The sequence below is a fragment of the Platalea leucorodia genome (assembly GCF_965183815.1).
Source record: "Platalea leucorodia genome assembly, chromosome: 3".
In the NCBI taxonomy this organism is placed as follows: Eukaryota; Metazoa; Chordata; class Aves; order Pelecaniformes; family Threskiornithidae; genus Platalea; species Platalea leucorodia.
The window spans coordinates 45200726-45253395 of record NC_138825.1 but is presented as its reverse complement, the minus strand read 5'-3'; the positions used below and the strand labels follow the sequence as shown (position 1 = coordinate 45253395).

Here is a 52670-nt window from a genome sequence, read left to right as displayed (position 1 = left end):
GTACACGCCAGCGAAACCAAGGGGCTCTGGGGCTTTACATTGGCCTTTCGCAAGGCCACGCTCTCCCTTCCCCGCCTGGGAGGCCGCAGCGGGGAGAGGCGCCCCGGCCGGGCCTGCGGAGGGCACGGCCGGGGACGGGAGGGCCGGGGGCCGCGGCGGGCCGGCAGCGGCAGCTCCGTCCCCATGGCGACGGCGGCCCCGCGCGCGGGGGCGGGACAAGCGGCCCGCCCGCCAATCGCACCCAGGGTCGGCGGGGCTGCGCCTGCGCACTAGGGAACGCGCCGCGCCGCTTCCGGGGCCGTGACCTTCGCCGCGCGAGGCCGTGCCGGGCGGGTGAGTGCGGTGCGGTGCGGGCCCGGGGCCTCCCCCCCCCTCCCTCCCCCCCCCGCTGCCTTGGGACCGCGGGCGGGGCGGCGCCGGGCCCCGCTGTGGAAGCGGGGAGGCGCGGCGGCACAACGGCCGTTTGTGCGCAGGTCGGTGGCGAAGATGTCGGCGCCGACGATGGAGGAGAGGAAGGCCTGCTGGGGCGCCCGGGACGAGTTCTGGCAGTGCATGGACAGGCACGGGGACGACGCCTCCAAGTGCGAGAAGCTGCGGCTGTCCTTCGAGTCGCGGTGTCCGCAGCAGTGGGTGAGCCGCCGCCGCCGCCCCTCCGCGGGGGCCCTCCCGCCGGCGCTCGGCCTCCCGGAGCTGCTGCTCCGCGGACAGGGCGTTGCTTTGCCCGTCCGTTACGGCATCCCCGAGCCGCTGCGCTTACCTTGCTGGCGGTGGCAGCTCCGGCCTCTCGGGTTGCAGAACGTGTGCGGGCCGAGGCTTTCTCCCCGATAACCCCGCGCCCTTGCCGAACGTAACTGGGTTTGCCCGCCGTCGGCCTGGCTGGGAAATGACAGCTCCTGGGCGGGCCGCTGGCTGGCCCGGGCCCTAGGGACAGCAGCATAAAGTATATAGCATAAAGGGAACAGAAAATACGATCTCAAACTTTCAGATAAATACGCAACTATACAAGTATACAGGCTTATTGTTTAAGATAATTTAAAAAAAAGTTCTGAAAGATACTTGGAAGCTTTTAGAAGGGCACAGAAACGACTGGTATTAAAGCAGAAAGGCCAGTACGGAAGGGAGGTGACACACAGGGCTTGCAGTTGCATGGCGTCTTAAGACTGGCACCTCATACCTTCGTGGGCACAAAAGTACCCTTTTTCACGCAGTATAATTCCACAGTAAACCGTCTGCTTACATGTAACTCATCCATGTTGTGCTTTTTAGTTTCCTGAGATAAAGCTACAATTCTTAACTTTTTTAATAGGCGTTGCCTTTTAGTAATGGTAGCGTCTGGGGGGCTGAGCGGTTCCTGTTGGAGCTAGTAGACTGAAGTCAGTTAAAAAACCAGGTACATTCACAGCTGCTGTACTGACTTATGCTTTGAACACTGCAGTTCTGCCATATGTCATCTCTAATGACGGTAGTTTCATCTGCCAGTGCTTTGCACCATGCACATCAGTGGCTGTAGGCAATGAATTCAGAGGTCGCGTAGTCTGTGACACCATAGAAAAGCTGCTGGATTTATCTTTGTGTTACCAATAATCTCTGTTCATAGCAGTGAAAATAACAAAGTGATAGACTACTTCTATTAGATGTCCGCAGAAGTAATGGGAGTGATTGTGACAGGAAACTGGAGTTCACTTCCAAAATGATAAACACATCCACAAAACAGAAAAAACAAACACACCCCAACCCACCTCTAGTCTTCTACTTCAACAGAGTGAGAAACTCCTAACTAGCGTATTCAGTTAAAATCCTCCTTAAGTTCAGTGATCAAAGACTGTTTATTCCTTAGTCCTGTGATGCACAAAGCCCCTTCCTCTGCTAGTTTCTTCCAATCAAGATCTTTTCTCTTTTTAAACAGGTTAAACACTTTGATAAAAGAAGAGACTTCTTAAAATATAAAAGAAAACTTGAAACAGAAGGGTATCATCCTCCAGAAGCTGCTGGAAAGTCTTAGGTACCCTGCTTTCAAAAGAAATCTAGTGAGCGTAACTATGGAAGGAAGAAGCATGAGGAAGCAACAGAAGCTGCTTGAGCTCAAGAACCGGTAACCTGCCTTGCTGCCTGAAGTGCAGGCTGCCTTTCTTCTTGCAAGGTGTCCTGTGTCTGCTGAAAAAAAGATGGTTATGGACAGCTTTGTCATGAGTACAAGGCAAAGAAATATGGTGCAGGGCTATTCACAAATGTAAGGTTTTGAATGTGTAATTAGTCAAATTGTTTCACAGGAATAAATGATTATTTAAGTGTAATGTACATATTCTAAAGAAAACAATAAAATTGTTTTTCAATAAGTGAAACAGTTTTTCCTTAAAAAAAAAGCCATTCCAACTTCCCCTCCTTGTCGTAAGGAGGTGGTGGTATAATGTAATTTGTATTTGTCATTTACCAAGTATTTCTAAGTATTTTAAAATACAGTTTAAGTCAGACATCAGTTTATAAAACAGCAGGCATTAGAAGATTTAATGCCTCCTGTGCATATGATACGTATATTTTGAATATACTCATTTTTTATAAGCAGTAGGAATTTTTACATTAGCAGTAACAGTTTTCAGTCAGTACCTCTGTTAGAAGTACAGCAGTTAGTTACTTATCACGATTCTCACATTATGGCCTTTTGTGTAATTTAGTGGTTTTGATTACCTTACTGATGCAACTCCATTAAAGATACAGACTGTTTACAGCAGGATTAGTAACCTTGACCAGGGAAGGCATTTAAACAAGGGGCAGCACAGGCCATTTTTAATAATGTAAGTGAATTTACCTTGCAAAAATTATATAACCTAGTACATGTAGGTGCTGGAGGCATTAAATAGTTTACTTTGGCTACAGTAAGTTTCGATTGTCGTTATAGGAAGGCACCACTTCAAATTCAAGCATGGTCATCACAAAGTAACTGCAGTAAAAATCCTGTCTTTTAGTTAGGATTGTTCATGGTACTGTGCTGATGTTCTAATAGTAGAAAAATCACACACACCCCGTACAATATAAATAATATTTATTTCCAATGCAACAGTTTTATTTAAGGAAGTATTAAGGCATTTAAAAATCAGTCTGAACTACAGAGAACAAAACATGCAAAACTTAAGAATGCTCATTCACCCTGAGTTTGTATCTCATCTATTCAGAATTTCATGTTGTAGCACCGTAGTAAGTCACCCAGCTGTACTATAAGGCACAAAACTCCTGGCAGTTATTTTTGTTGTTTTTGCTTGATTACTTGTTGCCTTGTGTACTCCCAGATCAGCAGAGCTCCACTTACGTGAACATTGAGTGATCGAATAATACCCTGCTGAGGAATTTCCACACAGACATCCAGGTGGTGAATCAGGTTTGCTGGGATTCCTTCATGTTCATTTCTAGTAGAGAAGAAACGGCAACTTACAGCTGGGAAAAGATAGGTGTTCCAGAAAGCAGAAGATGCAAAAGTCACAACAGCATCAAAACGCCATTTGACAAATGGTGCATCTGCCCTCGATATTAACTGGTGAGGACAAGAAATGATTTTTTTTTTTTTTTTTTTTAAAAAAAAGCAGTAATACATTACAGATACAAAGAAAACATGGGAGATGTTTGATGTAGGAAAACTGGTAGAGCACGTCATCTTTAATTCACTGGTCCAGCAATAGCTGAACACCCAACAGAAGGACTCCCTCTCTGCCTTTATTTTGAAGCTCTCCTTATATAGCGAAATAAACAGCTACAGCGGAAATGACCAGGGCATGAGGCTGCGGGCACGGCAGGGAAGCTCAGCTGCCCGCTTCACATTCAGTGAGGTCTTGGGATGAGGGAATGTCAAGACTGATGGAAGCCTTGAACTGGCAATGTTTCGCCTCTTCAGAATGAGCACACCAGAAGATACCAAAGGTTATCAGTAATTAAAACTATGTTTTTAATTAGAAGATAACAAAGTGATGATGAGGACTACATTCTGAAGGCAAGCTACATATAAAAAGGTTTGAAAAACAGGTATTTCTGCCCACTTGCCCTAAAAGGACAGAGACAGGCCCTTCCTCCTGGTCTCACTCAGTGGCCCTGCAATTACAGTAGCTTTCCAATTTCTAGGCGCTTTCCTCTAGATTTCTTGAAGTAGCCTCCTCTTTGTCACATCTGAGGCGTGCCTGATGATAGGAACTGCTTAGTACTTTTCTCTGAAGCCGTCCCAGCCGCTGCTTGTACTGCAAAAGCTCGCTACATCGTCCTGTCCCTCATCCTTTATTTTTCAAGCATCTCCCAGCTATGCATGCTGCCACTCCGCTCCAGCCCTCCTCACCGAGCTAAGCAGGGCAAACAGGCAGCCCTCCTCCTTGCTGAGCTCACCGCAGCCTACACGTACAGGGTCCCATACTACTGAAGTGAACAGAGGAGATCTCTATCACACCCGGAAAACTGCAATCCATGCTGTTGCTACCTCCCACCCATAAAAAAAGGGAGTTGTAGCGTATGGATAGGTTATTAGGTATGAGCAGAAGGATCGTTCAGGAGTAGGTATCAATGCCTCCCACTCCTTATCACACAAAGCCAAGCTCTGCTGTTTCCATAATCACTTCCCATTCTAAATCCACCTTCACCAGTGTCACTTGGTTTTCATGTGACCAAACTCTGACTAGTAGAAGGGATGGACTGCAAGAGGTAGATATACAAAAAAGCGTGTGTCCTTACCCCAGCAATAACAGTGACTTCTCTGGGAAGCAATATTCTGTAAGATCAAAACTTTTAGCTGTCTGCTCCACACCAATGATAGTGTAGCCTTCCGTTTTTTTCTGCTGTAAATAATCAACAAGCTGAGCTGGTTTCACCTGTCCATCAAAAGTAGAGAGAAATAGACAAATATTTAAATACCGCCATTTGCAAATTTCGGAAGTTACTGTAAAAATCAATTTAGTTGGACAGTTTTAAAGATTAATTTTATCCCCAAAGACTCTGTCCATATACAGAGCTTACCATTTTAAAAGCTCTTCAGCAATGGCGCAAAAGGTTAAGTAACGCCAAAAAACGTACTCCACGAATACAATGAACAAAGGCTTTCCTGTGCTTCTGACAGCTACAAACCTTAGATGTGAATGTAAAAGAATTGCTCTTGAATAGGGACAAGGTGCATAGTTGTTATTTGACCTGGAATCCCTTCCCAAAACAATACAACAGGCCAGTACTGAAGTAGAGTTGCCTTACATGCCTGCATTACAATTTGTGATAGCTTGCAGTGAAGAATTTCTTAGTTGTCTTCATCCCGCTCTTCTAAACTGCTTATTTGTATTAAATGCCAATTTCTTCATGCAACAGAAACTCTATGATCAGTACAATTCTGTACAGAGATTAGGCACGGCACATGTCCACCCGCATTCTGTTCTAGGCAAAACATACTACAGCTATCTTGTTCTGCAGAAAAAAACCTTAATAGGCTGAAAATAAACACTGTGGAAAAAAATGAAGAATTTGCACTGAATTTTTCAGATTACTTAAAGCTGATCTTGAAAAACAGATTCTTGTAAAATACCACAAACATATTTTCTACCAAATACTAAACATATAGGTTGAAACCCTCATTTTTATAAGCTAGGTAATAGGTTCTAAAAGCTTGGCACAAGTTAGCTTCAAGCAAGCTCAAACATTGTCCCCATGAAGTTACCAAAAGCAATGGACGAAGCAAGAGAAATGCAGTGTTGTTCAGCTCTTATAAATAAACATTAAATTCCAACACACCACTATAAAACACAGAGTAAGATGTAGCAATGACAGCTCACATAATCAGTTTATCACAGCAATAAAAGTATTTTGTAAATTCTTTTTTATGAGGTTGACCCAAAGTTTATTCCAAAATACTCAAGATGAAGTCTCAGAGATAACAGCAGAAGCTTCTGTTAAATAAAAAGTCCATTTTGCAAGAGAAAAGAAGTAAGACTCTGAACTATGCATCTGATAAACTGAAGATGTACAGTACACCTTCTAGCCATTAAAATGTTTCCATTCACCTCAACGAGGGGGAGCCACTGCTCTGCAGAAACACTAAGATGCTGAAACTGCTTATCCTGTATATAGTGCAGACTGCCGACAACTAGTGCAGATGCCCCAAATATTTCACTTGTACGACATAAACCTGCAAACAGAAGAATTAAAGTCATTTTTGTGTAGAAAATAAACACCAAACCAGAATATTTTAGCAAGTGAAAAAGGACAAAGAATCTAAAAGAGAAATGGTTACTTTAGTCTTCTATTTTTAATCAGTTTCAGGGGCTTCTTACATCTGTTCCAAGTCACACCTTGTTCCATGTCATTTACCAGAAAAAAAATAATGTTTTGTAACTTAGCAGAAAGATAAAAATTAGAAAAGCACTATGTCTGACAATGTGCTTCTACAATACTAATTACACAAAGTAATGGGCCAGTGTAAAAGCCTGGGCAGGGATGGATGGACACACACACGTGCTTAAGCTCTAAATCCAGTCCCTGTTAAATGAAAGGCTTGAGAAAATGACACATTACAGCATTACAATGCAGACAGCACCAGCTTGTGGGCTTATTTTTTGTTAACAGTCTCACTGCAGATATTTAAACTGCTGACAGCAGCAAGCACAATGCAATAAAGTATTTGCAGAATTTATTATATCACAGCTTGCACAATATTGTATCAGGAACTGACACTTTCCTGTCCAACAGTCATAAACTAGTCATAAACTAGTAGGTCTACAAGATCTGGCTTAGTTGTTACAGAAAAAAAAAAAAATGTAAAAGTGAATTATTTCCTTTAATTGTATACACAGTTGAAAAACTCAACTGTAACAAAGAATATAAAAAACAGGAAGGAACTGAGCATGACTTACAGCAAAGTTCTATTTAATTAATGCATGCTATGTGTAAGTTGTGTTTTTTTTTTTTTCCCCTTAAAATGTAACTATAGAATACCGCTTCTTCTGAAGCAGGTAGTATTTCCTTTGGTTACCATTTTTTTGCAGGATAATGATCTATTTCTCCGAACAGTACTTAAATAATTTTCTAATTATCAACATATGATGAAATTCATTCTTATTATCCAGGCAAACTCTAAGGTCTAAAATAAAAGTTTAAAAATGTGCAATCAACCTTACCTCCTAAATTGGTAGGTTTATCAATAAGCGAAGCCACCACAATCAGTCTGCTGTTTGATTTACCGAGTTTAGCAGCACGATCCTGAAATACCATTTCCAGGTCTAAACTAGGAGTACTGTTCTTCCAGGGTATAATCTTTTTCTGAACATCAGTCCATTCTGTCTGGCTATCTGTTTCAACTGAATTTGAACCTGTAAAAACAAGTATTAGTCATACAGCGATGCAAACCATAGTGAAACTACTGCTTCAGTAAAGAAGATTATCTAAATGGCAATACTGTATACACCATTAGTCATCTACTATTATTTTATGGCACATAGCCTGCTCGCATAGATACAAGGCTACTTCAGCAGGATAACGTAAAGATCAGATTGAATACAGGTGTATACAGCTACTACATACAAATAATTGTATTTAACATAGATTAGCTATACTTTACCCATGTCTTGCTGAGACCAGTCACTTGGTTTCAGATCAAGAAGTTCCGCTCGAGAATGATACCACTGATATGTTGGTGGCAAAGGAACGTCAGTGAATCTGTCAAATTTAGCGAGTGAGATCCACTCGTCTTCAGCAAGTTCCGAAAGGCGGGGAAGAGTGTAAAATATTGTCTGCAATGTAACAAATGCAGTGTTATTAGAAGAGCACCACTAAAGCAAATGAAACAGATAATAAATTAACCTCTGGTAATTTTATCGCACACATCTTTTATCTAGTATTCTATGATTTTAACACTTGTTTTTCTTGGCACTTGATGCTTATCTCTCAATATTCATCACCTACATACAGTGCTATCCCAAACTTCCATAAATCTAGTCTCTTTCTCTCTCTTGATTAGACCTTTTTTCAGGATCTGCATTGACTATTGTTCTGAAATTCTAGAATACCAAAGAATTACTGCTACGCTTCTCAGCACAGAGGTCTTGTGAAAATGTTTCACGTGTAACACTAAAGAGTTTTCAGATGCCCTTATGATCTTCTGGTAAAGAATACAAATTGATTTGATGTCAAAAGGAATATAGTCCAAAGCATTAAAATCTAGTGGTAAAATCCAACTCGGCACTACCAATACAGCTAACTGCAATCTATCAAGGAGGAACAAACCCACACCCCAAGGGAAAGGCTGCACAAGATGAAGAGTTTAAAACCCAGACATTTTGTTTATCCCAACACACCCTCAAGATGAAGGTGCAGATGCACCCTGAATACATTTAAATACTTAACAAGTATTAGCCTTGCTTTTTATTTTTTTCTTTCTTGTTCAGGATTTTCACTTCCACATTTTGCTACGTCATATCTAGCATATTTAAGTGTTCACAAAAATATTTCACAGAACATCAGTTAAAAAAAGAAAAAAAATCCTTCTCTGAAAGATGGCACTGTTTGTGCCAGAACACATGTACCCCTTTTCACATTCATGTTTATCTTTTATTTTCAGCTTAGTTCCTCTAATCTCTTATTTTTATCTGCACCCTTACCTTTGCCTGCCTTCCCTCAGCATTTATTCAGCTCTCAGTTATTTAAGCTATGGCAAAAAGGAGAGCTGAAAAAGATGCTCTAGGAGTTATGTATCTGTATCCCATTCACATTAAACAACAATTTAGTTAAGCAACCTCAAGTCACTTCTAAGAACAGGAGATGTCTCAAAAATCCTAACAAACGACATGTGATTAAGTAGATGCTCTTCAGTTATTAGAAGTCACTTTTCCAGCCACAAATATAAAACCTGATTAACTCCCACACAGATGGGTACATTCATCACATATACCTCTTCTTAATTGACCTAGGTTTTTAACACAGTATTAATTAGAGAATTAAGCTGCAGTCTTAGTCTAAAATCCATCACAATTTAGGTGAAGTAATTTCTCAGAGTTTTAAATTAATAATAGTTGATCATTATTCATCCTACATTAGAACATACAAAGAAAGTTAAAAATATAGTTGTAAAACTATGCAAATACAATGCATCAGCAATAGCCTCAGACTTGCCTCTAGACTGTAATCCTCAAGTGGATGAAATGTTGCAAAGAAGAAATGATCTTGGATTCGCTGCCAGTTCCTTCTAGCATTCCTGCAATTGCAGAAAGTAAAGCAAGATGCACAAAAAAAGGCAACGTACTGGATTTTTTTTTTTTTCAAATTGTCAAATTGGAATAAGGCAACCTGATTGTATCTACTATATACTGCATGGGAAAGAAAATACTTTCATAATTAAGTCAGAATCCATTTAAAAAACCCCCCAAAAAACCAAAACAGCGTGCAGGAAATAACTTTTATTTATGTTTCAAGAAAGGCCCGTAACACGTCTCCAAATTCTCTTATCGAAAGAAGCAAGTTTCACAAGAAAGGGTATCCCACCTAGGCCTCTGAAGGAAACTGAATACTGGCCTATGGTTCAGTGACAACTTTTAGCTGTCAAAGAAAAAAAAAAAAAAAAAAAAAAAGGCAAACTCCTCCTATGCTGCTTTTTTCCACCCCATGTCTTGACATAGGTGATTTAACAGTGACTCTGATCAGAGAAATGAATACTAATGTTCTCAAAAAAAAAAAAAAAAAGCCTGTCAGCAGCAGTCCCAAGTTTATGTTGGCTGACAACACTGTCAGAAATTCTAAATAATTTTAAATAACTCGTAAAAACAGGGCTAATAAAAGGATACAAACACACAGATAGTACAAAATTTAACTGAATTGTTGTATTTCCAAATCAGTAAGCAGAAAAGCATTCCTGTAAAGCTCATTTAATCATCACCCAAAATTAATTTCCCTATCCATTTTTCTCCCACAGAAGTTTTTTCAAATATTAACACTAAAAACATTTCAGATTTTATATTTGAGAATTTACTGGTACCAGGAAGTTTGGAAGAATGATTTGTATTGCTTCAAAACCCATCAGGCAAGAAAATTAAGCACTCCTGACTGTCTTTTTTTATCCCACCCCTAAACTATGAGCACTGTTCAAACACGCCTTGAGTTTTTTCTGTTGTCCTGTCAGACTGTAATGCTACACTCAATTATCACTTCATTTTCTTTGCTGATAATTACATTTCAATTTCCAAGTCTTGGTTTCTTTTTAAACAGAATACCCCCCCTGCCCACAAAAACCCAGAGACATTATCAAGGGTTATTTTAGAACATTAGACTTGCTGCAAATGGCTCAGAAGAACGATATTAAGCTCTAAGTCAGAAAAATGTTACTAACCCTGTGCCATGCATGTTTTCCACTTGCTGAAGGCTAGATTCAATAACCGGTGTCAGAGCTTCAAATTCTTCCACATGCAACATCCTGCACATAGCCCAGACTTTTTTAAGGGCAACTAACGCGTAAAGTCGAACGCTGAAATTATGGTTGAAACACCACTGTAGAATAACTATGAGGGCTTTCTTCAAAGCTGGCTTCTAAAAAAAACAAAGATAAAGAAGTTTCTTTCATTTATGTTAAGTCTTAACATACCATTTAGAAGTAGAAAAGCAAGAGTGGCCCAAGAAACAGTGGCTTCCGCAAAAAACAACCTTTAAGAAAGTCCAAAGTTCTAACAGTACATAATGTGCAAATACAGGCTTCAGAACATGGTCCTGATTTCCTTTCCTCCTTCTCACTAGGGCACAGACCTACGGCCCCACTTGTTTTTTGCAAATGTATTAATTTGCTTTAAAAATTATATTTCTGCATACGAGGTAACCTCTATTAACTTCTGATTTTCTAGCACTTAGAAAGCTGATCCTGCAAATGTATGCAAACAGTAAGAAAATAACCGAAATGCCGGGATTGCTACAGATGTGAAGTAGTTGACCTAATGTAACATCTGACTGTTTTTAATCCTCTATTTTAAAGTTCAATAAAAAATGGAGAATTCCAAATAAAGAATTCTAAATGTAATATGGACTAGCTATTGCCGAAGAACTCCATATTTGAGTGCTGTTATTCTATAGAAAGATCACCTTCTTCCAGGTTATCTCTGCCCAATTTCAGATTAAACAGAGCAGATTAAACAAGAGCAGCAAGAAAAACAAACCCAGGTGCATCAACATGCTTAGTCAAAACTGGAGTAGCTATTCTAGAAAAACTCACAGGTAATAAGGCCCTACGTATCCAGAACATCTGCCATTTACCTAATTTTCCTAAGTCCAATATGCTACAGAGGTGACAGGAAGAGTTAGTGTTTTTCATATCAAAGGATACCTTAGTAGGAAGTAGGTATTAAAAAGGTTTTGAAAGTAGACTGCAAAAGTGCTTTTTATTCCAGAAATCCATACACAGTGCAACGGAACAAAGAATGAACTCTTTTAGTCTAACCTTCTCTGAGGTATTTTGAAGAACGATGTCAAAGTGCGAGAACACTGATAAAAATGTGCAGATGCTTGTTTTAAGCTTTTCTTCATCCTAAAGCAAAAGAGAATGTAACACAAAATATGCATCTATAGAACGTTTTTATACCCTGTAAGTTTTCACAGCATGTTCTGCAGATGCAGTATCAACTCTATTAAAAAAAAAATGTTTCCACAGCAAAGTTCACTAAAATATAAAGAGCGTATCATTAAGATTTCATTTTTCTAACACATTATTTGCTTTTTACTAATACATCAATCAGAATGAAGTATACAGCAGTGTAAATGAGCTAAAATTCAACCCAAATTCACTGTTTCCACCCCCTCCAAAAAAACTTAAACCCAATAAAAACCTTGGGGATTCTTTTCAGGGCTTGCACTTTTCCATGTCATCATGAATGTGGGTATCAGATGCAGAACGAATAGCCTAGCATCAGCCCCACCCATGTTCCGTACTGGAAGAAATGAGTTTCCACACTTCTATTCACCACTTCTCTTTACAGGTATAGTTCCTGTTCATCCATTTTGCCACAGCATTGCACTGGGTGCTCAAGTTCAGCTTATTTTTCAGTATGATCCTGACAATCCTTTTCAGATTCACTGTTTTCCAAGATAGCCTCTGAAAATAAAATCTGTATTCCTTTTTCATAAATCTACATGTTTTCTGCTTGCTCTGTTTGTTTGAATGGGCCCACTGTGATTCAGTACATTTGTTACCAGCATGAGATTGCTTTGACCCAATAGATCATCTACGAAGATGATAGCAATTCCAACTGCCTGAGCTCTTGGAAGGAACCCTGAAATGGGAAAAAGTTACATCCCTTACAGCACTTTTCATCAGTTCAGACAGGCATGACAAGCCATCTTTATGCACTTAAAAAAAAAAAAAAAAGTACAAATTGTAAACTGAAAGAGAAATTTTTTTTCCCCATGCAAAAAAAAACAAACACAAAAACCAAAACCAAAACCAGCACACATTACTAGCAAGCAAAGCTGTCTCACAGCATTATTAAAAACCTGCCTGGTTTTAGGCAAAAAGTGTATATATACAGTTTTCCAATTTTTCTATTTAATTTTAATTCTTGTCCTACTGTTTGGCTTTTAAAAAAACTACAGTAGCAACTAGGCTATTTGATAAGCAAGAAAACATCTACATTTAACTATTACAAGTGGTGAGCTTCAGCAGAGGCACCACTGCAAGTCATGTCTTCTTATACACTGGAGGAGATGCAAGTACATACATTTTCTACTCATCCCAAACGTACAATGCTAACAAATTCAAGGATATCCATACAGACAATTGCCCCAGGTCAGCTCTTAAGGGTAATTACTTAAAGAGGAACTCAAGACATAAAAACGAAATGCTAGTAAGTCAGTTCTCCTCAGTCAACCTTTTCAGGACTTTTGGGTACCATAATTCAAACGCTGCCTCCCGTTTTGGAACCGCACTGCAGAACTCCACTGCGAGAGAAGTCCATATTAAAAGCTGCAAAGTGAATACGTGTTACGCAAGTCACGTTCCCACTGACAAGGTGTAGAAGACAAAAGCTGGGTGTGGAAACCACAAGCGACTTTGCAGCATCTTCCCAAACTCAGAATCTAGGACATCCCCTTGTTCCTGATGGCTCTTATACTGGTGACCGCAGAGAGTACACCGACTCACGATGCCAGCTCTACTCTGACCCGAGTAGTACATCATAAAAGAAAATCTCCAACTGGAAGAATCCACTTGTCTTCAGCCACTTCTATATCACGAATTTCTAAATGTCTCGGAGTGGAGTCCAGACTCACTTCCAAGTTAATTTAATCTGCTTAACAACCCACTGCTTCTAAAGGAAAATTGGAATACATAGAAAATAACACATGGGAAGACAAACTATACCCTCTTTGTTCAAATTACTCTTCACGTGAATGCCAAAGTTCTTACTTACATAGCAAAAGCAATCCCAGAATTTATTAAGGAATTGGGGGTATTTATGTAGACTCAAGATAACAATCCATTCTATGAAGTATTTCACAGACGCCTGATTGTTACCAAATCCAGCCTGGAAAACTTTGTCAAGGGTTCCACATAAAAAATTCTGAGAAAACAAAATCAGATAATCATTTAGTATATTGTTAGAGTTATTTCCATGAATAAAAAAAATTCTAAATAAAAGAACATTCTCAGCTTTATCATAATATTATAAATATTTTAATACTCAAATGAAAACATTTTAGAACCATCTAATTTCTGTATTATACTTTTCAAATATTTTATTATGAAGAAGCATTAGATGAAACTAAAATTTATCAATTTTCTGAGTGTTCATAAAGTAGCAACATTTTTACTGAATGAAAAGCTTTACATCAGATAGTCAGTACAGAGTTTTAGCTAGCTTTAACAGGAACAATCTAGCCTCCTATAATTCACAAATCCGAGAACCAGTTTTCAGTGACCTCTACAAATACATCGTAAATCTGTGATTTCAGACTGAAAGAATGAAACTACACAAAACTGCTATGTCAGCCAGAGATTACATGCCTTTTATACCCTGCTGTGATTTAACATATGCAGTTTGCATGACACAAGTTATTTTTCAAAGTATTTATTTATTTTAGAATTCATAGTGAAGAGCAATACCTGGTCAAGCTTCGGAAGAAGAACTAAGAGTGTCTGCCATACCCGGTTTTTAATTCTATGCTGTAAAGAGTTTGCATAATAGCGTGTTCTAGATCTGGATACCAGTTCATCCTAAAAGCAAATTAAAAGGTTTATTACCTGTTCTTTCTTTAAAATTGAATACATGGAAATATACTTTACTGTACTGAGAAAGCAGCATCTACTGCACAGCTAGTATCAGTATTAAATAGAAACTTAGGAAAAATATATTAATTTCATTTATTTAGAATTACATTTTGAAGCTCGTCTATGGGAAGTTCGGAAAGTTGAAAAATATACAATTCCACTCAGTATTTTTACTTAAGAGCACAAAAATGTTAGATATTACAACTCCTCAAAGAGCTGGAAGTTGAAGAATTTACAGCACTGATTGTATATGGACAATTAAAATAGTACTATATAAAATGGAGATGAAGACTCAAACTGTCATTTAGTTATATAAGAACTACAGATCCTAAGTGAAGAGATGAGTATATAAATGAAAACATTTCTACTTTAGTGTCTATATTTAAAAAATTGATTTAGTCATGCTACCAATTAGATCAGCTTGTAACTACAGCTCTAGTTTTGAGACAGAAATTGATATTCTGCAATAAGATGTTTTACATGAAAGAAAATAGATGAGATAAATGGAACATTAAAAAGATTTGAAATTCATGTTCTCGTATAGCTTAGAATCTTTCCCTACATACTCTGTTTTGGCCTTCAAAATACATGACGCCCAACTATTTCCTTAACTTTTTAAAAAGAAAATTATTTGGTGAGCCAAGTCCTATATTAATATTAAAATGCAAATACACATTATTTTTACATGTTTATGCTTCATATTTAAACAAGTAAGGAAATCACTTCTAAAGCTCATTGTTCCCACTTGATCAATCTTACAACGCAAATATTAACCATTTTTCTCCAGTAGTTAATTGACAGGAATGAAGGACCACCCATTTCTTGCTCTTCAGACAAAAGCAGAATTCTACAGTACCAGAACGCAAGGGTGTTCTAATAGCAGCTGTAGTAATTTACCACTGATTTTACACTAGTGCCAATGCATAAGCAGCTATGATATAAATGAAAATCAGACCCCAGCCTTCTCCATTAATCCTATTTATAAAGGTCTTTTAAGGAGACAACAGCACTCTCAATTCAAAAGGTAGTCTGCAATTGTTAAAGTCAAATGTGGTGCTTCAAAATGCAGTCTAGAGGAAGATTCCTAATGAAACAATGGTTACAATTTGGATAATATCCTGTGAAGTCAGAAAATCCACGAAAGAGAGAAATAAACCCGAAAGACAATTTTTATTATTTTGGTTTGGCTGAATTCACTCCTGTCTTATAACAACAACAACAACAACAAAAGTTTATTATTGGGCAAATCTGGACAGGCTATACAAACAACTGTGAATACATCCTGTCTAAATACTTCACATTTTAATAATGGTATATAAATATAAAGTTAGTACAAAGAGAAATGAAGTTTACTTTATCAAGCAGTTTGATGAAAATGTCTTCCATAAACGTCTTATGCAAGATATTTGATCCATCCAACAAGCACAGAAATTTAGTAGCACAAACCCGAACGTAGTGATCATCTCGATTTGTACTGTAAAATATTAATTAAAAAAAAAAAAAATCAAACTCTACTTGTTCAGACATAAATATAATTCCTAAATCATAAAAAAAAGCACCAAACATCACCTTGAACAAGTTGTCTGCAGTGAGACAATATGTAAATACCCAGAACCAAAATTTTAAGGTCTGTTCATCCTGGCTGATGAAGAAAACTAGTGAGTTCCAGATAACCTGCCCCTGTTTCTATCTACAGGTCTTTAATAGCATTTAAGTGTTTAAAATAATTTTCTGCAGAAATAGCTGTACCATAAAAACTTTTTGAAAAACTGTAATCTTAAAACAACTAATTTATGCTTACAGGTTTGGTCAAATATTCTAGTCCAAAATAACACTTGATTCCTACTAGTTACTCAGGGACATCTGGAGTAATTAATGCCAAGAGAACAATTAATGACATTACAGGTAACAAAGCATCAGACAGCTGCTGACTGTCACAACCAGACGTTTGAAAACCAAGACACTCTTGGGAGAAAATACAGGAGTACTGAACTAGAAGTGGTAGTAGATTTTTAGAAACGTGGGTTTTAGCAACTACTAACACTTCCCAAAGCATTATGTTAGGCTGCTTCTCTGACTTTCTTCCACTGAGTAAAGGTGGGAGTGGAGCTACAAAAAAAGCTTAATAATTCAGTAGCCAATGTCCCTGTTTCAAAACCTGGAGGCAGAACCTATTGCCAGGATGCAAGCTAGAAAGGCCTACAACCAATGTTAAAAAGCCAAGCTCCAAATCTGGCTGCATTAAAGCCTGAGTTTCTTAACTGTCTTGTCTACAATGATGAGGTATATATCAGCACTCAGTAAAACATCTGCATCCTAAAAAGCATTACTTTTACGAGGTGAAACAATGAGGAAGTCATTATTTCAGGTTAACAAGTGGGATGTATTTTCCTGAAAATACTTAACATTTTTCTATATTTTGAATTATGAACATGTGATGTATTCCCCTTTTGCCAATATTTAAGAAGGTTATGAATATACTCATAAGAAGCTGACTTAAAAAATAGCATCTTTCCTATTGTAGCATCAATCGTAATGAAGATACAATTCAGACCAAATATTGTAAGATGTATCCTCAAAATCATTACCTTTCCGTAACAACATTCGCTGCACATTTTTCTCCAAGATTTTCTATGAAGGCATGCACATCCTGAATAAGTCTTCACAGATGAAAGACAAAGCAGCAAAATTAGCAGAACAGCATACAAAAATTATTTCAATAATTATCTGAAAGCTTAAAAAAACCAAAGCGCATAAAATTATGATAAATATAATCACAAAGGTGTGGGTTTTTTTTTTTTAAATACCTTTGATCTCTCCTAAATACAGTTCCAAAGACACAAGCCTCAGTGATAAGTTCACAATAATTTCCAGCATTTAAGAAAGCATTTGTCAAGGTACTTCTCTCATCAACAGTGGGAAATATCCAAGATCGACAACAATGACTAAGGACTACATTGAAGACTCCAGTCTTTGTAGTGGACATATCTATGAGCTTGAAAATTATCTGAAAAGAAGAAGAAATAAAAGATTCAGAATCTAGTTTTCAAAAGTACTAGAATTGTTAGAATAATACTGCAGTGATATCTATTTTAGCAGGTCTGATCTCTTTCTGCATCCTAGATGTGCTCAGGTTAATGCTGTCTTCAATCCATATGCAATTCCCTGATTCTAAGGGCAGGTGAATGGGCAACAATTGGCCCAGTACAGGTTTACGTTAGCAAAAGACAGAACTGATCTTTGCTTAAACAGATATAACACCAGATGCTTTACATGAACCTCCTCGTAACTGGAACAAAGGCACCTGGGCTTACTTCAGTGAGTACAACCTGGTGTTTTTAATCAATCCTTAGCAATTTAGAAAAAAAATTAAACATTAAACAAAATTTCTTCCATAGGTAGCCATATCACTAATTCTCTTCTTTAATAAGGATTACATTCATGTTGAAGTTAAAGTTCATATTTGAGTTAAGGTGGAAATATGTCTTTGTACCATTTACTTTTTTTTTTTTTTTTTTTTTTTTGAGGAGGGCATATTTAAGATATATGAAACACCTATCTAGAACTTCTCCAAAAAGGAGAAAAATAAAACAAAACAAGAAAAATGGCCCCAAAATTTTCCTTTCCTACTCCCTTCATTAGGCTAAGTGCAAGAGTAAATGTCAGTTACAAAGTAAATTTTTTCTAAGAAATTGCAAGCATTTGGGAGAGGAGATTCAGAATGAACAGGTAGGGTTTTTATAAATTCCCTTTTAGACAACATCAATTAGAGCTGTCCATAAGAATGGTTTTCCAGAAGCTGTGACAACTCTTACAAGACAAAGCTGCTTCTCTTCCCCATTCTGAAATGATACTTTTGACAACGTGACAATTCTTTGACACTAACTCTGTTTTTACAGAGAAAGTTGTTCTGAATTGCTAAGGATTAAAGCACCAAGAAGCTCATGAAGAGCCTAAACTGAAATACTGGAATGCACTCTGAAGAAACACTCGGGGGGGGGGGGGGGGGGGGGGGAACAGGGACGAACCCAAAAAACACCCTAGGAACATTTGGTCTTTTTACAAAGGTAACTTTCCTAATAATTCCACGATTGAACTATTGTGTTTCACCCGAGGAGAAGCAGCATGACATTTACTACACATTTCTCAAAATCCTGGAACACTTTTCAATGTTTCATTAATATAGTAAAAGTCCAGCACACACAAAATAAATTTAAGAAATTTAAGTTCTAGCACAATTAACCTTTGAATAAGCCGCAAAGAAAAAGGAAAAAAGCAGCAGAAGAAATGAAACCTAAAACCACAGTGCTCTGGGTACCCCTGTGGAAGCCCTTCTGGATTTTACCATAGCAATATTCGCTCAAAAATACCCCTTTGTTCCACCCCTTATAATTATTATTAAAAAAACAGAGTGCACTGTGGTAGACAAAATTAAAATTTTGCTTCTGTGAAAAATCAGTATCAGGCAGTTCCATTTTTTTCTTTCTCATTAGCTAAAACTATATAGCCATTGCACAAGGGGTCAATGGCAATAGAGACTGCCAAGGAGTGGGATAAGAATATACGTAAGTAGACACTTGCTTGGGAACTTTATCTTCATTTTCTTATGAAGGGGCAGAAGGTGGCTCGACCAGATGCCCTTTGTTGAGTATAGGAGACCTTCATTACCTCCTTGATGCCTGCTGTCATGGTATCTCCCACTGCAGACAATGGGATAGCTGTCACATAGACTCAAGACTCTCAACATCGGCAAAACACACCTTACATTATGCTTGAAATACTAACGCTGACGTTAAGACAGTAATTCTAAGAATTTAAACAAATTTTAAGATCAAACAAAAATAAAAAACTAACTACAGCTCATCAGCTACTGCAACACCGAGCATACAATTATCCATTACAGATATTCATTAAAAGAAAAAGCTAACAGATTCCTAGAACTGAAGAGATATTTCACCATCTTTGCATACGCATCTTATTTTGGCTTGGGTCCACATGAAGACTACAAATGCAAAGTGTTATCTACTGTTTAAAATAGATGACAGTAACATTCATTTGAAGCAAGTTTTCAAAAAGAACAAAGAGAAAATAAATTGAACTATATTTTAAGAGAGTTAAGACTAACATGGAGATATCACAGCAATTTTAAATTGGTAGGAAGTGTCCACTTTTCCATATTTTATTAAAAAAAAATTTTGGAGTGTCTGGGCTGAAAATAAAGCTGAGACATTTGCCGTTATTTACAGTTATGAGTGTGACACCAGGACAGAGCTACTTATGGCGACTTTAAAGCAAAACTGCAACCCTTCCTAGTATGATTCCTGTGCTATGTGCAAAGCTGAGCACTGCATAAGTCTAAGCATACATATATACTGATAACTAGTTTATAATGTATTACTGCTCTGGTAAAACTCTTGCACTTACTGTAGACTGTTCTGCACAAACATTTAATTGATGCTGAGAGGCTAAAAAAGGCAAAAAAACTAAGAAAGATTATTTAGAAAAGAAATAGTAAACAACTTTCCAGTGTATAAAGCCAAGATGAACCAACATCCCAGTACTGAATGCAGTTTTAGTGACTCACAATGAAAAAAGAACACCATGACATACGCAAGAACTTTTGGAGTACAGGACGCTGCATTCATCTTACAAAAAGTAAAAATTATTTTTTTCTCTTCTCAACTGTGTAGGCAGCATTACCATGCAGTATTAAATTGAACTCTAACGTGACTATGATTTTTATGTTTTCTACACCTGAGCACTCAGAAGAAAAAAAAAAAAAAGCCTTTAAAAGAAGCAGTTAGCTTATTCAATAGCATCTATTAAAGTTTTGAACGCTTCTAACTTTTCATTTAAGAAAATATTTTCATAAAGACTAAGCTATTAGGAAAAAGGCATAATTTTTCCAGAATATTAATAGTTTGTGACAGTTCAGGTGGCAAATCCCGAACAAAATATTCAAGAGAAAGTGCATAATGTAAAAATAAAATAAAGACCAAAAAACGTGGAAGACACTGAACAGTCTGAAAATCAAAGCAATAGTACTTCTCATTTTCTGTGCTACAAGAACAGACAATGTATTTGTTTATCCTCAATCTAATTCTGAGATCTTTTGTCTTAACACTCTCAAACTAGCAACTTTTTGGAAATGAAAAATTCGTAACAATAGCTGAAGGGAAAATGAAAAGTAAAATACATTTTTAGATCCAGATAAAATTTATGTTCCCTTCTCAAAAAAGAATTCTTAAACTGACCTCTTTTATTTTGGCATATGCTTGACTCTTTGCACTTGCAGCAACAGCTAGAACCTCTGTATCAAAGATGAACTGAACAAAAGCTTTTAGATTGGACCAAAATATTAGCTGTGTGTTGCTCAAAGAGGATATTATTTTCCAAGCCAAATCAAATGCTTCTATGCAGAGAGACTCTGCTGAGTCCAGAAGCTGAAAATAAAGAGAAGAAAGAGTTACATTGGACAAAAAACACCCCCAAAGCTATTAATATCGTGCAGTTGTTTTATCTTTTACCTTGGGAACAAGGACTTTCATGCAGTCGAACACAGGTAATACTTGGTCTGAAGGAAGAATAGTTAGGGCTTCTAATGCAGACTCTAGAATTTTTCTTGACCTTTCAACTGTAGATAATGACATTTCTGAAGTTTCTTCATACTCTTGAGCCAGTGTTGGAAATGAATGTAAAATGAAACGAAGGCAAATCCACTGGTCACGAACATAGCGTGCAACAATTCTCCCCCATCCTTGAGACGTTGTTTCTTCACATAAGCTGTAAGGAGAATATTATTCTTAAATATATATTGCATTAATTTATCTTGCACATTCCTACTCCACCAGGAACAGCTTAACTGTACAAACTCACTATGCCTCTTTAAGACGCTAAAATTTACACAGGTTCAAGAGGAGACTGGACAAGTTCATGGAAGAGAAATCTACAAATAAAGTTTTTTAAACACAGAAAAATCAGTTCTGGGCTCAGGCAGTCTCATTAGGCATAAAAATCTGGGAGAGTATTCAATGGAAACATCACTATATGCTGGCCATCCTATTTTGTTAACCAAGTATTCGGTTTTTGGCCCTCAGGCTTGCTCTGGGCTTCCCTTCCCCAACAGTAAATAACTTCCATTTAAACTGGCTTGCATACATGCTATGGCTTTCTGCAGTGTATATATGTTGAAGCTGACATAAGGATAAGCAATGTTCAAAGCTAGCTCTGGCTTCATAGCACTAGAGGACTGAGCAAAAGAACCTCTGGTCTGATCAATTATGGCTGCTTTAATGTTCAAAACCTGAATGTTAAGACAAAAGAGCAACTGAATGAATAGTTTGTGTTCGTAATTCTTCATCGTCATCTTGGCAAAAAGTTATCACAGAGAAGAACAGGAAAAGCCAGCACCTTAATCACTGCTCTATGCTAATCAAATTTATTCTGAAGAATTACTGAAGCTATAGCACAGACGTACCTACTTTTTTCTTCAATATAAGATGGCTTCTTTAATACTTCATTGAATTGAGAAAAGGAAATAAACCTCTTCAGAGCATCCACAGAAGGCAGAGATTCAAGGTGTGCTTCAGGTTTCTGATCCATTATCTCACAAACTGCTGTAAGCGAAGCCATGCTAGCTACTTTTTTAATTTGTTCTTTAAGCTTCGGCTCCTAATTAAAACCAAATCATACATGAACAAACATGCACCGATTTCTTTTAATATAATACAAATAACCTACTGATACATTTGATAATCCTCCTATTTGTATCACCTCAGACATCATAAGGTAGCAACTCTGCATCCTTCTACTTCCTTATTTTCTTACCCTATGCATAACACAGCTTTGCTTGGCTGGGTCAGTGCAATCAATCCCAAGTTACAAGCACTGAAAAGAGCATAAATCTTGCAAATCAAGTCACTTAATTAAGTGCAGGCACCTGGCTCAACTATGATGGAACACTTTATCTTGCCAGGTAGCAGTTTATATATATTGCTGGCCAGCAATTAGAAAAAAGATGTGGGTCCATGCAGTCAGAAACCCAGTGCAACAAGGCAGTTGAAATTCGGAATACCAAATGCTAACTGCTCCAAGAGGCTAAAAGGTCACAACACCTACAATGATTATTTCATGTAATAAACACATATAGTTAAAGAAGCACGAAATAAAAAGTATCAATAAAAAAGTCAATAAGCATATAGTTCTGTAATAGTACTAAAAGCTCAGTATTATTTAAATATCTTCAAGTTACTTTCAGCAGTCTAGAGCACAGAAAAGATTTTTCTCATCTGTAATTACTCAGTGTTTTCTTTTTTCTTCTTAAACTGAAGATGTACTATATGTGCAACTGAAGAAATCATCATGACAATATAATTCCACTGAATTCAAGAGAAGGTGGTAGAGGTTCCCAGTGAACGCTAAGTTTGAACCATAAAATATTTACTTTGAAACTACTGGAATAAGTACGTAATTCACATAACCAAAGGAAAAAAAAAAAGTAAGTCTTGCTCTTTGTTTCCTTAGAAAAGTAAACCTGGCAAATCAAATACTTATAGTCTTTTTTCATGTGTTATTAACTGTTCTCGACCAATAATTCAACCCAGAAAATACCAAAGTTTATACTGCCCCAAAAAATCTTAATTTAAATCTCCTCCTTTTATAGAAGGTATTGAAGTTTTTTTACCTTTTGAAAATATATCTATTGCAGATATACTATCCTAATACATACAACTATGTGACAATGAACATAACTATATGAAAAAGTCAAAGCAGTGCTGAGTTCTGCAATTTCTTTTTCTCTGTATGTTCCAGCTTGGAAATTCAACAGATCATTAATACAAAAGGCATTTTCATCTAACAGTAACTTCCTTGGTAAGATTGGTTCATATTTGAGGAAAAAGCTTTTGAGTACATACAGTCCATTATTACAACTGAAGTTTTACTTTAGCTATATAGACTTCTGAAATATGTAATATAAGAAAACAAAAGTATTAAAAATCTTAGCTGCAAATACTTTACATTAACATTATGCTGTCAACTAAAGACACATACGTGTTAGGGAATATATACACAAACATATTCATAAAAACTTATTATTTTATTATCATATATATTCATATTAATATGTATAATAAAATGTATTTAAATATAAATAAAATATTTATAAATTAAGTTGTATTTATAGTATGCTTATATAATTATTTATATTCTAATCTAAATAGTATATAAACATTAAAAATAAAATATTTATTTTAATTAATATTTACTGGTTTGTTTTATATTTGTATTTACTGTTGTAAATAATGTTAAATTACCTCTTCACAATTTCTCTCCTGAAGATTGCGAATAGATGCATTTGTCAAGGACAAAATGAAATTCTTGATAGACGGTCCTTTCTTCCAGCCGACTTGCAAGCACAAATTCACTATCTCTGGAATTAAAGCTAAGTACAGATCACAACGATCCAGATCGCCAATCTAAAAATGAGGAAACAAAGGTAAATTGAAGCATTAAGAGGAGGACGTTTAAACTGAAAAGAAAGACAACTTTGAACTGAAAAGAAAGTAACAATGACAGCAGAAGGAAAACACCAACAGTCATTGCAGTTCAACAACCTTTTCTTTAATTTACAGGTTCTTTTAGTTTTAGGGCTCTGGAGTATGCCTTAGAAGAGACAGTGTGAAATTCTGAAAGAAACCTCCATTTCTTTTATTTAGTAAGTTTACTTAACTTCCCTTTCTGGGCCCAAAGGAATGCCATGTAAAAACACCTGAGCTGGCCTGAGTATCTGAAGCGGTGCTCAAAGCCAACTCCGTTACTGGAACATGGCACAGCACCACACCCTGTACGCACTCGGTGATGCACCTTGCACTTCTTCCCCAGCTACATTTTATCTCGTGGCTGTATCTTACTTCTCATATGGCTTTTTATTCTCCTCTTGTATTTGCAACTTTGCTCCACATATCATAAAAAACCACCCCCATTATAAGGCCACGGACTCAAGGAACAGCATGAAGAAAGAACTTTTTCTTCTTTAGTTTTGAGAGAAAATACACCTTTCAACTTCCATTTACCTTCAGAAGCCGTTCTCCTGATTCAACCCTAACTTTTGCTTTAATGCAGGACCACTTTTCACATCGATCTTCCATTGTACTCATGCTTTGGGGACTGTCCACTATCAGATTTATTTTCTTTCCTTGCATTTGCCCTTCAATTTGTACTTTCCATACTGTTTCTGAGAAAAGAGCCCAAAGCCCCATGCTCCTCTCCAAGTTTCCACCCTTGCAGAAACGCATGCTTTTGTTTCCCCTCCGACTTACAGACTTTTTTCACTCTCCCAAACACAAGAAGCAAATCTGACTTTTGTTCATTATCATTTCTGCACACTTGTCCATATAACTTTCTCCAAGAAACCTAAACTGGTTTTCTTTTCTAAACTCACTCTTCACTAAATAATTCTAAAAATGCCACTTTACATTTTGTCCATCTCCTCATTACAGTTGCCTCTTCCTTTCCAATCCTTCTAGTCTTCTCGCTTCTTCCCAATAGTCTATCCAAATACAGCCCACTAAATTAACAATCTTGAAACTGATGTCTTCTCTTTAAATCTCTATTTTAGTTTTCTGCCTTTTACAATACAAAATTAAAGCTGACAATTAAAAGAACTGTGAAGATCTTACAACTTTTCCTGTTCTCTTACTCCATATCCTTCTCCTGAAACTCCTAATCTATTTTCTACCTCGCTTTCAAAGTTCCTACTTTGCATTTCATTGAGCTTTTGAGTTTTGAGAATTGGCCTCCGTTTTAACTTCCACAAATCCCCCTTTCTCAAATCTGTTTTCTTCCAGAAATATCATTCTCCTCATAAACATTACATTCTAATTCCTCTTTCTCCATCTGGAAACATCTGTAAATGTTTTGCTTTACATGTCTTGTGTCTTTCTATTTACATATGACTTGAAAGCTCTTTAGAGTTGGAAACATGTACCTCCTCACTCTCTAAAAAGCAGTGCATTTCTTTCATACATTCAACAGAGTATTTTTAAAGAAGTCACACTCCTCTACCACTAAATCATTTTGCTTCAAAAGTCACAGGTTTCTTTGGGGTATAAACACTGGCCACAGCAAAGAGCAAACAGTGGAACATAGTCAATAAAGATATTAACCAGGCTGAGTGCTAAAAGTCTCCAAACATCTTATATCCACAACTGTACTAGTAGATAGCATACAGTATATGATATGATACTCATGATTTCTTCTGCTCTGAGAAGAAACAAGGAGTATGGACTACAGACACTAAACACTACTTGTCAAGACACCTTTTTTTGCTGTCTTCTTATTGTGCACATTCAAAAAGTTAACAGAAGTGTTTCTATTAAGATTGACTTTCTAAGTGTTCAAAGATCTGATATGAAAACTAGGAACACTTGTAAATCAAATTAACAAGGAAACCCAAATCCACACCGAAGTATGTCTCATAATAATTACTTACAGTGCTTAACTCATTTGTAGTAAGCCGCCGGAGAACAAATTCAAGAATGCTCTCCATAGGTGTCATTAGAGATTTCCAGATAAAAAACAATACCCCATCTGTGTGAAGAGGAAAAAAAAAAAAAAAATGACGTACAGAAATACATTTTCCTTAAGAAATTTATTATATCATGCAGATTTAATTGTTACAGAGTGAAAGTTATATAGTAATAAGTATTCAAATACCTAAGAATACCTTAAAACAGCTCTGTACTCTTTAGCAGTGTAAGTCATAGGGCTGAAAGAATCACACCAGATGATATTCTTTCCTGAGATCTACCATGACTTAGTGAACCAAAACCCACACAAAACCAGAAGACCAAAGCATAATTTTCCAACTTTTAATGCACACTTTCGTCCTATTCCCAACCCTCTGCACGAAAAGCTTATTAATGAACTTACTTTTTAATAAAGAACAAGAATTTCCATATCCAGCAATTATTTTATGTGATAAAAATGCAGTTATCCATTTCTAACATGTACAGAAGTGAAAGCTGTTTTTTGGTGGGTTTTTTTGTTTTGTTTTGTTTTTTTCTGTTTAGAAATAATTCAGCTTTGTATATAGAATAATCTTACAAGATTTCAGTCCAGTAGCTTCCTGGCTTAACATTGTAAACGAAAATGCAAGGTTATAACAAGAAATGCAATACTTTCAGAAAAGGCTAGGCTACAAAGTATACCGCATGTGCATAGCATTTCACAAACGAAAGGACACAAGTTTATTACACAAGGGAAGTAGGTCAGTCTGGTAAAACATATTTAACCACAAGCACACTTCAATCTGTGCTTCAAGGGTAAGGGCTAGCTGAAAGCCAAAGAAATAACACATCAGTATGAAACTGGAGTTAAAATAGTCTGCACAACCATCTTGTTTTAAAAATATCAGTCATTAGTTTCAGTATTTAGGAGAGTTACCCAGAGGTTGTATCTGCTGTTTTTTTTCTGGAGTTGACCCTGAGTTACATTTCATGTAGCGAAATTACTATGAAATGGAAGACCTTCAAAAGGTAGAAATATAAAGGGACATATTTCCAGGAGTTCCAAATCTATATTGTACTTACTTTCAATGTTCTCTATTAAAATGGCTCATTGGACTGCATTTCTAATGCTTAATCTGTTTAGAACAAACAGTTTAACTATGTCCGATTATTATCACATTTCATCGTAAGTCTCAAATCACTAAAACATCTTCTGCAGTTAAAATTCAGAGATTCTTCAGGTAAACATGTACGACAGTAAAATCCAATTCGCTACCAGTGGCTCTGTAACACTATCAAATAAATAATTAGCAAAAACTTACTGTTTAAAACAGTGAAGTCTAGCAACAGTACAGACAACAAAACCTGCAGAAAAATGCTGCTGCTTCCAGCATGCGTTGCAGGCATTTCTATCCCCATTGAAGTATTCTTGAATAAAACACTTCTCAATTGTTACTATTTTTGTTTTACAAGCTTAAATTCCTTTCTTCTTCCCTCCCATTTTATCATTTTCCATTTGACAGACAGGACTTTTCACCTCCTGTTTAATCAATGCGGAAACAAAATTTCTGTATTTTAGAGCATTACTCTAATTACAGTCAATTCACAGCTGCGGAAACAAGATTTATTACTTGGCTCTCCTGTGCAGGAGGAAGAAGCGCAAAAACATTGTAGGAAATAACATAAGAAAAGAAATGTAATCCTTGTTTAACTTAACACAAAAAGACATAATATTACAAGTCCAGTTCTGAAAGCCTCTTGAAAGGCTCTACTGACGATGAGCTGTCCTGGAGTACCTATGGGGGCGTCCAAAAGGACGGAGACACTGTGATGCTCAGGTTTGCCATGCCTCAAGAACTCTGTTAGCAGAACTTAGCATGTTAAGTCAGGTATCAAAATTGCCAAGGCGGGAGCGATTGATTATACATCTACATTAGCAAGCACAGCGGCACATAAGGAAGTGATTTACAGAGTTAAATGCTTGATACTAAAAACTTCACATGCGCTCGCACACATTTTGGAAGGTTCTGCTTCAGGCTTGCTCTAGCCTCATGCTGTGGACTGAGTGCACAGTGGCAGCTGGGGCACATCTTCCAGTCTAGTTTCACCTGAAGGAATCCACTCCGGCAGTCAGAGACCACCCCACAATATGAACTTTAAGTCGGAATAATTAGCACTCAGTATTTCAGTCAAACAGCAAAATTCAAGAAGGGGGGTAACTGTATAAAGCACTTTTAAAATTAGGTTAAGCATTTACTTCAGGGCTGCATTTAGACATCTTTATGAAACCTGGATGCAGAACTTGAGAACAGTATGTCTAGCAGGATCACTTTATTCATTCAGGGAAGGCTCTGGCTGAACTGGGAGCAACTAAGCAGGTTAAGCTGGGTTTCTGTACTAACTTCTTTCTGAAGTGTCTAAATGATTTATGGAATCCATAGGTTGGCAAAGAATAGGCCTATAAATATTTGTAATACGGTCACACTGTCCAGATTTTAACTAACTGCTGATCTAATCCTAATGGGTAACAACTCCTTTCCCAGAGGGCTTCCACATTCTCTATTCCCAGTCCTTGGGACACCCTCAGAAGATCCCCTGTAGGATTGGACCCACAGCTCAATTTCGCAACAGATATGCCAGATTGTCAAATTATTACTAGCCTAGAAGTGGTAAATGTAAAAGTTGACAATATAGCCTTAAAACATTAAGTACCTTAGTTTTAGTTAGACTACAATTAATATAAGACACAGTATACTGAAGATATCACTAACCATCTTGTGTATTGGAACATTTTAACGAACGGGTCTGCAATAACTTCAAGAGAAGCTGTAGGCTTTTATCTGTTTTCAGTGTTGGTATGTAAGCATTACTGCCAAGTTTCATCAAGACATCCAGAAGAGGGTTCAAGAAAGCCTCTAGTTCAATCCATTCTATGTTGCTTTTTCCACTACACAAAAACAAAAATTAAAAAGAAAGTCTTCTTCTGAGTATCTGCCTTAAGTGCTGAAGTCACTGATGGAAATAAATAGGACACACGTTTCCAAGTCACTTAAGTATCTTTAGAAATGTTACCCAGTACGTTTGCAGCAAGAGTTGGACAAGGCCTAAGGAACGATCAGGCTCACCGAAAGTCTACAGAGAAAAATGGACAACTTCCTGACTCGATCAGGCTTCTACTGGATCCTTCAGCAGTAGGGGGGTTGAAAAAGAGAGAAATGTAAAATAAGATATTTCATACTTACCTGTATTTTTTCCTCATCTGCTCCACGTCTGCAGCCAACAGAATCACTGTTGCGACAAGCTTAGCTTCAAACCAGTCAGGCATAAAGCAATTTTCTCCTGATTAAAGATATTTTAAGGTTTCCACAGTACTTAAAAAATACCTTCATATTAATTTTTAAAACTTTTGTTTTTATAACATTAAAATAAATTAGTAGTATAACAACAATTAATGGTAACAAGAATATTACTACTAATTTTTTTAATTTCTTTTATCCAGATACAAACTAAACTCAAACACAATTACTTTCCTCTATGCCTCAAAGAGGCTAATCTTATTGGCCTCTATGCTGAAATCAATTTTAGGCAATGTGTTATATTATGTAGTAGCATATATTATGTAGTAGCTCCCAATAGGCTTTTCTATTGCTTTTAAAAATACATTAGCATATTCAAATGAAGTTAACCAAGAACATAATTCCACTATGCTTCCTCAGAAAAACCAGCTGTGATTTTGACCAGCTAAAAGTTATATGAAGAACTGAAACTATTCTGTCACAGGGAAATTAAAAAAAAACTAACTGAAGTTGCTCTTTTCATTGATCTTCTATGCAGGACCACATCATCATACTTATAAAATTGTTTCTTAAATAGTAGTACACATGCTGGTTTTAGGGTTTTTTGACTGGTATATTTTTGGCTTTGGGAATTTAGAAAGCAAAACACACTTTGGAGGTCCAGTTCAAGCAGCTGGACATGGTTGATTTTTTTTTTTTCCTCCGCAGAGCTGCTTATAAGCTAAGACTCAAATTGAACCAGCAAATAACAAACACAACTTTTTAGAAGTGAAACACAGATGTTTGCCATGGAATTACAGATAATGTAGATGAAGGACTAAACAAACATTTCAGGAAGCAGAGATGATCTTCAAAATTTTTAGCAAAGCATAACCTTGGCACATCAATAGACAAAATTTGCTTGCAACTTTTCTAACCATAAGACAATCAAGTGAAGTTTCCTGGGCCGCAGGAAGCTTTTGAAGCTAGTTATCATTAGCTTATTCTGACCTAGTTTTTATATCTCCTATAGGTATAATATTTTAAAAGTGTTCAGTTTTGACTTTTGACATTATAAAGCTATATAAAATTCGCTACGATTGCAGTACTTAAGTAGCAAATAAGTGAGTTACACACAAAAGTTGAAGTATTCAAAAAGTCAATTTGCCATTCCTTTCAATATATCTGAAAGAAAATTCTGCACTGAAGTTATAATAATTTAAAATGTCGCAGTGAACAAAGAAGTCCCTTCAGAACTTATCTGCATATTGATAGAGCACACAAAGAACCTTCTTTGGTTATAATGCGTGGCAGCTCATCTGCTACAAGCAGTCCAAGATCAAAAGAACATCACTATGCAGGAAGGTGTCTAATGAGCTGCCAAGCTGCATAACTATACAGCATCTCTCCCCATAAATGTACTTGGCCATTTTACAAACCTCTGCTGAGAAAGGCTACAGAACCTGTATCTATTTACATTCCCTTGTGCTTTCCTCTGCCCCCATACTCCAGTATTTTCAGGCACTGCTAAAAAAGTAACAAAAGAAATCTAATGGACAAGCATCAGTGCAGCATTAAAACTGAATATTAAGGCTCAATTTCAATTAATACTGCAGGACTGCATTTTATGAAGGAAGACTGGAATTAGAAAATAAAGTTAAAACTTAAGAATTGTGAATACCACAAATTAGGTAGAATTTGAATAGGTAGAATATAAATAAACAGCTCTTGTAAAATCCAAAGGATTTTTGTTATTTTATGGTTAAATTATTTTCAGGTTTTTTTTAATATTAATAAACATTTAACTTACTTTCAGATGCTGGTGTCTTAAGATATTCTCCCACAAGACTGCGTACGTATTGACATAAAGATGATGTCTCTTGATGTTCAAAATCAGAGGTTATTGACTTTCTGAAGCATCTGTCATTCACTTGTAACCAACCGCAAAGCTAAATTAAAACCAGTATGTTACTATATACCCATAACTGCCAGTTCCATAGTGACAATACCAACATAACAGTTCACTAAAGCCCTGTTAAATCTACACTGTGAGAAGTATTAACTGGAGCTACCTTGAGGCTTAGCAGACTATTCCCCTCCAATTAATACAGCTAGAGGTTCTTTCAGAGAGTAATTCAGAGCACCCAAAAAAAGATTATTGGTACAAATATAAGAAAAAAGCCAGCTCTTAAAAATAAGCAAGACTGGTAATATTTCCGTCATGTCAAAAGGGCTTCCTACAGCCAAGTGTTATCTAGTGAGAGCTGCATATTTATTTTTTTAACTTTTATGCCAAAAATCAACAGAATAGGATGAAACGTACAGCATACAGAACAAGAGGACACTATGCAAAAAATCATTTATCATTATATTGCTGTACAACTAATCAAAATTATGGCTATGTATTCAGTTGACTCCAGTATATCCTATACATAAAATGATTTCTTCTTTGAGGCTTTTTCATAGCATTTTGCATCTTGCAAAGACATAAAACATACATCCTTTGGAAATTTAAAATTTACAATCTCACTCTACATCGTAGGCACACTTTTCCGTCTGAGATTACCCTGTTATTCCTGCCAGTGCTGGGTTTAACCAAACAACATGCAAATCAGAGGCAGTTCTTATACAGTTTTTTTGGCCCATATACCGGTCCATTCAGAGAGTCTCAGGATCCACATTATCTCGGACGGTAATTTCAGGACTAAGAGGAAGAGGAAACATGCAGCATACTAGCAGATTATCCCTCTAAAGATAGAACAAGCTTAACAAAATAGTGTTCTTTTCCATCAAATTAAATTTTACAACAGAGAGTTCAGGAGAAATTAGAATGAAGTAACCAAAAAGAGAATATATATATATATGATATACAGAAATAACTGTCTGAAGAATCTGATAAGCAAGAGCAGCTTCAGCTGAGGATGCTACCTCCACCTGGTATCCTTAATAAAAGTAGAGAGAGAAGCCAAAGTCATGGCTGTGTGGCACTCTCTCCATGAAGTTACCAACCATGTAGAGGAGTGAGCATGGATCCCTGATGGGAGAGATTACAGATACTAGTAGAGGCTTATCAATAGTGATTTTAGTTTCGACAATCTTGGCAAAGGATGCAGAAGACCAGGACTGTAACGAACACACAGAAGTCTCTTAAAGGACCAGTATTCAGTGACCACAAGTCTGAGAAAGACCTGATTCTGATTTGCATTTCAATACAGTTACGCCCAACAGCTGCAATACCAAGACGAACTCTAGGAAACACAATGAACTGGGGCATAAAGGCTCTGAAGGAATTAAAAACACCTTCTGCCTCAAGAAAGAGCTTTTTCTTCTGTAGAATTGAGAATTTCTGCACGAAGAAAAAAAAAGTCATATTTTTCTCCCGACCCACCTTACCATCAACCACCTTAGAATTCTTCCACTTCGAATCTGCTGAATAATTTGTTTAGGGTTAACATTAACACCTCTATAGCATTAAAAAAGAAAAAAAAAAAAAAAATCACAGCTTTCAAGTGAAACATAAATCCATCAGGACTCCACATCCAGAAATTCCAGAATGTACCAATGCAAAAGTAGCTAACTATTTAAATATTAAATTAGCAATAATAAATCATGCATCTGTATAGGTATTAAAAAATGTTTGATGAACACAAAACCAGCTTCAGTTCTCACCTCTATCCATAACATAGTATCTCTCCTTAGGGACTCCTCTGGTCTAAGGGACAGAAGAAAGCTTGCAACTTCTGGAAGGGACACTTTCTCCTGAAGAAATTAATCAAGATATAATAGTTGCCAACATAATATACAACAGATAACACCTATACAACAACTCAAGAAGTTTGCTGTCATCTGGCAAAAGTTTCAGAAAAAGAAACTGACTTTTTCCTTTCCATGACAAAGACTCATTTTTGCCTCTTTGGGACCAACTCATCTTTACCAATTCAATTTGCTCAAGTATTAAAATCTATCTGACTATATGATCTATATGACTAGAAGACTATATGACTATAAGATCTATATGACTAGAAGAATAGGGCTATTCACTGATGACACCTTTTAAATGAACGCACATAAATAAGAGTCACTGATAAGCACTACTTCTGTATTTCCAAAAGGAAATTCTGCTCAGACAAGTTTATAGCCATAACACACAAAATGGAAGACCATCTACTTATCTAGAAAGCAAGCATGTTATAAGACAACCAAAACATGAATACTCTGACTATTGAACAATTAAGGTATTGCTATTTCAACATTAATGGTAGTTTTAGCATTCTGGCATTATGAATACTTCTATTCTCTTAGGTATTTCAGAAAAGTCCATTTAGTTTCTATCTGTTAAAATGTGAGTTTATACAGTGGATATCATAATAGGATACTATTTCATAACTACTGCATGAAAACCCTACAAGAAAACATCAACTAAGAAAAGATAATGAAAAAAAATACATCTTATGAAAACCAAAGTTAAAAGAAGCATACCCATACTTCTATAGTACATTTTTTTAAGTAGTCACTAAAAAATTGCAAATCCAGCAAAATCAGTTGTTCCATGTTGTATTTGGCAATTTTTTGAATCCCATTTACCCTGTAAAAGTGTCAGTGTATTTCTATTACACCAGGAATTAAAAAAAAAAAAAAAAACCAACAACAAAACTAAACTCACCACATCTGTCAAATGCATAGCTGTTTGAAGAAGATAGCACTGAGCAGCTCCACGCAACAAAATCTGGTGTGTAATCATAGTACACTGGAGGACATCTCTGGAAAGAGGAAAAATATGCACTGTAGAAAACACACACTGAGGAAGTTAAAACATTTTCATGTATTTGCTAATTATTAACCATTTTCAAATATTAGATTGTATTTAACAAACATATTCTACTCAGTATAACACAATCACTGCCTTATCAGACAGCATACAATCCGGAACCAAGACTACTGGTATAGGTACTTTCAAAAAATATTAAACCTTGGGTAAGCACATACCTGACAAATGAAAAGTGGGTCGGGGGGAGGACCAAAACAAAACCAAAACTAAAGGAACGATCCCCATGATAATACCAGTGCAAACTGTTAATTTAACATTTGCATTTCTGTCAGTAACACATACAGAAATAAAATGTTTGCCATCAAATTCTCACTCTAGCACAAAACTGAAAGAAACATTCAATGCTCTTTTGTCAGCAGAGGTGTGTCTGATTTTTGGGGGTTTGCCTTTTTTTTTTGGTAAATTACTTTTAGCCAATATTCCTTTAACCACCAGTAAGATTTTATTTCAAAGCTCGAATTTAATTAAACTGGAATAATTACTGATTTTTAGTGGCAGATACTTAAGAAACATCAGTGTGATTAAGGACAATACAGATGCCAAGAACTTTTACCTAGCCTTTTATTTACAAGTCTTTCAGTTTTCAATTTTGTGGGCTGTCCTGATATAGCCTCAACTGCCATGAAACAAGGTTTTAATGTAATTAGAAGAAAAGGAAGAAGTTCGATATATATCAGTTAGGAAGTATGGAAGACCAGGGAAAAATGATGCCAAAAAAAGAAGTAATGACAAAGGACTGAAATGCAAAACACTCATTTTTTAAGTCACACAGAGACATAAATACATTGGTTCTTAAATTGCTTTCTTCTGTGAAGTAGACATAAAGGAGAAACAACCTTCCATTCCCATGCACAACCATCACATCCTCCCAGAAGTAACAAACATGAATTAAATCCTGGCTCTCCAGATGTTCAGCACATTTCTTTACAAGAAGTCTGTAAAAACACAATGCAGTGCACAGTTTACCTTAAAGCATGAAGTCCTTCAGTGCCCAATACTTTACACACAGGGATATATGCAAGAGCCATAGAAAGAAACAAAATGGGAACAGCACACCAATGCCTACTTGTCATCTTCTGAATAAATTTTAACAGGAAACTACCTTAAAATAAAAGTAAACAAAACAAACAATCCAGAGTGATTTCTTGTTCTTCAATGCATTTAAATGACACAGACCCCAGCAGGAGAGTGTAACAATCATTTCTGAAAATTAAATGAAAGAGTAATAATTTCCTAATTATTTCAATGAAAAAAGTACATTCCAAAGTCTATCAGTAAGGTAATATGATAAGGAGATAACCACAAATAAACCTAATTTTGGCTTTGCTGATCTGCACTAATCCCCATATTCAGTAATGGAATTTTAACTCTGATCGTTTCAAGTACTAGACAATGCCTTTTGTAAGCTGCTACTCAGTCTGTGTGATGGCAGACCAAGGTACATGGCGATTGAACCAGTTTAATGGATGCTGGCATGGCCAAAGCAAGCCTCAACAAGACACCACAACTACAATTTGTAGAAGCAGGTCACCCAGTCTCAGGGCTGCTAATCACAGACCCTCCATTTTGTGATAAAATATATGCCTTGCGACAGGGCAGAGAAATAGGGCATCTATGGCATTACAGACAGGTAAGGTGTTTCCTACCAGAATATGTGCCCGCAGATACAGGGTACTGAACAGAGCTGGTTCTACTCTTATTTAATCCAATTAGACCAGATATTAAATTCTGGTCTGTCAAAGGTTGTTCCTTCTTTTCAGCCTACACTAACACCAAAATATGGAACAATCTCAGAAATCTTCCTCCATCCAACCTCACGATAAAAGAATCCTTTTCCAGCTTCTGCTTCAGCACTTGGACTGGCTCTTTCCAACGCCTAACTACACAGGTTGTGACTGAAGAAGTCTGGAAGATAGGTCAAAAAAACCCAAACAACCCCAAAACAAAAAACACACACCAAGACACCCCAAAACCCCCAAAACAAACAAACAAAGAACAGTTCTAAAGGTTTTGCTCAGCACAGTATTATCTACACTGACAAATAAAGAAAAAAGAATCTGCAAATACTGTTCATCTTCAGAACTTAGGAGTTTGTTTTTTTAATAAAAAAAAGTAAGTCTGCTTCAATTTGCCCCTAAAACAATTTTGTAGCTTAATGCTGCAGCATCCCTCAAAGCCTCCGAAGACCTCTCTCCTCCCTGGAAACTCCACTGCCACAAGTAGAACTACTCCTTTTTTCTCTCAAGTAATGTAGAAAAATAGTGGTAACTGTTTACATGAGATACGGAAAATAGGTTCATAGCTTTTATTTGGTTTCTTTATTTAAAAAAAGGTAACAGTGAAATTGAAACATACCTTTTTCTTCCTCTGGAAGAAGCATGAAATAAGTAGCCAAAAACTTCTGTAACCTCATTCCCAAAGGAGGACAGGCTCCCATTAACTGACCTGGTGTCCTGTTGGGTTTTAAAACATCAAATAGACAACTGGCATGTTAACACCTACAAGTAGGATTGCCCCTAAACACAAAGAAAGTGCACTGCTGTGGTTAAATCACTGCAGAGACTGCTCCAACAGGCCACAGAGATGGAGTGCACCAGCTTGCGTCCTCCACGTCGCCCAGTATTCCAACAGCACCCAGCAAACACGCAGAAGATGGGGACGGTCACAACAGCACAACTCTCCCTGGCCACCTATAAGCACATGGTGGTGGCACACTCCGACATTCAAGCGCAGCCTCAAGTCAAGTTACCCAGGACTGAGAGTGTCTTACGTTGAGCCCAGAGTAAGAAACATCACTGTCAGTTCAACCCTGTGCCTGCACCCAGAGAACGCCACGGGCCTCCGGGAGCGGGCTGCCAAGGCCCACGGGACAAGATCAGTGGTACGCAGTGGGGATGCAACCAGCCTGATCTGGAGAACAGCAAAGACAAATTACCTACCCAAGTGTGCTACAGAGCCAGGATCTCTCCCTGGAACCGGTTATAAAGTCAGTATAAACAAAACCTCCGACCAGCACAGAAGGTTTTAAGTAAAAACGCAAGAAACACCCCACGAGATCAACGAAGACAACCTGTGTCCTATCAGAAATCTCAGGATCCTGGCTATCAAGGACTAGCATCAGGCAGTCATGAGATTTTACAGTTTTCTCTCATATAGCTTGATGTTAACCGTAACAACTTTGTATATTCTTGGTATACTCAAACATCCGCCCTCCTCTACATATGCCAAAACGTTTCACCAGAAATACAGAAGCTAAGAGAGATGATTATGAAGCATTGATCCAACACAGCTCTAACATACACACCAAAGCACTCAGCACCTGCTTCAACTTCCGACGCCCTACCAGTGCACGTCCATGCAAACCATACTGCAGGCAGCTGACTGAGATGAGAAACACACAACTGCTGCAAGAGCCCAAAAAGGTCACATTTGTCCTGTCACGTTTAGATCAAACAACCTGTTTTGACTATGCTTTATCCAGGTATCCAGAACCACCAAATCCAAACTTATCACCAGCTTGATGAGTGACAGTCACATTCCCCTCCCCAAAAGTGCATAAATAGTTTCAACTTTTCTAGCTGCCCAACGAGGTCAGCCAGTCAAGGCTACTCGAGCATCGTTCTAAACAGAGTTTCAGATTGCCAGCTGAAGCATCCAAGCCACTTCAGCTGGCATAATGCCGAGTGCATACAGTGCATTCATACTTTCCATGCTCTCCATGCAACTAACATAAAGCACTGAATGCCATCAGTACACTGAACGTACAGGAACTGGCAACTCCTCAAACTTTTATCTGTTCTTTATGTATTTACATCAAGGGAGGCCGCTGTCATCTGTCAACCTCAAGTAGTCTCCTGTGAAAACGTATTAATTTCCCAAAAGATAATCAGGCACTGTCAAAAACCTACTTCTATCAGTTATGATGTAGCAACAATTAGAGCAGCCCCTTCTTTCTGTGTGGCCAGAAAATGACAAGATAAATGAATAACTTAGTAAAGTATTTTTTATCATATCTCACTTCATTTCCAAATTGATATTTCAACACCAGGTGTAAAATAGGACCTTGAGGCATCACTATGTTGCTATTACTAGGATAAAATTGAACCCACTTCATCCTACTCACAGCTACCCACCTTTCCTGAAACACTCTTTACCTGCCAGAGTTTAGCAACACCATGTTTGTTAATGTGTCTTCCTTTATCCAAGATTTTACCCACGTACTCTAACCAGTATTATTAGAATACATTTCCCATAATCGATACATTAAAAAAAAAAAATAATCAGTGGCTTACCTGCTATAGAGGGAACTTTCTGAGAGGGCATCCATTAACGGTCCAATAACAAACTGATAAAAGGAAACAAGAACAATGGCTAAATGTACACTCGCAAGGCACTGTTACATAAAGGCTAACCAGCATTATTTCACCAGACTTTAACAGGACAGAGTCAGAAATCAGAGAGCACTCTTGCTAGTAGTAACTAGTGGGAGCAAAAGGAGGCAGAAACTAAAGAGAAGGGGGAGCAGGAGAATAAACCAGCAAAGCAATTTTTTCACTAGGTACATTTCAAAGAGCATTGTGAAAGGTGCAGGCAAATAAGAAATCCTTTTGGGAAACGGCTGGAGAGAAGATATTGAAATACGAAATAAAAGAAAGACCACCACGAGTAGAAAGATTTCGTGTGTTTTAAGGTTGACCGGATTTCAAGTTAGTCATCAAGAGGGTGACTTAGTTTGTATATATTAGAAATGTTAACCTCTGAGGGCAACGCTCCTTCTATGAAGGAGAGAAGGAAGAAATAATAATATAAAATAGATCATTCCTTACTAAGGCGTAGGCTGGTTGGGGAGTCAACCTACCTACACTACTACTAAGTTCAAAAAATTAAGAACTTTAAACTTACAATATTTCTTCCCACATATAGAATATTTTGAACTGTGGCTTTTAATGGGATACAGTAATATACTGATTTTACTACAGAGACATTCACCTCCTCACAGGGTTATCTAGCAATGGATCTTCAAAATCCATCCTTGAGTAGGAGACGCTTGAAGTCTGTTGACCAGGTTTATCAAGACTGTTCAATCAATTAATATTGATCAATAATTTTTGAGAGGTTCAGGGGCTCTGAAAATCTGAAGCATCAATCATCCCCCTGAGAACTTCACTTCCAGTAACAAATTTCAATAAATTGGGAGCTAACACTAATTTGAGAGCGTTAGTTTGAAATACGGGAATGAATGACTGCACTCAAAAATGCATTCCCTCTAGCCTGGCTATTTTTTCAATTATATATTTGACGCCACTACATATATTACTATCACTTGCACAGCTAAATAAGAGGGTACTTGTGTAGAATGTGTCTAATTCCAACACTACTGAGGCAATTAGTGTTAAGATATATTACAAATTAGAGTATCTGTATGTTCTGGCAAATAATAGCAACACCCTTACCTCTGAAAAAGCAAGTGAATTTGGAAGATGCTTTGTTTCATAAAGCTCCAGAAAATGAAGAATGCCTTCCTTCGCCAATGTTTTATTCTCACTCTCGAACATTCGTTTATAGATGCACATGTGCCATGACGGGTGAAACAACCAACAGCCTGTTACAAAAGCACACTCTTCTAAACTGACACAGAAATGACAGTGATACATTAACATACTCTTTATGCAACACCATGTTTTAAGGAAATTCATCAAACTAGCACACAACATATTGACATTCTGGATAACATCATGGACAATACACAAGATATAATAATCTTTTTAAAATAGCTATAAGATTTATAAAAATATCCTGCTAAATTTACAATACAAAAAAAATTATTAACATGGGTTTCAGAACTTACCCCCTGAAGTTTAGTAGTTACAAATTAAAATGACCGACAAATAAAAAAAACACATTCCCTTTTCCTGCAACTCTCCTGGTCCCAACATTGTATTCACCTGCAACACTTTCACATTAATAGTCCTCCCGCTTTACAAAATCTTTGAACTTTAACTTCTAACATCTTGCACTACCTAATTAGATGTGATCCATTATGCCCTACAAAAGATCCCATTACATCTTTCACCATGCTGTCTCAGTGCTCATTTTATTTCTTCTCTCCCCGCTTCCAATGAGGGTTGGGTTTTTTCACCCCTTTTACAGTTGTGCAGGTGACTTGGCTCATAAGACCTACCCTAAGAATGTCTGGTTTTGTTTTATTTTCACATTAGCTTAAGTAAAACAAAACACAGTGGAAAAAGACCATTTAGTTGGCTTTGCCAACAGAAAAAAATATTTCATGATAACCTAATAAGGAATAAGCATATGCTAGAATTTCTTCTTGTTACATCTCAGAGCAGAGCAGCACTGCCTGTCACGTTTGCCAAGCAACCTATGCATGTAGCACATCCACAAGAACTGGAACAGCCATGCAGAAAACAGTTAATCTGAGAAACAAAACATAACAAAAAGCTGCTACTAAAACAGTAAAGAAAAAAGTGTGACTTAACTGCCTAATATTTAGGAGATGTTTCAGAAAAGTTACATCTTACCTTTTTCCTCTGATATAGCATGCTCATACAAACTGTTTAGTTTTGGTAATACTGGCTTTATGACATGGATCTGAAACACAAATCAGATGTAATAGAAGCAGTCAGTTTATATCTCAAACCTAAGAACTGGCACTTAGTCATGGGCAAGAATTTACTATCAACAGTATTAATATAGTAACTGACAATATAACTGCATTTAAATGCACCTGCAATATCTGTGCAACGCATCCCGGCACTTGGCATATAACATTCAATTTTAGGTTAGGACTGAAGAAAAACTGATACTTCTGTGCTACTGTATCATAAGAACTACACTGCCCAATAACCAACCATTCTGTTCATCAAAAGTACAATAAACCAGCACAAATCTCTGAAATTAAACATTCTGGTACATACTGTTTCTCTCAGTTACGGGACAATGATGCACAAATAAAATAGCTACAAGGAGGTACTCGTGACTGCCAGCTAACACCACAATACCACACAACTACGGGAGCCTCAAGTCAGCAGGAATCTTTCTGCCGAGTGCACTGGACGCCGAGCCAAACTCAATCATTTTCATCCAAGGCCGCAAGTGCTTTGCTACACAGATTCCCCTCTACCGAAAAGAGGTGGTTAAGTTGCAAGAGCCTGACGTTGGCTAAGAAAGAGGCTACGCGCTGCCTTGCAATAAGCTGCAATCCAGGTATTTCTTTCTTGGTTCGACCCACTGTTTTAAGCAGAATTATTCCAAGGACAGAGGAGAGTTTTGAATTTATTCCAAATGAGTTACACGCGCCGTGTTTTAAATATTTGAAATGAGAAATAAAAGGATTCCTGTCAAGGCTTGCTCAGGCACCCTCCATCACCGAAACTGGAAATACTTTACTCGACACGAACAGAGTAGCGCACCGCGGCCAAACCGTGACGGGCGCGGATTTCAGGCTGCCCTTACCTGGTTTCCTTCCAGCGTCTCCATTACCAAAATGTAAGTCTCCCAGAACCGCACAAGCTCCTCGTTCCTCTCGGCAGACCACCAGAACAGACTCGCTTCTACCAGGAGGAGAAGAGGTTTCCCGCCGCCGCTCGGCCCGGGCGGGGCCGCGCTCGCCCCCCGCCGCCCCCCGGCCCCCGCCGCCCCCCGGCCCGCCCCTACCGTCTCCGCCGTCCGCGGGGCAGCGCAGCTCGGGGCGCTGCCCGCCGCTCAGGTCCAGGGCTCGCTTCAGCAGGTAGCGGGCCCGCTTGCGGCACAGCCCGTCCCGCTCCGTCAGGCCCTCCTGCACCACCCGCCAGAACCGCGGGCACAGCCGCGCGTCCGGCCCCGGCCCCGGCCCGGGCCCCGGCGGGCCCCGCGGCAGCAGCGCGTCGGCCAAGGCGCTGAGGGCCAGCAGCGCCCGCCCGGCCCGCGGCGGCCCGCCGGCGCCCAGCAGGCCCTCCCAGACGCGCCGCAGGGCCGCCCCGTTGCCGCCCAGCGCCGGCAGCAGCCGCCCGGCCACCAGCGCCGCCGCCGCCTCGCCCTCCCCCTCCTCCCGCACCACCGCCAGCGCCGCCGCCACGCACCGCCCCAGCAGCGCCGGCTCCTCCAGCCGCGGCGCCGCCGCCACCAGCGCCTCCACCGCCGCCTCCGCCCCCGCCCCGGCCCCGCCGCCCGCCGCCAGCTCCGCCAGGGCGTCGCGGGCCAGCCGCGCCGCCAGCGGCGCCCCGCACAGCTGCACGCAGTGCCGCAGCGCGCCCCGCGCCGCCCGCCGCAGCCGCTCCCCGCACGCCCCCCCCCCCGCCGCCGCCTCCCCGCCGCGCAGCAGCGGCCGGCACCGCTCCAGCGCCACCTCCCAGGCCGCCCGCCGCAGCGCCTCGGCCTCCCCCGGCGGCGGCGCGCCGCCCGCGGCCAGGCGCTGGAGCAGGAGGCGCAGCGCCTCCGCCCGCTCGGCGGAGAGCGGGGCGCAGAGGGCCCGCAGCAGCGCGCAGGGGTCCCCGCCGCCGGCCAGCAGCGCGTCGGCCAGCACCACCTCCATCCTGCGGCGGGAGGCAGCGACCGAGGGCGGGGCGGGGAGGGAGGGGAGGGGAGCGCCGCGCCTGCGCGGGCGGCGGCGGGCGGGGCTCCGGGCGGCGGCGGCGGCGGGTCCCTGCGCGGCGCTGAGGGAGGCGGCGGGCGGCGGGAAGCGAGGCGGGCGCCTGAGGCGCGGCGCTGCCGCCCGCCCGCCCGGGCGGGTGTGCGAGGGGCGGGGGGAAGGGCAGGCGCCGTGGGTCGGTGGTAGAAGTCGCGGGAGCGTCGTGGCCGCCGCGGCGGGGCTGGGGAGAAGGCGCCTGGGAAGCCGCGGGTGCTGGGGCGGGGTGGTGCCGTGGGCCCCGCAGGGCTGCGGGCGTCCCTTGGCGGCTGAGCGCAGCTCGGTCGCCGTGTGCGCTCGCAGGCTGAGCGCAGGGAGGCCTCACAGAGACACCCCGGGTGTCGGGGCCGTGTTCCAGGGGGTGAAGTTCCTTCGTTGTGTGTCTTGGAAACTCGCTTCGTGCCCGTTGCAACACGAGATCAAGCAGCAGTAATACACAAAACGCTCAGGTTTTCCATCTGCCGGGCTTGTTGTTAGCCTTTATGCCAATATAAGTTGTTGAAACCAGCCTACGTTGTCGCCACAGCACCCCAGAAGCCTGCCTGAATGCCCTGCGTCTGCCTCAAAGGAGACGGGAGGCGTTCCGGGGCGCTGGCGCCCTGCCGTCACCGCCCTACGAGGGCCCAGGCCACCGGCGCTGGGGCCAGAGAACAGCTCCCGAGCAGTTTAATGCGCTGGTGCAGCCAAAGCGTAACTGAGGAAAGCAACCTGATCTCCAGTAAGTTCACTGCACAAGATTACGATTCCCTTGAAAAAAAATTTAGAGATCGGCACATCAAAAATGGCGGCAAACCACCCTCCTAGAAGACGTGGTCATAGGAAAGGGCAAACCTGGAACCTTCTGTTCCTGCGAAAGCAATGGACAGTAAATTCCCTGCGCAGCAGCACGGATACCGCATGGTTTCCAGTGGGTGTGGGAGTTACCTTGGCCAAGCCGTAGTTGCGTAGGCATCTAATGAAGAAGACTTATTGAAAGTTTTCAGTGTAAGCTCCCACTTGATCACTCTTTCCAAATCACATGAGTGCCGTCTCTCCTTTTCCTGGCTATCCATTTTCTCCAAACTTTCGTAGAAATTTGTTTGAGGGTCTACCAACTGCAAAATGGCTGAAGCTTCTTATTAGAAGTGGACCTGTAGTGTGACTATATATGTGATATATTGTAGAAAAAGAAGGTGGAAAGGAATTATTTTAAACCTGCTAGCTAATGCAGTTTCCGTAGGCCTTACCACTCTGCATGTGTTCGGTTACAGATAAAATACAGACTCTAGGAAAAGCTCAAGAAAACAGTTCAAACTGATACATTTACATCAACGTAAAGTAAAACCTTGTTCTTTGTTTCACATGCAGAAAAACATTTTTCAGAGGAGGAGTGAGTATAATGTAAGTAAATAGGATGCTTACCATAGAAATCTCTTTCATGCCGCAAAACATTTTGTTTGCTTTTCCATTCGCGCTGATGTCTTTAGTAATTCTTCCATTTATTACTTACAGCATGCAGTCTGATGAATTGTGTGTGTTTCTTTTATCAGGCTTGAAAAAGTGCCAAGCAGGCTATCCCTTCTTTATTACAATCTTGCTCTTCCTGTCCAAGCACCTGTAAGACTTAGCTAAATGAAGCGTTAAAGGTCTGCACAACAAGTAGTAATCAAAACAGAATAAAATACTAGGTGCTGTGCTGTTTCTCCATTATTGTCTGAATTCTACCTTGCCTTTATTTTTATCACAGTGGGGCGCCAAATCTAAAGTCTTATTACATCAAGTTAAACAGCAGCATTTAAATTTGAACTGTTTCACTGCAGATCATCTTATCAGACAAAAAGGAGTGGGTGAGAAATTAAGCCCACGGGCGATGAGGCTGGGGAGCTTCTGAGTGGAACGTGATGCGGAAAGATAAACAACACAAAAACCCCAAACCAGAAAGATGTATATGGAGTTAAGAGAGAGAAAAGGAGGAAGAAGGAGCATTTTATAATTTTCAAATGGCAAGAGCCACAGTATTCACACCCTTGCGCCGTACTCGTTAAGTGTCCTCATGCTAGGACCCTGAATTTGTGCTTTCCAGCTCTACACTTCCAACACATACCCCTACCTCAACGAAGACCATGTCCCGTTCTGTTTTCTCCGCTTTCCAAGCTTATCCCAGCCCTTTCCTGCCTTCTTCCCAAGGCAGCCCTGCTCCCAGCCTCCCAGCCTGCCAGCTGCAGCCACCTCTAGGATCCCAAAGCCCTTTCGGCCGAGGCTTACCGCACCAGCATTGGCACTCAAAACATCCCACACCTGCCCCTCTCTCATATACTCTGCACTCCTATGTGGAAGGTACTCTGTATTCCCTGAGCTATCCAGGTCCCCTCCAACCTCAGCATATGGGCTAGATCAAAGGTTGAAATAGCTTGGGGTTTTTTTGGAGAGGACAGCCTGCAGCTGCTTGCTTTATTTCTGCCATATGAGATCTTCTCCTTCAATCAGATTAATCTATTTCAGAAACCTAAGACTAAGAGGAATTACCTGAGACATGAAAACCAGTCCACCACAACAGCAGACAGCCCTGAAATAAGTGGCCAGTCTGGACATGTCCTCTTCACAGGCTGCTGCTATCTATAGGCCGCAAAATACTTCTCAGCTCCCTGTAACAGATGTAGGGCTTACTACACACTCCTCTCCCTCAACCAGAGTCACTCTGTGCCATTTAGTACTATTCCTGAGCCTATGGGAGGCAGGACAGAGATGAGAAACACTCATTATTGTTGATTCTTATCTGAACGTTATAACAGCACCTTTGCTGATGATTTGGATTTCCGGCACATGATAACTAGCTGACCAAGCTGGGGCTGATTTTACAACTCAGATACTTAACAGTAATAGTTTATTGGTTTTCAGCAGGACCCATAACGCTACTACCACCTGCATATTTACAGGTAATTCTGCACAGTTTATGAGGAGGGGAGTTTAGCTGACCCTGCAGCGTGATTTTCTTTCCTTGCTGGAGTCCATGCGAGCATGTCTGTATAGCGTAAGATCTCTAGTGGGACCGGGGACATAACACCGCCTCTTCTCTCCTCTCCCACTGCGTGCAGGAGAAGTAGATGGGAGATTTCTGAAAAAGAGTCATGCAGAAAATTTCCCACCACATCCCTATCCCACAATAAAATGCAAGAATGAAATTAAAAGCACAGATGTGCTCCATACAATAAACCTTACCCCAGATAGTTAGGCATATTCATGTCCTCTTCTAGATTTCCTCAGTGCTGTTGTGCAAAAAAACAACAGCTCACATGGCTTTTACATGTATCTCGCTCCAAGGCAGCACTTGCAGTGAGGAGCATACATCGGAAGAGGGGACCGGGTACTATGGTAAAGGTTCATACCCAAATACAGACACACATCTGTCTTCTAGGTCTAGGTGAAGCTGGACTAGATGGGTGGAAGTGGAAGGACTAGAAAGCGGCGGTTACTGAGAAACCTGCTCTCTGCCGGGGGATAAGGAAAAGGAGTTACAAGAGGTGAGAAAGGGAAGGAATAAGGTCACCTCATTTCTGTCAGTTTGCCCTAAAGTCCTTGAACCCCCTTGCTAAGAGGGATGGAGGCAGAAGTGTTCAAACTGAAAGAGGAAATAATCGATATGCAGCCAGGAAAGCTGGTGACAACATTTCTACAAGGTGGCTGTGCTGTTATCTCCTGATCCTCTCATACTTGTTTCATTCACTCCCCCTACATTGCTTCTAGGCCTTTCTTCTGGCTCTTTCACGTCACAATCCAAGCATGTCTTAATATTTATCATTTTAAAATGAGACTCAGGTTGTCCTTCCAGCTATCACCTTCTTTTCCTCCTCCCTTTAATTTCTAAACTTACTACCCACTTACGGTGAGCCTGGAGTTTGTCCTCTCCAGTTCCATTTCAGTGTTAATTTCAACACCTGCATCCCAATCTGATTCTTACAACCCAGTCTGACTGACAGTACGTCTACTGTTATTACAGTCTGTCAGCTATCACTGCCCACAAGCTACCTGTTGAGTAGCTAGCTCCACGTTTCTGTCGCCAAACTCCATTGTGAAATATGAACAAACCCTCTATCTTGCAAATTCTATCTGCAGAATTTCCCCAAAACAGGCCCATTCCTATCACCCCACATACTTAAGATTATTGTCTGGGCTGTCGTCGTACCACATCCGCAACCCCTTCCCTGGCTTAACAAAAGCCATCTTGCCCTAATTAGATCTTGCCTTTGTGAAGATCTGTTTCTTAGCCCGCTGTTTTGACCTTGCCACCTCTCCCTTTATGCCCCTCTGCTGGCTCCCTGCTCTGTGCTACATCAAACACATGCTGCTTCTTTTCCCTTTCCCTTTCCCTTTCCCGAGCCATTAGTCTGCCCTTCCCCATCCTCTTATCTAATACCAAGACAGTGACTTCCACACTGACCTACCCATGCTGCCAGTCTCAACTGTCCATATATTAGACTTTCAAGTAAGACTTCATGCTTCGTGTTTTTTCTTGTGCTAACTCCCACCTCATTGTCCTCTTCTATACCCCAAACTACTTTGTTGTTACACTGACACAAATTTTAGGCAGCACATGGTCTATGACCTTCTGTGGTCTATGGCCTTCTACGTGGATTGATAAGCTGATCCCCTGTCTGTGCTTATCTTGTCATCTATTTGGGCTGCATGTTTCCCCCAGTGACAATCAGTGCAGTACTATTGGTAGAGAATAAGGATAACACGAATTGTGACAAATAAACAAATCAAATCAGAAACTGGCAATGTGTCAAGCCACAGGGAAGGAAAGCAAAAGGAGCCTAAGTTTTGCAACTGAGCTTTTATGAGGAGAATAAAAGACAAATGTAAAGGTGGATCACAGAGATAAGTGCTATGAGAGCTGACGGTTTTGTAGCCTTTCATACACCCGTAATTCCCCACATACACTCTAACTTGTTCACACACTGAAACTCATGAAGAGTTAGTTCAGATCCAGCTGTAGCTCCAAATTTTTCAACCAGACCCATCTCCAAAGGACTCACAGAAACGAGTGAATCCTTCACAATCTCTGCAGAACAGAAGATGGTGCTGTTGTCACTGCCATGTGCCTTCCAATTTTTTTTCTGGTGAAAAGAAAGGAAGTGATAGTGAAGAAAAAGAGAGGAGAGGGAAGTAAAAGGAAAGGTATAGGAAGAAAGGTAACTGCCATTTCCCAGATTTTTACTGGAGAAATTTAGAAACTCAAAGAGAAGAATGAGAAATGCACAGAAAACCAAAAGGACTATCTGAAAAAGAGCCCAGATCTGGAATTTTCAAGAGGTGTTAGTACAGAGGGAGGTATTAGGAGCAGTTAGGAGAAGCAGAGAGGTAGCACAGACCATATGCTGGATGTACTCTTCCCCATTTCCCTGAAGATACTATAAACTAGGCTTAGGAAGGTGCTGAATACTGTCAGTTCCCCATTGACTCCGTAAGGAGCTATTATTGATCATCAACACCTGCGAAGATCAGGCTCAGTCTGTCTCAAGCCAGGCATTTGAAAAGAGAGACATCAAAAAACAGTGGGAATTTTCAGAAAAAAAGCTTTAAATAATAGAGTGGGGAAGGCGGAAGAACAGAATCAGGCCGGCAGTGAGAGGCTGTGACTGCAGAACGGGCCCTCTTGCACTGAGTCACGGGCTGCGCGCTTTCGGCATTATCGGGGCTGCGCTGCCTGGCTTCCTTTCTTTAGCTGCGCAGGAAAAAAGAGCACAGGAAAGAAACAGTAAGGTATCTTTAGGACAGTACTGTTAGTATTGTGGTGTGAGATTACCCACATCTAGGTAAGAGATTCCAGCCTGAAGTTCTTCTTTGACTGAGCAGGACAGCTACATTCACCAGAAACACACTGATATTCCTGGGCTTTTTAGGATGTTTGCTTTAAAAATGAAGCTAGGCTTCTACTGTTGTAACACTGTAAACATCCTTTGTTCAGAAGCAGCATTTAAAGGCAGCTGATGAAAAGCAGTTGTGACCAATTAAACATTCCTAATGATGGGAAGTTGCAAATCTATACTATGTGGTTTGTCACTGTGAGATACAGAAGGGAAGTTAAGCTGGCAAATCTCTAGTTAGACTTGAGTGCAGCAGAATGGTCAGGAAAAGATGAATTAGGGAAAAGAATTAGATATAATCCTTTGCCATCTGTCTTTATTTTGCTAACCTACTTGACAGGGCACTACTGAAATCTGCAGTCATTTTTTATCTGCTTCATGTAGCTGAAGAGCATTTGCTGTACAAACTGGAGTTAAAATGCTTCCCAGTAGCAGTCGGCTTTCCCATTTGTTGACCTCATTTGCTTTCCTTTTTAAAAAAAAATTAGGACTTTCCATGCAGCTGTAGGCTGCACCATTCATTTTTGTTGTCTCCCCCTCGCTAGGACTCAGAGCTGGGTGGTAAAGTTTAAATAGATTTTACCGTTGGCTCTACAGGGAAGCAAAAGGGCTGTTAAAACGTACGTAATCCATGCTTCTCTGGCTTTCAGCCTGTAAAGCATGTATAGATCTGGAAGAAATGTGACAACTGAGAGAATGTCCAGGTGGTATCACAGTTTCTCCATAACAGCTTTTGTCTATAGGTCTTCATCTAGCAAATCATGTAAACACGAGCTTATCTCTAAGCACATGCCTGAATATTCTGCTGCCTCTGGATTTTAGTGTACAGGGGATTCTACTGATAATGAACCAGATAAGAGGATCTACTGTAGTGGGGAAAATACTTTGTAGCTTCTGCATAAAAATTTACCAGCTGCAACCTTGAGAGCCTTTAGTCTTTTTAAAGCCCTGGTGTTATTACTGGGAGTAATACTAATACTACAGGAAGGCGGATAAAAAAAATTCCCAAATATAACCAAAGCAAACCACAAGCACCAATCCAGTTCTCCCTTACTTCCGTGGGAACAGAGCAAAATGCCACTTTATTTTGGGGAGGGAGGAAAGAAGGAAGAGAGGGCAGGAGGCAGGGAGGAAGCTTTCACTTTATTTCCAACTCCTAGGCATTTTTCTTTGCAAATGTGAAGGTTTGCAACTCACTGTCTTTTCAGAATGCAGGGTATGAAGAACTTTGTAGCTCCTCGGCTTCAGAAAATACAGCATAGGTGAGCAGCTTTTCAGGGATGAGCTAAAGTTCATCTGCTGTCCCTTCTGGGAGCACAGAGATAGCCCGCTAGGTACAGAGAAGTTGTCTTTGGTTTTCAGATCAGCAGAGGAATTGGTCAGGCACTGTTTGAGAGCAAGGTTATTTCCTCAGGGGGAAGTCAGGAGGTGAAAGGCCCAGACCACTGCTGCCTTCCGTCTCTCACAGTCTTTTACATCAACATAAAGCAAGGGAAAACAGGTTTAAAATATTCTCCTTCATCTTCCATAGTGCTTTAGGTTACGCTGGTTTAACTAAACTCATGAGGAAAAAAACAGAAGTCAGTTGTGTCAAGATGTAATTTTCACATCTTGACTTGTGCATTTGACTTCAAAGAACTTCTTCCGAGTTTATTTTGAATTTCCCATGCTAAAAATAAAGACAGAACAACTCATCAGTTTAGCTGAGAACAGTAGCTTTGAAAGCATTAGGCAAGAAGAAGCTCTAGTGTTTTGAAAACAGCTCCTAATGTTGTTGTCTTTAATGGGGATGGCTAATCTTCCCGGTTTTCTCATATTCCCAGTGATTCTCTCTAAGTGGAAGCCTGCCAGTTATTCTGCAAAACTCCTGACTCATTCCGACATCATTTAGGGCCTTCTTAATTGATTGCAGGATATCTTCAAAGTCAGAGGAGGGCTCTTGTTTGATGCTGTAAAAGGTTTTCCAAGAGATTACAATCTCTTCAGTTTTTGTAGTGTACTTTAACGATAGTGGGATCAAAGGACAAACCCCCAGATCAGCTCATTTTTAGAAATACCTCACTTTTACAATTTCATTATAAAGACAGTGGGTGTTTTTTAAAAATATTTTTCAATTATTAATTAATTCACCTTGGCCTTGCAGGTCTACCTTGGGTTCTCTTCCTGCTGTCCATACAGGAATAGTAAAAAAGAGGCATTTATCATATTGTCACAACATTTCTTTTTTGCTTCACCCTTTATATCTCAATCTTGTAGAAAAATATAGTAGTAATCTTTTACACATTTATGATGTCCTTCATTAAAGTCCATTCAAAGCATTTTATAGACAACAACGTATGAAGCCGCAAAGCACACTGCTGAGGTATTTATTACCACATTTTTACACTCAGGAATATGTACCGCAATAATCACACAACTTGAAGACCACAATAGCTAGTCATCAGGTTTTGGGCAATAGAAACACTTTAATGGAACCCAGCATTCAGAAGCTGAATCATTTTCTGGAAGTATGGCTCTCCTCTAGTAGCTGCCCAAAAAGGGAGGCATCCGAAATAACTCTCCGTCTTTGAGAATCTTGACTTTAAGATGTTTTCTTCGACCTCCACCTCCTGTCACTGCATCGAATTAGTTCTCTTTTTTTCTTCAGTGTTGTGTAATTCTTGAAACTTCCCACTGTAGAGGCGTAACACTATATTGTAAAAAAAATTGCTTTCTTCAGAAAAAAGAGATGGCATTTTCCAGAAGCATTTGACCTTAGCCTGGACCCCTTCTAGTTACCTTTGAAATTACTGTATATATGAATGCTCAGGAAAGCTGTTTCTTTGGAGATCTTGCAATCTTTTTCACGGGCAACCGGTTTTATAATACATGCTCATACTGGAGTTACATTTGTAAGCCCACTCTAGAGATCTCTGACCATCTGTGCTTTAAAAAAAAATGGTGTTTACAGATCATGGTGCAGATTCTTCCTGATGAAAACATTTGAAAAACAAAAGCCAGAGAGAAAACTCCCAACTTTTGGTTAGCTCTGCAAGGAAGTTCTCAGACGAACTGTCGTAAAAGCCTGTCCTAGATTCAGCATCATTACCAGGCCAAAGCGCATATTCCTTCTTTACCTTTCTGATGAGGTCCTCTCACATACCAGAAAGGTCCTAAACGCCCATGTTGATACATAGGTTTTGACACTAAATGCATAAATGTTAGCTAGTTCCATATTCTGCACTGTAAGACATCCTAAAATGTGCTGCTGCTAAGAAAAACAAGTCTAAAAATAGCATTGAAGTGTGTGCATGTTTGACTCTGTGTGTGGAAGGAGAATTCAGCATTTCTCATCTCTTGATAGTTCTATGTGAATATACTCAGTTTATATTATATAAATACTTTCCTCACCTAAACAGCATTGAGGAAGATTCATCCTGGACTATTAAAGACAGAAACATTTGTGTAGCTTCTAATTTGTGGATTACTGTTAAAAAAATGTTGCAAGAGATACTTGGTTAGTCATGGCTTATGATACGAAGTCTGAGCCAAAATCCTGTTCATGCTGGTATGGAGTAATACGGAGTTAAGAAAGAGTCAGTTAGAGACAGGAAACAACCTGCATTTGTCAGTAAAATGTTCTTTCACTTTAGAAAGAAAAATAACCAAAAATGATTTTTTTTATACGCATGAAAACAAACCTTTCCTTTCTCTTAAAAAATGCCCTCATACCTGGCAATAAATTTGGTAAGATATGACATTTCAGTAAGGATTAGAAATACTTCTTCATTTGGGACTTCATAAGTGACAAAATATACCTGAGAGATGAGGGAAAGGGAAAAGATTAAAATAAGTAATCATGTTCCTAAAAAAGAACCTCAGACTTTTAACTCCTGCAATAGCAAAGAAAACCCAGCAGATGGTGGAAGGAGACCACAGTGCTAAAGGAGTGCGCCTGTCATTTTGTTCCAGTTATGGCCATTAGCCCTTAAAGGAAGTTACTGTCTTGTTATTCATAATGCACTGTAAGTGTTTAAAACAAAAATAGGACCAGAACTGTTTCGACTATGCATTTTGTGTCGAAAAATTTAGGTGAGATCGTGTAGGACTGGTTTTGACTAACATGGCAAATGTATTCTTTTTAACTGTGGAACTGAGGCTTTGTTTTAAAGCCAATTGCCATAAATGACAGTAAAAAATTACTTAACTAATAAAAATTCTGGTGGCTGCTTTTACTTTGTGTCTAATTGTTGTTGATGAGGGAGTGTATTTTATTGTCTTTCTTTTTTTGGGGGGGAGTGTCTTTGTTTTGCAAGCATTTTGATTGATTGTTCAGCTGGTAGCTGAAGATCGTATCTGCATTACCCAAA

At 39.4% G+C, this 52670-nt stretch overlaps 2 protein-coding genes across 6 annotated transcripts; one reads left to right on the top strand and one right to left on the bottom strand.

Moving 5' to 3' along the window:
• Positions 1-279: 279 nt before the first annotated feature.
• On the top strand, positions 280-2283 carry COA6 (cytochrome c oxidase assembly factor 6). 2 transcript variants are annotated; one of them, XM_082305994.1, is made up of 3 exons: positions 280-333; positions 474-630; positions 1907-2283. In XM_082305994.1, the coding sequence occupies exons 2-3, from the start codon at positions 487-489 to the stop codon at positions 2000-2002; spliced, it is 240 nt and encodes a 79-aa protein (XP_082162120.1). In that variant the 5' UTR covers positions 280-333; positions 474-486; the 3' UTR covers positions 2003-2283. The 2 variants fall into 2 exon arrangements, with proteins under 2 accessions (XP_082162120.1, XP_082162121.1); XM_082305995.1 differs by lacking the exon at positions 280-333 and having other exon boundaries at positions 365-630.
• A 740-nt stretch (positions 2284-3023) lies between these two features.
• TARBP1 (tRNA guanosine 2 -O-methyltransferase TARBP1) lies at positions 3024-42382 on the bottom strand (the record flags this gene model as incomplete). 4 transcript variants are annotated; one of them, XM_082307258.1, is made up of 30 exons in its annotated part: positions 3024-3401; positions 4705-4841; positions 6015-6139; positions 7128-7319; positions 7568-7739; positions 9118-9199; positions 10328-10524; positions 11423-11509; positions 13386-13535; positions 14078-14188; positions 15596-15716; positions 16831-16902; positions 17050-17249; positions 20497-20685; positions 20770-21025; positions 21720-21913; positions 23557-23718; positions 25734-25831; positions 28521-28696; positions 28992-29088; positions 30835-30973; positions 32694-32783; positions 33688-33784; positions 34819-34954; positions 36208-36305; positions 38145-38197; positions 39306-39454; positions 40392-40461; positions 41326-41423; positions 41527-42382. In XM_082307258.1, the coding sequence occupies 30 exons, from the start codon at positions 42380-42382 to the stop codon at positions 3236-3238; spliced, it is 4770 nt and encodes a 1589-aa protein (XP_082163384.1). In that variant the 3' UTR covers positions 3024-3235. The 4 variants fall into 4 exon arrangements, with proteins under 4 accessions (XP_082163384.1, XP_082163385.1, XP_082163387.1 ...); XM_082307259.1 differs by lacking the exons at positions 34819-34954; positions 36208-36305 and adding an exon at positions 34689-34787; XM_082307261.1 differs by lacking the exons at positions 28521-28696; positions 28992-29088.
• Between the last annotated feature and the right edge of the window lie 10288 nt (positions 42383-52670).

Bases quoted from the DNA above. Each gene is read 5' to 3' on its own strand.
- COA6 (XM_082305994.1), top strand. From the start codon at position 487: ATGTCGGCGCCGACGATGGAGGAGAGGAAGGCCTGCTGGGGCGCCCGG. The intron at 631-1,906 runs GTGAGCCGCCGC...CTTTTTAAACAG, and splicing joins CGCGGTGTCCGCAGCAGTGG to GTTAAACACTTTGATAAAAG.